General features: G+C 35.8%; 4 protein-coding genes across 7 annotated transcripts; 2 read left to right on the plus strand and 2 right to left on the minus strand.

The window, feature by feature from the left end:
* Positions 1-4,441: 4,441 nt before the first annotated feature.
* On the plus strand, positions 4,442-5,844 carry LOC107764756 (protein MIZU-KUSSEI 1-like). The gene has a single exon (XM_016583359.2). The coding sequence runs from the start codon at positions 4,785-4,787 to the stop codon at positions 5,631-5,633; it is 849 nt and encodes a 282-aa protein (XP_016438845.1). The 5' UTR covers positions 4,442-4,784; the 3' UTR covers positions 5,634-5,844.
* Positions 5,845-12,556: 6,712 nt separating this feature from the next.
* LOC107813831 (kinesin-like protein KIN-14L) lies at positions 12,557-21,612 on the plus strand. Of its 2 annotated transcripts, none has more exons than XM_016639138.2 (20): positions 12,557-12,696; positions 13,131-13,218; positions 13,804-13,961; positions 14,057-14,203; positions 14,302-14,557; positions 14,890-14,981; positions 15,065-15,136; positions 16,180-16,272; positions 16,717-16,791; positions 17,599-17,680; positions 17,766-17,861; positions 18,062-18,235; positions 18,330-18,436; positions 18,559-18,737; positions 18,832-18,996; positions 19,100-19,350; positions 19,538-19,701; positions 19,850-20,835; positions 20,985-21,160; positions 21,244-21,612. In XM_016639138.2, exons 2-20 carry the CDS (start codon positions 13,152-13,154, stop codon positions 21,309-21,311), a joined length of 3,408 nt encoding a protein of 1,135 aa, XP_016494624.2. In that variant the 5' UTR covers positions 12,557-12,696; positions 13,131-13,151; the 3' UTR covers positions 21,312-21,612. The 2 variants fall into 2 exon arrangements, with proteins under 2 accessions (XP_016494624.2, XP_075089724.1); XM_075233623.1 differs by lacking the exon at positions 12,557-12,696 and adding an exon at positions 12,746-12,838.
* An 890-nt stretch (positions 21,613-22,502) lies between these two features.
* LOC107814922 (F-box/LRR-repeat protein At5g63520) lies at positions 22,503-41,413 on the minus strand. 2 transcript variants are annotated; one of them, XM_075233624.1, is made up of 10 exons: positions 41,135-41,413; positions 40,491-40,598; positions 26,368-26,460; positions 26,146-26,274; positions 25,827-25,928; positions 25,481-25,520; positions 25,214-25,366; positions 24,415-24,596; positions 23,581-23,699; positions 22,503-23,250 (listed from the first exon to the last, which is right to left on the minus strand). In XM_075233624.1, exons 1-10 carry the CDS (start codon positions 41,345-41,347, stop codon positions 22,797-22,799), a joined length of 1,593 nt encoding a protein of 530 aa, XP_075089725.1. In that variant the 5' UTR covers positions 41,348-41,413; the 3' UTR covers positions 22,503-22,796. The 2 variants fall into 2 exon arrangements, with proteins under 2 accessions (XP_075089725.1, XP_075089726.1); XM_075233625.1 differs by lacking the exon at positions 40,491-40,598 and having other exon boundaries at positions 41,135-41,411.
* A 4,750-nt stretch (positions 41,414-46,163) lies between these two features.
* On the minus strand, positions 46,164-49,007 carry LOC107780196 (xylan glycosyltransferase MUCI21-like). 2 transcript variants are annotated; one of them, XM_016600731.2, is made up of 3 exons: positions 48,511-49,007; positions 48,358-48,429; positions 46,164-47,659 (listed from the first exon to the last, which is right to left on the minus strand). In XM_016600731.2, the coding sequence occupies exons 1-3, from the start codon at positions 48,683-48,685 to the stop codon at positions 46,362-46,364; spliced, it is 1,545 nt and encodes a 514-aa protein (XP_016456217.1). In that variant the 5' UTR covers positions 48,686-49,007; the 3' UTR covers positions 46,164-46,361. The 2 variants fall into 2 exon arrangements, with proteins under 2 accessions (XP_016456217.1, XP_075089727.1); XM_075233626.1 differs by having other exon boundaries at positions 48,358-48,805.
* Between the last annotated feature and the right edge of the window lie 23,082 nt (positions 49,008-72,089).

Here is a 72,089-nt window from a genome sequence, read left to right on the forward strand (position 1 = left end):
TTTGTATATTCTCTAAATTGCTCATGTTCTTGTGACGCCGGATTTTGGGGGATTTGTTGCGCTTGTGTATTGTTGTACTTGTAATTTCTATCACCGCAGAGTATGTACTTATTATATTGATATTTTCAAAAAGACTTGTCACAGTTGCATGAAATCTAGTTTAAAGTGTTCACTGAAAAGGAAAACTTCCGCATTAAAATTGTTAAAAGGGGGTAAATAAATTATAGTTAAACTTATGAGTTTGTCTAATAGCGGCGTTAGGTGCAGTCTCGACCTATTGCGGATTTGGGTCATGACAATTTAGTTTACATTTTTTTTAAGTTGTTTGAGTAGATATACCAAAATCTGAACAATCTTAGTAATCCTTAACTTAATTTAGAAATAATCATATTGCAATCAAGTGTAACAATTGAAGCATATAATACGATCATTATTAATAAAATGATGCAGCTAAAATATTCTAAAAGATTTTCAATTGTTTATTATTTTTAGGATTTAACTTTGATTTTTTTCTACTTTCAAGATAGTTTCCATAATATTTTTTGTTTATTAAGATTTAACTTATGTCATCGCTCCTCAACAATATAAAAAATATATTTATAGTATTAATATTATTTTTATCTATATTAACAAATTATATGCCTGACTGTTTAACCTATAATTAATTGTAATACTCTAGGAGTTGTTTGGTATAATAATGGGATAGCTAATTCTACTATTTTAATGTAAAATTTATCCAATGATTAGCTTTTTTTCTTTTTTGGTTATTCACATGGTTTCTGGTATACATTGAAGCCCGATTAAATCCATATTCACGCACAGAAAGTTCCACATTGGGGGTAAAACGCTCCCTAATAAATGCAATCTGGTTAAGAACGAAGGAGTACTAAAACCACTTCACCACAACCCTTGTTGGTCCAATGATTAGCTAATTAATACCTATAATTAAACATAAAATATATACAATCTCAAATTCTATCTTGAGATTATTATCCTCATTCCTTGTCCTAAACGACCCTTTTGGTAACTATTCTTTACACTAATATAATATAAATACCTTTTTTTGTTGATTTTTTTTGTATATATCTATATCTATCTATCTATATCTATATCTATCTATACTATTAAAAGCACGAAGGACCTTAGCGAAATATTGTTCATCTTTTTTACCCTTTTAAAATAGACTTCACACTGAACAAAACTATCATTTAAGACAGTTCCCTAATATTTAAGACTTTGAAATCAATATAAAATCCTAAAATTTAGAAAGTCAAAATCAATTAAAATTTTACCTTACATAATCACTTTCTTATTCGAATAATGTAACATAACGTTAGATTAATTTTCTTAACTTCTGCATCCAATAAAATATTATAATAAGCTAACAGACCAAAATTTAACACTATCACTTTCTTTTGCCGTTTCCAAATTGATCATTATAAAAAATTATTTTCTGAAATCCTTAAATAACGTGTTAATTGCTATGAAAAATATTTCACTTAATTCTCATTGTGCACTTCTTCTTTTTATTAATCTAATTTTAAAAAAATTGTTTATATTAAGCTAATTCTAACAAAATACAAAGAAACAAGAACATATTCTATCTCAGGATGAACAGGAAGAAGTACTTGACTAACACAAATTTATATCTATCTATCTATACTATATCAAAAGTACGAACACCTCTAGTGAAATATCTTTTATTTTTTTACTCTTTTATAATAGCTTTTACAAATTCTAATTTAAGTTACTTTCCTAATATTTAGGACTTTTAAATTTAAATCAATGAAAAATGTATCTATTAAATGTAAGAAGTCCTAATATTTAAGAATTTAAAAGTAATAAATATTTTGTCTTACATATATTGTACTATTTGAAAATAAATCCTTTGTGTAATACGTAGAATCAATATGAGAACGATGTTATACGGTGAATTCAATTGATTTCTAATTAAGAAATTGAAATATGGGTAAGTCACATATTAAATTAAAATTAAAATACATATTTAAATTAAAATTATTTCAACGTAGAACAATTGAATATGTATTTTATAATTCTTATTTTAATCATATAAAATAATTAACTCGTGTTCAATTAAGCACCCAAAATAATTATTTCATATCATATTCAATCATACTAAATCGTACAAGCCTAAATTTATATTATAAAAAGTACGAAACTTCTACACAAAAAGTTAATTGATCTTTTATTCGTTAGACAAAGTTATGTATTATATTTTTTTTGTTTTGTTTCAAGAACTTAAACTTCACTACATGGGTAATATTAAAATTGAAAGGTATTAAATTGAGAAGACATATGACTTAATTTTTTAATTTATATTATTTGACAAATTTTGAAAGAATCGTAATAAAAGTTTTAAGTCTATACCATGTTTATGTCTTCTAATGAACTTGAGAATAGTTTTTGAAAAAAAAAAGAATCAGAAAAATTCTAAATCTGTAAAGGATATATGTTTTTACCGAAACTAAAAAGAGAGCACGATAACTTGTGAAATTGAACTGATAAAATTATAAATTGGAACATAATTTAAGATGAACGTATTGAATAATGATTGGGAACTTTCATGAATAATTTTTTTTTATAGAGTAAGCTATATAAGATCAATATTCAACAATTTCAGAAGCTTACACTTTATTGTATTACTCAAACACAATTGTATAAATATGTAAGTTTCTTACGAAAAAAATATTTATTGAATTGAGAAATACGTGCACTAAGACTAGTAGATTAAAAGAAGGGAAAGGAAAATAGTGATGCAAAGGAAGATGTCACATGCTTATGGAAAAGAAAAAATATTAAAGAGTCAACGTGTCAGGATTAAAGAAGGTCAATTTAATCCTGGCCGTTTAATTAAGGTTAGGCCACCAATTATCCGATTAGCCCCAGGGACCCAAATAATAACGCTTTGTTTGGAACCGTCCAAAAGATAAATTTAATTTTTTAGTTTTATCTTAAATAATAGATCAAATTTAAATAGTTAATTAAGATATATTTTACATGAGTTCGAATTTTAAGAATGAAGAACATTTTGAAAGAGTCACTTTATCGGCTCACTAAATAAATCTTGATTTTAAATTAATTGGATTAGTATTTTTGAATATCAAACACTTAAAGGAAAAAAGTACTCGAATTTGAGTGAGTTTGGTACGAAAGAAAATATATTTTAAAAATTATTTTTTTAATTTTCTCATGTTTGATTGGCTTAAGTGTTTTGAAAAATATTTTACTCATGAACTCACGAAAATGACTTCCCTACGAAAATACGAAAAATATTTCTCAAAATTCGTTTTTAACCTTCCCCGGACTATTCCTCCCACCCCACTCCTCTAACCCCTACCCCCACCCACCCCTCCAAGCCCCTAGTGCTACCCCAGCCCAAACTCTACCCCTTACCACCGCTCCTGCCTTTGTCATCGCCATCCCGTCTCTTAGACCCTGATTTACCACGCTTCTCTGACCTTATTCATTTCGTCTGTCAAAGTATTTGCCTAAAATATATATTTAAAAAAATATTTTCTGCTTTCTAGCCACTTATTTTAGTTGGTGAAAGGGGTAGCTTTTAGCTCATGTCCGCGTTATCTCGTGGTTGCTTGCATTGGCTTTCTACATCACAAGTCTTCGTGAAATTCGGATATAGAATAATAAAAGAAAAGGGTATTATTAATTTTAGCCCGCACTAAAATTATTTATATTTAATAATCGAAAAAGTTTATAAATTTGTATAATTTTTGTGTGTATATATATATATATGGCTAGTTTTGAAAGAAGCAATACAATATTATTTTTCGTGAAAAAGCGCTTATACAACATCTAATCTTTATCAGCCAATCCAGACCGTCTATTTCATACAATTAGCCAATCTTTTTTTATCAGAATCACGCTTGATAAAAAGGAGGAAAGTTTTCAAAAAATTACCATCAAAGAACGGCTAAACGTGTAATCTTAATTTAAATAAATAAAACAAAATTTGCATATAAATATTAGAGGGCATGAATGCAAAAAAATGATCACAATCATTTCACAAACAGCACAAACCTCTATAGTTTCCCTTTATTTTTTAGCCACTTTCAAAACACTCATCATTACCTTGTCGGCCTCTTTCTCCTCTATTCTCTTTATAACATTTTTCTTCATTTTGAGCATATTACTATTAAAACAACCAAAAATCCCTATAGTTTCCACTTGCTTTTTCATATCTAAAAGGATCAATACTACTTATTATTCTTTGTATTTCTTGTGATCCAAAATTATTCAACCATTAAAATCTTATACGTGTCAGTTCAATTCTTGTTATTTTCTTTTCTGAGCAAAAATAATTCACTACTATTAGTCTACTAAAGCTTATACTTGGTGAAATTTATTTCGATTCTTACTATTTTCTCTTCTCATCTTGTTTATGTTCTTTTTGTCGTAAAAAATTAACCTAAAAAGAAAAAATCACCCCCACCAAACCTAAAAACACCTTTTTTATTTTTTTTATTTTTTTTATTTTTTTTGCTTTTTGCCCTTTTCTTGGTTTGTACTAAAACCTTGGCTTTTGATCATTAGCTAAACTACATGCCCACAAAAATCTCTTTTTTAGTAGCCAAAATACCTCAAAAAACATTTCTTGTTTTCTTGAGACTTGATATCATTTTGGAGTTGTAGTAGAAAACAAGCTTATTACTATATTCTTGGTTCTTCATTATTGCATGAAATTTCCTTTTTCAATACCTACAAATCTATAGAAAATTTCAATTTTGTCCATTTTTTTGGTTAATACAATGAGACAACAACAACAACCTTTTGGTGCTCTTTCAAGAACAAGTAGCTGCAAAAATTCCAAGAAAATAATTCCTTCCACTTATCCAAGATCAACTTCTATAAACCATGATTTAAATGAGAGTTTTTCAGATAAATCTCTTGTTCCAAAAAATGGAAGTTCCACGTCATCAACAAATATTAATCCAATAACCAAATCAAGAATTGGAGTTTCAGCTCTAATTAAGTCACTAATCAGTATTATCTCATTTCCTACTATATTTCCTGCATGCAAGTGGCTTAATCTCCCGACCCAATTTTCCATTACGCCGTCTCTTGGCCGGAAACTCACCGGAACACTATTTGGTCACCGGAGAGGACACGTCACCTTCGCCGTTCAAGACGATCCGAAATCAGAACCAGTACTTTTAATCGAGCTCGCAATTTCAACTTCGTCTTTGGTGAAGGAAATGTCATCTGGGCTCGTAAGGATAGCGTTAGAATGCGAGAAAATGGTGGCGCCTCCGCAGACGGCGGCGCGTGGGAGTGGAAACAGGCGGCGCGTGGAACTTTTTCAGGAGCCCGTGTGGACTATGTACTGTAATGGGAGGAAGTGTGGGCACGCGCTTTCACGCGCGTGTACAGATTCGGATTGGCACGTGCTTGGTACCGTGCAGAGCGTGTCCGTCGGTGCCGGAGTGATTCCGGTGGTGGACGACGGCCGGAAAATTAGTGCGACGGAAGGTGAGTTGTTATACATGAGAGCTAAATTTGAACGAGTTGTGGGGAGTCGTGACTCAGAAGCTTTTTATATGATGAATCCAGATGGTAATGGAGGTCCTGAACTCAGTATTTTTTTACTTAGAATATAAAAAAAAAAAAAAAAGAAATTAAGAGGAAAAAAAAAATATGGAAATTAAAGAACATAAAAAGGAAAAATTATAATTTGTGATGTTTTTGAGTACTTCATTTTGATTATAGTGTGTTTAATTAGGTATATGAAATGTTGTTTAGTGATTTTGTACGTTGTGTAACTTATCTTATATGTATATTGCATGGCCATATATGCATGCTTTTTATTTATTTATCCCTTTTAGTTTTTATGTATGTTGAATATAGATCTTCACTATCATAGCATCTAACTTACACACATTTTAATTAATTCATAGAATATTTACTACCTCTTTTTTAAGATATTCAATAAGTTTAACCATCAAAATTTAGGCAGATAAAAAGATCAGTTAGTAATATTTTTGTGACTTTATTGCGTAATTGCAGACTTCTATGTTTAAGAAAATGACTATTAGAATATGTTTTATACAAATTTGAAATTAAGGGTGTGTTTGGTATAACGGAAAATATTTTCCGTGAAAAATGTTTTCCAAGAAAATGTTTTCTTGAAAAACAAGTAGTAATCTTATTCAATTTTCGGTGTTTGGTATGCAAATTAAAAAAAATGACTTCTCAAAAGTATTCATAAGTAATTTAGATATAATAAATATGAAGCGATAAACTTTCAGACCAATAACCTTCCGAACCCACATTTTTCGTAAACTTTCGAACCGCTAAACTTTCGAAACTGCGGAACTTCAAACCCGTAAACTTTATAATTTCTAAACTTGTAAACTTTCAAAACATAAACCTCCGAACTTATAACTTTGGAACTTGTAAAATTTTGAACTTTTAAACCGATAAATAAAGAAACTAAAACTGAAAAATATATTAATCAAATATTTATTTTTGGGAGGGGGGTGGGGGCAGAAAAATGAAAAAACAGAAGGGTGAAATTACAAAAAAAAAAAAAAAAAGTAAATTTTTTTTTGTGCCGGGGGTGGGGGGCAATTGGGGTAGGGCAGTGAAGGTGGGTGATGTAGAAAAACGAAAAACAAAAATTTGAAATTACCAAAAAAAAATAAGGTAAAAAAATAGTCTTTTTTTGCGGGGGTGGGGTGGGTGGGGTGGGATGGGGTGGAGGGGTCGTAGGGTGGATAACAACGAAAAAACTGAAATTTGAAAAAAAAAAAAATTTTTTTGGAGAGAGGTGGTGGGGTGGAGAAGGTTGAGAAGGAGTTTTGGAAAATGTTTTCCTTTCTCTTGATAAGGAAAACATTTTCCTCCAATTGGAGGAATGAGTTCATTAGGAAAATATTTTTCAAAATATTTAAGCCAACCAAATAGGGGAAAATTGAAAAATATTCTTCGATCCTTCATACCAAACACACCCTAAGTTATATGAGGTGCATGAAGACATCTCTTCGTAGTATATATGAAACGACCATTCGTTGGGTGCAAAAGATATTTTGTGTTTACGTATGGTCGGTGGTTCAAACCGTAGAAGCTACTATTAATACTTACATTATTTATTGTCTAATTTGAGTAAATTATGTATGGCTATATATGTTTATACATTAAACCAAGAAAGGATACCAAAGAAAGTGCTAGCTTATATAGTTAGGTTCATGGTTGTGAAAAGAAATTATATATTATTATATTATTAATTATTAATTAATGGGAAAAATTTTGTGTTCAAGATCGATAGATGGTCCGTAAAGCAATTATTACATGTATCAAGTCGATATTTATACCAAACTAATTTTCTTATTGCTAATATTAAGTGCATGTAAGTGTTTATATCCAATCTTATGTTTCTTAATTCGTTTCTTTCCTAAAGTTATGTTAATTACAAAGGGATGGTATAGATGTGTAGAATAGAATTTGAATTAATCACTTAGAATGAACGGATTCTACTCAAAGTTGTGATAATTAAACAAATCTTTCTTCTCTAACCTAATGTTATAAGTGAAGAAAACGCATAAGATTTATCATTATACGTGGGGTTTATGCCTACTACAAGCCAAGAAAATGTATATACTTATGTAATGATTAATTGTGGCAACAAAAAAAAGTTACAAGTCGATTCTAATTAGCCCTTGAGCTTATGAAATATAGAGTTAGGTAATATATATGGCCAACAACATATTGACATATACATATATTACTACCTTGATCTTTGTAAATTTTAGTGGGCGAGGATACTCGATCCATGTGTTAATAGGAAATAATAATTTTACGTAGGGAAAATGACGAGGAACACACAAACTGATCGGGACATTACTATTATAAAAGAAATGATAATATACCTATATGGATTAAAATTCGACCGAGGAGATTTAGCACGAAGAAGGTAATTATCGTGAGAATTGTAACTTATCATAGGCAGTTCGGCCGAGGCCAATCGGATTTAGCACATGCTACCGAGGAGATTTAGCACGGGTTTTGTGATTTTTGTCGGATTTTGAGACTTGTGTTCGGGAGCCGGGTTTGAGCCGCAATTTCGGATTTTGGTTATAATTTGGCATTTTTCTTGTGGAATTGATTCCTTTAGCCTATATTGGTCGTATTGTATTGCTTGTGATTAGATTCGGGACGTTTGGAGGCAGATTTGAGAGGCAAAGGCATTGCGGAGTATAATTTTGTTTGGTTTGAAGTAAGTAACGCTTCCAAACTTGGTTCTGAGGCTTCAAAACCCCGAACTATGTGTTATGTGATTAGTATTGAGGTGACACACATGCCAAGTGACGGGCGTGCACCGTGAGATTTTTGACCTGGGTGATTCCATGGCACGATTTAATGACTATATCCTGTTGATATCCATGTTTTCATTATGTGATAAGGTAATTGAGCTGTAAATCATGCTAGATATGATGTTTAGGCTTTATGTCGGTACTGTTGGGGACCCTTAGTGGTCGTTTCTTGCTGTTACCTCATTATTTTTATTAATATTCTGTACTCAGTCATGTTCATGCACTTTTATATCATATCTCAGTCTCAGTTATTTATTGATTCATCATATCATTATTCCGGGTTTGTTTTCATGATATTGTAAGCATGTGGGTGAGACTGGAGAGGTTTATGACTGAGTAAGGTCGAGAGCCTGGTTATGAGTGACAGTTATGGGATCGGGCTGCACGCCGCAATAATTATATTGATGATTATGATAGCGCTTGGGCTGTAGGAGCCCCTCCAGAGTCTGTAACACACCCCGGTGAGCGCGGATGATATTATTGAGGGATGGATTTCCCTGGACATGGATTTGTCCGAAGTACTTGATACCTGGAGATGGATTTCTCCACATGGTTGGATTGCCCTTTTTCCTCGGTACTGGGTGACTTACAGTCAGTGTTGTATATGTTCCGGGATGGATTTTCCTGAGTCAGATGACCATATACAGTACCGAGTGGTTGAGCACTTGAGAGTCAGGGAACCCTGCCGAGTCCGCCACAAGGTGCTTCGTCCACACATAAAAATAGCTTTCCCAGAAGTGGCGATTAGCCTTATCTTCCATCTTCACCACCAAACCCTTGGTTCTTCGATGATGCATGTGGATCATCGTGCCCCGAAGAAATTGAGGGGCAAAAATATGAAGCATGTGCCCTAAAGTAACCCCTCAACCGGCGAGCTCTGCGTACTTGATGAACATGAGGAAGAGCTTGTATGCATATGGTGATAGCTGAGCCGGCCACACTTCGTAGAAGCGGCAGAAGTCTATCACTAGAGAGGGAAGAGGAAGCGTATATCCGTTAACGAAAGGATACGCATAAAATGCACAGTACCCTGGGCGGTGCAAATATACAATATCCGTCCCCGACGTCCGCACCATTTTGATGTGATTTGGATTTCCCCACTTAGCCTTGAGTGCCGTAATCGCCACTTCATCCATAGTGGAAGGGACGGGTTCCGGTTCATCTCCGGCAAGGTTGTTAAAGTTAGTCCATAATTTCCCCGGACGGGATAGTATCTTAGCCATTGTCGGAAATCCCTCATCTCTCGTCACCTCCACTCCCTCTCCAAGAAGAGATACGTCATTTTCCGGCATCGGAGCTTCGACAAATCTGTCAATCTAGGAAGAAGTACCAGCCGTTTGTCTAACTTGATCGAAATAAACAAGAGTGATAAAGGAAAAGAGAGGATGGTCACGTCAAATTCTGACGAAAGCAGAAGTATGAAATACTGAAGAAGGTGGAAATTTGCAAAATTCCTTAGGTAAATCGAAAAGCGTAACAATTGAATGGTGGGTTCCCCTATTTATAGGTACACAAATGGCCTGAGCGGGAAACCCGAGAGTCGTTAATCAAAAAGATGAACGGGCACAGGAAATGATACGGTACCTAGGAAACGTACGTCATAATGACACATAACGGACATTCATGGTACCCTGAATCGACGTGACGATCCATCTCCAAACTGACATAACGGTCCAGTAAAGTCCTTAAAGCGTCACGTCGCCGTCTCTCCATATGGACCCCGTCCTCGCATAATGATCAGATTTCTCCCCTTGAATCCACAGGGTTCGCCCATTGAGCTCGCCAAAAGACGAACCCAATAGGTGGAGGAACTAACTGTAAGGGTCAAAATCTAACCATAAGATGGTTGAGTAACTATAAGGGGTCGACCAAGCCGTAGTCGTGCCCACGAGGCGTGATAGCAAAGAGCACCTCGGTCATTGCCGGGGTCAAGCCGTCAGAAAACTTACATCGCAAAACAAGTGTAATGTTCGGGCAAGTAATGAAGGATACAGTCATAAGAAAGTACACTGGTCAAAGACCATTGGATAAAAGGGAAAATTATTAATATATATAGGGGATGAGCATGGATCTGGAGGGAGGGAGGATGGAGAGCCATCGTTATGGAATCAGCAAAGGGGGATTTCTTAATCGTCAACAGTTTCCTCTCCCCTCCTTATGTGCTTTTACGATTATGATGCAAATCTGTCATAGATGTAAGCTTATCATTTACATTTGATGTACGATAATCATCTTAAGAAATATTACACGTTCTTGTTCTTCTTCGATTTTTATACTCAATATGTTTGGATCTATAGTTAATTATATTTGGCTAAGATTTACTTTCTATATCTCTGATTAATTTTGTTTAACAAAAGGGTTTTAACCCTTTTGTCAAAAAGTGTTAAACCCTTTTGTTTAACTACTTATTCATAGATATAGAAGGTAAATCTTAGCCAAACATAATTAACTCTAGATCCAAACATATCGAGTATAAAAATCAAAGAAGAACAAGAACGTGTAATATTTCTTAAGATGATTATCATACATCAAATGTACATAATAAGCTTACATCTATGACAGATTTGCATCATAATCGTAAAAGCACAGAAGGAGAGGAGAGGAAACTGTTGACGATTAAGAGATCCCCCTTTGTTGATTCCATAATGATGGCTCTCCATCCTCTCTCCCTCCAGATCTGGGCTCAGCCCCTATATATATATTAACAATTTTCCCTTTTATTCACTGGTCTTTGACCGACGTACTTTCTTATGACTGTATCCTTCATTACTTGCCCGAACATTACATTTGTTCTGCGATGTAAGTTTTTTGACGGCTTGAACCCAGCAATGGCCGAGGTGCTCTTTGCTATCACACCTCATGGGCACGACTACGGCTTGGTCGACCCCTTATCGTTACTCAACCATCTTATGGTTAGATTTTGACCCATAGAGTTAGTTCCTCCACCTATTGGGTTCGTCTTTTGGCGAGCTCAATGGGTGAACCCTGTGGATTCAAGGGGAGAAATCTGATCATTATGCGAGGACGGGGTCCATATAGAGAGACGACGACGTGACGCTTTAAGGACTTTACTGGACCGTTATGTCAGTTTGGAGATGGATCGTCACGTCGATTCAGGGTACCATGAATGTCCGTTATGTGTCATTATGACGTACGTTTCCTAGGTACCGTATCATTTCCTGTGCCCGTTCATCTTTTTGATTAACGACTCTCGGGTTCATATGTCTTCTTCGAATAAAAATAATAGTGGAATTAGAACGAGATAATAAATGATACAAATATTTTGAATCAAATATATTTAGCTAAAGTAACTAATGAAAATCAATTATTATACGTCTTAATACTTCTTTTTAAATCCGTAAATTATAAAATCGATTTCATCAATATTTATCAGCCAAGTCAAAGGGATCAATTGATGTCACAATCCTCTATCTATTTAATTACCTAACAACAACAACGATCCAGTATAATTCCACAAGTGGGGTCTGGGGAGGGTAATATCTACGCAGACCTTACCCCTACCCCGAAGGATAGAGAGACTGTTTCTAGGAGACCCTTGGCTCAAAAAAGCAATAGGAGATGATATATTAGTACCATAAAAATGCGTAATAAAAATAACAACAATAACAACAACAATATATAAGAGATATGAAATATGAAATACAGGATACAAAATACGAAATAAGAAATAGATGGATATTTAATTACCTAACGTGATAGATAAAAATTAATTAGTATCCGTTGTAACACTTAGTTTTATCCAAATCCTTGATTTACTTATAATATCAATTTCGTTAATATTTTATCAACTAATTTTTGATCAGTCAAGTCAAAAAAACATTTTGTCACAAATATTTTTGGAAATAAAAAACATGTCCCAAACACAAATCTATGCTAAAAATGGAAAAAAAATTCCTTTTCACTTTTTGATTGATGGAAACTTTTGAAATCTCTATATTAACTATATATGTGAAAAAGAAGATCCCAATATCTTAAATCAAAGAAGTTAGTTTCTCAATGAACTCCAATCATCGGCTATGATTATCCCACGTAGCAATAATTAACGGTCTAGATCAAAGACCCCACCAATTTGAATTCAAATTTGGTAACGTTACATTACCGGAACCTTAGGTTCGGATCCAAACCTAAACATACGTAAATTATATTATAAATTTTTACTAACTTTAATCTTCCACATTTCTCTTAGCTCCAAAAAAAGCAATAATTCTAACTTTAATTTCCAAAAAAATTCACTCTCATTTCTACTTAAATTGTGATAATTCGTGGGGTACCTTTGTTTTTTTTACATTCAGAGAGAGAGAGAGAGAGAGAGAGAGAGATTCTTGAAAAAGTAAGTATATTATTCAGTTATAGTAGAAATGTTGTAGCTACTGTATACTCTGAATTTTTGTTTAGTAATTTTTCTTTTATAATTTTTTTGGAATTATATCCATTTGGGTCTGAAGGTTTTTAGAAGTCATACTACTCATTAGGTAAATTTTTCTTGAATTTTTGTAAAGCTCAAAAATCTGAAGGGTTCCTATATTTTAATCTTCTTTGTTATGTATAATCTTAATTTTCTTGATTTTTTATGTAATTGTTTGTAGACAGATTCTTGTGATTATGTTCATTTGGACTAAAGGGTTTTAGAATTGATATATTTTTATGGGTAAAATGATTTCCTTGAAATGTGTCAAAAAATGTTTTACATTTAAGGGGTTTGAATGATACGTTCAAAAAATGTGTTTAACCTTTTTTTTGTTTTTGGTTTTTTCTGGATGATAGAGTTAAAAGGTTAGATCTTTAATGGAGGATTCAAGAAGAGGAAGGGGACATGAATACAACTTGGCTTGGAGGAAAGCTGAAGAAGCAGGTTTCATTTATTCACTATCCATATAAAGAACTTCTACCACTTATTATTATTATTATTATTATTATTATTATTATTATTATTATTGTTATTGTTATTGTTATTATTATTATTATTATTATTATTATTATTATTATTATTATTATTATTGTTGTTGTTGTTGTTGTTATTATTTTGGAATCCTTACTTTGGAGATGAGTACCCCGGAATTGGGTGCATATAGCTAGAGGCGAAGCTACACTCTTGTAAGAGTGGTCAATTGACCACCCTTCGTCGAAAATTATACTATATATATAGGTAAATATTGATCAATCTTTTTTTTACTTCTTCTAAGTTTGAACACCCTTGGAGAAATTTCTGACTTCACCACTGCATATAGCCGACCCTGACTTGTTTGGGATAGAGGCGTAGTAGTAGTTGTTGTTGTTGTATTATATTAACTATCCATAGTGCTCATTGTTTGATTGAGGTAGTACTATGACTCAAGAAAAATGGATTATAAGTACTGTAAAGAGGTTTAATTTTGTGTATTATTTTCCCTTCTGGGGTAAATGAAGTTCATGTGGGGTTTTCGTTGTATATATGTAGCTTTGAGGCGATATCAAGCGACCCACTGGTTAGAATGTTTCGTTGGACCATTAGGTATATCAAGCCAGCCTTCTGAGAGAGAGTTTGTTTCTTGCTTGAGAAATGGTTTGGTTCTTTGCAATTTAATTAACAAAGTTCGACCAGGATCAGTTCCAAAGGTACATTACTATCTAGTATGCGAAAAAAGCAGCTCATTATGCAACATTTGTTATTCGTTCGTTGTTGTTTTTTATGCTGTGCTACTTGTTTTTAGGTTGTAGAAAACCACATGCCTTCGCATTCAATCATGTGGGATTCTCAGCCATTACCAGCTTATCAATATTTTGAGAACATTAGGAACTTTTTGGTAGCTGTGGAAGATTTAAAGCTACCAGCATTTGAGGCATCGGTATTCGAAAGGGTAAAATTATAGCTAATTTCGTCTTCTTTTTAAGCTTTATAATGAAATGGAGGCCGGAAAGAGATACCAATTTCTCAATTCATTCTGTGCATTCTTAGGATAATATAGAGGCAGGTTCATTGACAAAGGTTGTGGATTGCATTTTGGAACTTAAAGCATATCATGAGTGGAAGCAAATGACCGGAGGCGTCGGATGTTATAAACCTCTAAGGTCTCCTCTCTTGACCCCTTCGAGGGGAAGGATTCAAGCACGACAACCTATGACGATTAATTCTGATAGTTGCAGGCGATTGGAAATGTCTGCTGCCTGTCCAAAACAATCAGCAGCAGAGGATGAAATTCAGAAAATCGAAGGTCTTTAACTTCTTTGCATTCTTTTATGTCTGCATGCAAAGAAAAAAAACATTTTCATGTTAAAGAATATCACTGCATATTTAACTATTGCAACAGCGTTGCAACTTCTGTTGAGTTTCTGCCAAATTTACTATTCTTGAGAGAGGATTTTGAGTTAGAAGTGCAATTAACTTTTTGAGCTATTAGTCTTGAAATACTTTATAAGACATATTAACCACACTTTTATAAGACTGATGAACAAACTTATTTTTTATTCTTATTTTGCAGTTAGTTTCCACTTTCTTTTAACATAGAAAATTCATGTTTATTCTGGTTTATTTAACTGGTTTTAGGCATAATTGTCAAGGCTCTAGCTGAAAGAATGGTGGACATGAAGGAAAACATGGGCAATAACTTCTTTGCTTCTTTTCGCAATGGGAATGTGGTATGCGTCATCCTAACTATTTGCTGCTTTTCTTAGAGTCAATGATCACTGATATATTTGATGATTTTCTTTCTCCAAAACAGAACCAAGTTGACTTGTTCAGCAGGATCTTGTCTAGTTGCTTTGAGGAACAACCTCGAAACAAGTTGCCGAAGGTAATTGGGCTTTGCTCGACATGAGTATTTACCTTGTTTTTGTTACATCTCCTCCAAAAAAACTTTTATCCTACATCATCTCTATTTTCCACATGCAGCTAATGGGAATATGTACCTATTGGACTAGTAAGATGAAAAATGACATATTTTCGTACATAGGTTCTTTTTTTTTTTTTGAAACATATCTTGAGCTACCCTCCCCAGACCCCACGGTATGTGATAGTACTGGGTATGTTATTGTTGTTGTTGTTGTATCTTAAGCAGTGGCGAAGCCAGGAATTTATTCAAGGGTGTTCAAACTTGAAAGAAATTAAAAATATTCTCCCAGAAAGAGTGTTCAATATATGTTATATACCTCTAAAATTTAATATTTTATCTATATGCGCAGTGTAATTTTCCGACGAAGGGTGGTCAGTTGACCACCCTTTATAACATGTAGCTTCGCCTATGATCTTGAGCTAGACTTCATATTGCATAACATTTCTTCCCAGAATATGCTTGGCACTTTCACTAAGTCTATTGTTCTTTAGAGATAAAGAGAAAGAAAAAGAGGTTGTTTATTTGACTATTGCGTTCAACCATATGTTAACAACTCATGTATTAGCTTGAAACAGTTCCCTCCTATTTTCCATGAGAATCTCTCGTGCTACACAATTGGCTCGGCAGAATCTGTAACTTCATATTTTGAAAGTAAACCTTTAAGAAAAGGCTGGACTATAGTGAGCTTACCTACAAAAGATGCATGAAACATAAGTAGAATATTACTTGGAATAATTCTTAATTGTTATTGTTGCATTGCATGACCTCTCTACCTCAAGGTAGGGGTAAGGTCTGCATACACACTACCCTCTCCTGACCCCACTTGTGGGATTATACTGGATTTGTTGTTGTTGTTGTTGTTGGTGGTGTATTGTTGCACTGCTAAATTGATCAGTAAACTAATGTCAAATCTGGATATCATTTTCCTTCTGGCTTGTCATTTTTTATACACTATCTATTTAAGTGATCTTGAGATAATATAGCTTATATTCCTCCACTTGCAGTTGAAATCGGATCCTTTAAAAGAGATGAGCTGCTCAGAAGACAACTCCACATGCATACCTCTCCAAAATTTATCTAATCTTAGAAACCGCGAGGTAAGCTTAGTTCAGTTTTAAGCATTTTCCCCCATTTGTGAACCTGAAGCATTCAATTTGTCGATCTTGCAATTATCAGAGTACTTGTTAAGAATCTGAGTCTTTTATTTTTGAGTATGATGAGAAGAAATGTCAATCAAGTCATGGCCTATAGGAAAGAATTTTTGTCTACCTTGCTATTATCAAACTACATGCATGTTTAACTTTTTTACACAAGAATCAAAAAAATTTACTATTGTAGCATCTGGAAACTGTTTGAGAGAACAAAAGTCAATCTGAATTTAGTGTCAGTATCTACAGTTCCAATCTAGTTAGAATCTGTAATTTCCATTTAGTGTTAAGGTCAAATGATGAAATAAACAGGACCTTGCACATAGAATTTAAATATGTCAATGTCTATGCACATGGTTTAGATAGCGTCGTAGTTCACCTTCTGGTCTTCAGTGTTGCAGAGCTTGCATAAAGAAGGGCACTTGCAACCACTGGACTCTAGTTACAATGCAAGAAAAGGAACTTTCGGTAAGTCATTTTTGAACTAAATAAAAGTTACTGTACTAACTATTTGCTTCAGTTTAAGGCTCCTATAGTAATTTCTCCTAGTAAGAATGTTAAAAAGAATGTTTCACTTGGTTTCGTCCTTGAGTATCAATGGCCACACATGTTTCCCTCTGATCAGCATTGAAAAGAGTCGATCTCTTAAGATACTGAAGTAACATATATGATTTTACACCTCTTCCCACGAGTTTCAGAAAAATATGTCAGATATCGTGGTCCTTATGAATATCTGATTTCTAAATACATAAAATGGCTGTGGATGGTGTAAGAGACGAACAAAGTCAAGCATGAATTGTGAAGGCCTTTAGGTACTTCATGATCTCCAAAAACTAATGTCAGTCGGTAATCAATGGGACTCCCCTCATCTCCAAAATCTAACTTCAGTTGGGAAACAATGTGACTCCCCCTCAAACACTTTTTATGCTAGCATAGGTAGCTAGATGACCTAAACAGAACAATGTCTCGTGCAGTAGAGTCAAATAAATGTTGATGATGGTGAACCATAAAGTGTTTTAATCTGTCGAAGACTGTGATGTGAGAGTACTTAATAGTACCTTGGTTGTCAAAGAACTTATCCAATATTAGTGAAGTAAGTGAATTAGGTGTTCAGATATTTCATTTCTATTCTTGTTTAGCTTAAGCATGAGTGGTCTGCAAGCAAGTTAGCTGTGATGCTTTGATTTGCACAAGATTCTTTCCGGTTCAACACTTGGCTTATTTGCTAAATACCTTCTTGTTTGCTCATGAATAACTAATATTTTAAGCTGGCAGAATCTTAAGGTCCTGTTATCAAGCACGAAAAGAGAATTTGAAGATCTGCAGTCTCAGCTACAAAGTGATCTGAAGCAACTTGGTAAGGTCACATTTCACATATCTATATCAACAATTGTTCCTATAATTTTAAAGCTAAATTGAGGTTTGATTTAACATGGTTTCAGGTGATCAAGTACTCGAGATGTCTAATGCTGCTCTTGGATATCACAAGGTTCTGAAAGAAAACAGAACTTTGCATAACATGGTTCAGGACCTAAAAGGTATTTCAACAATGATATCATCGATAAATGTACTAATGGCTTAATAACTTTTTATCCCTCTTTTTATGATGGGAGAAAAGTCTGTCAAAGAATATAAAGTGAAAGTGAAAGTCTGAATTGTTATTCCTGTAAGTACCTGTTAGAGTCAAGTTTTATTATACAAAAGCTCTCTAATCTTGCTGTATTAATCTATTCTTTAGGGAATATTCGAGTTTACTGCAGAATAAGGCCTGCCTTCAGTGCAGAAGCGAAAACTGCCGTAGATTTTATTGGAGAAGATGGTTCTTTGGTTGTAATTGACCCACTAAAATCCTGGAAAGATGGGAGGAAAATTTTCCAGTTCAACCGTGTTTTCGGTCCAACTGCCACTCAGGGTAATGGATATTACTACAGTAGTACAGTTGAAGATACATCTTCCATTTTCTTTTTCTAATATTTTTTTTCATGTAACACTGCTTAATTTTACAGAGGATGTATTTCGAGACACAAAACCGCTTGTAAGATCTGTGATGGATGGTTATAATGTGTGCATATTTGCTTATGGTCAAACTGGATCAGGGAAAACATATACTATGGTGAGAGCCTTTAGATAAATAAATTCCATGTATTCCTGTGAATTGCAATGCTGTTAGCTACTTTTATCATCTCTATCGTTGAACCTGCACTAGATGCATATTTGATACTTCTCTCTTTGCAGTCTGGCCCTGGAGGTGGATCATCAAATGAATTCGGAATCAACCAATTGGCTCTGAATGATCTATTCCTACTGTCTGATGAAAGGAAGGACATCATGAATTATAAGATCCACGTTCAAATGGTCGAGATATACAATGAGCAAATTCATGATCTTCTTGCAAAGGATGCTTCACTTACCAAATATCCTTTCATTGATTATTCCCTATTTCATCAGTTAAATTTGAGATGAATCAAAGCGGGGAAGTTAAATAAATGCGTCCTTAACTGTTCATACTTTAGAGATTAGAATCTGCATGAGTGGCAATGGTTTGCCTCTGCCTGATGCTAGCATGCATCCAGTGAATTGTGCTGCAGATGTTATAAACCTGATGAAACTTGGTGACTTGAACCGTGCTGTTGGCTGTACTGCCATGAACAACCGCAGTAGCCGTTCACACAGGTGAGGCTAACTAAAGAGCATTCAAGTTATTTCTATTCCCTTGCCATTGAGACAGTCTAAAAATATGTTAAGTTTAATATATGTTCACATGAAATTCTTGCAGTGTGCTGACTGTACATGTGCATGGTGAAGATACATCTGGAAACATAATACACAGTTGCCTCCATTTGGTTGATCTTGCTGGCAGTGAACGAGTTGACAAGTCAGAAGTTACTGGAGACGGCCTCAAAGAGGCACAACATATAAATAAATCTCTCTCTTGCTTGGGTGATGTGATCACAGCATTGGCACAGAAGAATTCTCACATCCCTTATAGAAACAGCAAACTCACATTACTCTTGCAGAACTCTTTAGGTTTGTACAATAGATTATTCAATTAGCTCAAGATTTCGCGCTCCAGATATAGCAACTCACATCACTGATATAGACAAGATTTAGTCAATTATGAATTTAGGCTTTGAAACATCATGTAGGAATGTTATTGAGTTCTGCAATTACGACCATTTATAGATTTACTAATGCTTTTTATGGTGTCTTTCAGGTGGACAAGCAAAAACGTTGATGTTTGCTCATGTTAGTCCTGAAGGGGATTCCTTTGGAGAAACAGTCAGTACTCTGAAGTTTGCACAGAGGGTTTCGAGTGTAGAACTTGGTGCAGCTCGTTTAAATAAAGAGAGCACCGAAGTTTTAGAACTCAAAGCTGAGGTAAAACACGTTCATTTTCATGATATTATATGGTTATAAGCATACAGTGGCTTAAAAGATGGGTTATAAGACAAAATAAACAAAAATTTCTTGGGCTTAGAGTGTTGGATTATCATTCATTACCTGTCAACTGCTCCAATTACTGTAGATTGAGACCCTCAAAAAGGCGTTGGCTAACAAGGAAACACAAACTCCGCAAATTAACAAACCAAAGGAAGCAGCAAGAACACCTTTCCAGAAGCCTAAAGCAATAGCTGAGAGACCCACTCCACGAGCTCGAAGATTAAGCATAGAGAATTGCACCACCATGAGGGTAGAAAAGGCCAACGCTGATGATGAAACGGGATCCAAAACCCCAGCTGTGAAAACTCGTTCGAGAAGATTAAGTTTAGAAAGGCCAAGATTAGCCAGTAAGAACCTTGAACAGATCAAATCATTAGAAACCACAAGCAAGCGAGATGATAAGCCAGAAGTTGTGTGCTTACAGAAATCTAGCGAGCTTCAAGAGGGAGATAATGTCACAAAATTGCATGATCAAGTCGGTAGCATGGAGGCTCCTCACAGTCCAACTTCTGCTTTTAAACGCCAGCAGCCTCCTCGAAGCCCAACTGCTGGTTTTAAAATTCAGCAGGCTCCTCCGAGTCCAACTTCTGCCTATAAAAGACAGCAGCCTCCTCGAAGTCCAATTTCTGGTTTCAAAAGTCAGCAGGCTCCTCGGAGTCCAACTTCTGCTTTTAAAAGCCAGCAGCCTCCTCGAAGTCCAACTTCTGGTTTCAAAAGTAAGCAGGCTCCTAGAAGTCCAACTTCTGCCTATAAAATCCAGCAGCCTCCTCGGAGTCCAACTTCTGTTTTTAAGAGCTGCAATGCACCTAGGAGTCCAACAAGTGCTGCCATTAAAAACCAGGGGGTGAAAACAACAGATAACAGGACAAGGATTCCTTCTCTTCAACTACCCAAAACACCCGAGCCACTGATAACCTCTATAGATGAGATCAAGGGAGGAATTCGAAGTGAGCTTACAATTTCATCCGAATTCCAGACACCTACTTTGATTAGCAGCACTCATGGAAAGGGATCTCAAATACGAAGATCACTTCGCACTATTGGGAAACTGATAAATGGCTCCGACAGAAAGTAAGTGATCCATTCCCTGATCGCATTTTAGTTGTTTTTATGCATTTAATCAATTCGTATGAGCATAGGAAGCTGTAGCTTTCAGGAAGTTCAACAGTGTGATTTTTGTTGCCTGAGAATTGTGTTTATTGACTTGTGAAAACTTACAGGAACCAACAGAAAAGGACTGAAGCAGCACCAGTATCACCTTTCAATTGCCAAAATGAGGTGAAGTCACCAATCGCTTCTAATGCACGGACACTAAGAAGACAATCCCTAACTGGCATTCCACCACCAACCATGTCGAGGAGATCTTCACTTGGAGGAGGGACCTTGCCTGATTCTTGTAAGTAAAATGAACACTATATCTCAGTTAACAAACTATAATGACCAAATGTAGTATTTACAGAACCGTTGTTCATTTTATAGGTGCAAACGAAAGCAGAAATTCCAAGACTCCTCCATCACACGCTTCAGCCAAGTCGAGGTGGCTATAAGGAACACTAAGTAGTTAACATCAAGGAGTTAGCTGTAGGGATCAAAAAGTAGGTTTTTGGCTTTGGTACACTGAATACTGAATGCTTGACTTCGAGCTAGGACAAACATTGATGACACGGTTATGCTGCAGATACTCGCTGCAAGTTTAGATGTAGTAAGGCTGTTAACATTGACATTTCTGTACAGACTACTGAGGCAGAAATTAGGAACTGGAGGGGCCACGGCACAAAGACGCAAAATCTTCATTTTTCGAACCATGAATAACCTTATAGAAGCACATTGTTGTACACCAATCAAAAACCTAACATTTCAATGAAAGTTCTTCTCATCAATGCCTGCTTTAGATGTATACAAGTACAAAAAAATTTCCTTTACTACAAGTTTGCATGACCATCTGGTTCTGCATTGGCTTGTGATGAAAAACAACGTTTAGCAAGACATAGAAACTGCAATAGAGCATGTCTAAAAGCTCAAACTTTTTAGCAAAACCTAAATGCTAGTTAAGAATAAAGATTACCTTTAAAAAGGTATTTATTATGGTTCATTCTTTGGATTGATTAATATACAGTTATGTCTCGAAAGATCAACAATATTCTTAAATCAATGCAGACTTTAGCGAAAGATAGGACACAATGGAAGAATAAAATACATATCAACAATATTCTTAAATTAATGCAGACTTTAGCGAAAGATAGGACACAATGGAAGAATAAAATACATATAGGCAATACCAATTAGTTGGGAATTTGTTTGTCATGTTAATACGTTTACTTTAGATTCTATACTTTCTAGAAGTCTTTTAATCCTATGTTTATGCCAGTTAGAAACATAGAGAATTTCTAGTACTTAACATGGCCGTGAAAATTTCATATAGCCGATCTCAACTTGTTCGAGACTGAAACGTAGTTATTGTTGCCGTTAAATACAGATTTAGACATTATTTGGTTGCGAGACTTGTTCAAGAACAAGTGAAGGGAGGTATATGCAATGTAAATTAAAGGGGCTATTGATATAATTTTGAGGAACCAATCTTTTGAGGGAATCTTGAGCAGAATGCCAACCTTCACGCACACACACCCCAACCCTCTTTTGATGGTCGAATATTGTCAAATCCTTGAAATTAATGCTCCATAATTCCCAAGAAAAGTTTAGATTATTTAGATTTTTGTCTTTTGAAAGAATGGACACCATTTCACTTAATACCCTTGATGTTTTAGACTTGCAGAATATTCATGTCATTTACAACACAAAAATACTACTAAAAACAGCAACAAATTAGAAGCAAATATTCCATATAGCTTCCGAAATATCTACATGAGAAATTTGCCCTCTACTAAGCCACAGCATTAGCCAGATTCCACCATATTCCAAGTTTCCAACACCAAGAATTACAGACCAGTAGCCTATTCCAACCCCCAAGAATCTTCGGTCATTACCAGCAAGAGTCACCAGCACGTCAAATACAATACCAGCCATCTCTAATGCTATGGCAATGCAGGGGTATATGACATAACCAGGTAGACAGTACTAAATACATGCAAACAGCAACGTACGGAGCTGTGTTCTTGAGACCCCTGTCCATATGAGCTTAAATCTCCACGTGCAATTTCTCCGGTACAGTAAGTTCCTGAGAAGGTAACCCCAGGGAAGTTCTCCAAGAAAGGTGAGCCGTCTACATTAGGTTCACCAAAAAACAACTTGCCACGGCCACAACAAGCAAACATAATACCACCAAAAACAGACTTCTTATGCATATCTAAACCATTGCCATTAGTATGATCATCACTTTGGTAGTTAAGATCTTGCCTCAAATGTCTGAAGCTGTTTGATACATGGTTGCAAGAAACACGTGCCAAATCAGATTTTGCCTGGTAAAACTGAAAGAAGTCTCCACTTCTGATACCAACACCATGGACATATAGATACTCCTCATCACCTCTGCAAATTATTACAATTAATTATAGAAGTGAAGAGGACAAGGAAAAGCGTACAAGGCTTTCAGCATAATGATTTCAACAAGATACTAAAACGCTGTGTTAGCAGAAACAAACTTAAGTAACAGGCGGACTTCACAACTCTCTTGAGGAACTATGGAAAAATTTTGGAGAATAACCTCCACCGGCATGCTTTGCATATTCTTGACCTCAGGAAGCCAAAAAGGTTGTTTATATAGACTATAGAGAGCAGAACATGACAAAATGAGGAACATTCAGACACCATATGTGAAGACCAAAAAAGCATAATAAAGCGTGATGGTGCATTAATCACCTTAAAACCTCATGGAATTCATGCATATTTATCCAGCTTGGCTTTTCCTGCCCAATAGAGCATTTCCTTCTTTTTGTAACTCCAACATAGAGAGCTGGACAATTGATATGACCACCGAGCTGGTGAAATCAAATCGTAGAAAAGAAACATCTCAAGTCAGAGGAGTGCGAAATTTTGTTCAGCGGGTTTCAGACACACACACGCGTGATGGAAGATGTATACTTGGAGAACAAAATATTTCATCAGTTAGACAGCTTCTACGTTGTAAATAAGCATGGTTAAGTTCAAAAACATCTCAAACTCACAGGAAACCTTCACTTTCAGATTAGGCTTTATAGCAGATTACTAAACCATTAAGGAATAACACCCGATTTACAAAAACAATTTCACTACTGTTTGTTATTACATACCTTTTGTAAATTGTGCATGCGATGAAAGATATACTCACAATCATAATTCTGTAAAGTCTTTTGTAACCTTAATTTGCAATGCTCAGATTCATTGAGTTTTACCATTAGAATTTGCAAATCAGCCAGACAGCATGATATCAACTCTAATCATCCAAATATGTCCATTCTGCCATAATGCATTTTGTTAAACTCATTGCGCACTCTTCCCTGCTATAGTGAGGCAAGAGTAACAGAGTTCTGACATTTGACAAAGCCTAGCATTTCTGAACTTAAAATGCTTCACTACGGTGGAAGGAATCAAGGAAAAGAAAACAAGACGAGATACACACACCACAAAACGCGGAAGTATTTGATAATTTCCTTTATTGTGAATTACTTCCTTCGGAACTGGTTTAAATTTACTTCACAAGATGTACTACCTTACCTCATCATAAATCTGATCTAAAATAGTCTGACCATCCAGACTCTCGCGAACTGCTTCTCTTTTCGCGGTGAGCCAAGTAGAATAATCTTTAGGTCTCTCCCTAACAGAAACAGCTTTGTACGCAGGTCCAATTGGTGAAATGCCAGTGGATAGCATCACATGAAACTGAGTTTCCCCAACACCTGTTTACAGGTTCCCAGAAAATGATTGCCACAATAAACTCCCTGGAAATATAATATACTAAATTACCTAAAGATATGACAGTATAAGCAGAAGACAAGGAATCCAATACTTTTAACTAGATAAAAGTCTAATATATTTAACTATATTTACTCATATAACTGCAAAAGAAACATCAGCATAACTTTAAGAATTTATGATAATTTCAAAAATACTAAGGATATGTACTTTAACTTCATGCATAACTACAAAGTTTACAGAGAATGAAATTTCATTTCAGAAAGCACATTGGATAACATAGCACCAGGTCAGATGCACTACAGTCTACACAGTGCTCAAGCCATAAATAATCATAAAATTTCATACAAACTCAACATCTCGGGTTAGTTAAGCCTGTATATTCATCATCTGATTATTAAACAGTTATCTATTAACACAACTGAGAAACCAAATAATACACATGCCCAATCTCTCTTTCTCTTCACTCTCTATATCAGACTAGCATTGGTGGCCCGGTTCTCTCTGACCCGAATGCCTTATAAAACAGTGCTCTTGTTAATGAACAAACAGGATTATAATTTGAAACCGCAAAGTTTTCAGTTAAGATATAATTGCATACCAGGAGGCTTGCCTCTATCCGTTGAAAATAAAAGAGCAACAGCAGCTGAACTGGACGCTTTGTTATTAGAACGGTTAATTGCTGTATCACCTCGGTATAAAAACTGAGAACCTCCGTCACCCACAATGACAGTCTCAGTGGAAAAAGCATAATCTACAAACACAAAATGGCGCACTGAAAATATAACTTGTTTCTCACAGAATCAACATAAAGGTATATATGAACAAATAAAGTTTTGCATAAATGAAAATTATGAAGCTTACTCACCCAACTTTTCAAGGACAGGTTTGATGTCAGTGTCCTCGTCCTAGAACAACATTCAAATGATTCTTATTACAGTTATTGTAAAAAGAAAGAAGGTTGATCATAGATAGAAAAGCAAAAGCCCCAAGTGTCCCTCGAAGTTCGTGTTCCAGTTTTTTAATCCCACTCACTCTAAAGTCTAAATTAATTAGTCTGGTCACTCATACACAATCTGAATTACATGAGGATTAACTTTATCCCCTTCATCCACAATTTAAGGAATATTAGACATCATCACTTTGACAAGTAGAGGATATACTGCTTTGCAAGAAATAACAAAATAATAGGTTTAAACAGACTTACGACTTACAGAAAATAATAAAATCCCCATTGGTGGTGCTGATCCAGAATGAGAGGATGAGTGTTCCCTGATACTAAGCACGAGATCATCAATCATGAGTACTTGATTTCCCTGAAATTTGTTCTCCCAAAGTTAGTGTAGCCCATTTTAAATCAAGTTAGCACAAATTCTCTAGTATATATAAACTATTCACCCCCTTCAAGATTCCAAGTAGGCACTTCATATATTTGAAATGAGAATCAAACTAAAAAATGGAAGTTCACATTTCTCCCAATAAGGTAGAGATATTGTAAAAAAATGTTTGGATTGTACTGGAGTGCAGAATTACCTGAGTTTTTGATAATGGGATTAAATCAACTGTCAATCCTGGCAAGAAACCAACAGTTAGTAGAACACCCCGGTTCTCATTACCAAGATCCTCATGAGCCTCGTCATCTTCAAATGTGTCCCACTGAACCTGGGAAAACATCATTTCTCCGCTTTAATTTTTGTTAAAAAGATGTCAGAATGCAATCCCAAGCAAATTCTAGTCTATAGCTACTAGATTCACCTCTTCAAACTCATTAGTGTAAGCATCTTTTCCAAAAATTCCTTGGGATATTGAAGTAATTACTGGAATTCGGGAGCCAAATCTACAAGTAATCTGCAGAGGAAAAAACCATCATAAGCAGCACATATAGCTTATTCCAGTGTACGACAATTCATACTTTGAATGAATGGTTTCATTAAGATCACTAGTGTAACAGAGTATAACATTTCAATTAAAACAACAAAAAAAGGACGCTTTCATTCTGATTTTTCTCGTATATTCTAGTCTAAGTAGTGATTCCAAGATATCGAGTAGTTCACATAGGTCGAACCGAACCCTTGATAAAGGAAAGAGATGTTGTGTATGAATCACTCAATAACTATGCTAAGAAACTAGGAGATTTTTTTGTAGGTTATTCACTACAGATACTTTAACAAATTCTTATAACTATGTCAGTCTCTATGTAACTACTTGATAACTCCTAAAGGTCAACAAATTGAACCAACAATCCTACAACTAACTTCAACAATTACAGGACTTAACTGATGTTTTACTACACTTCATTCTCCTAATCTTTTGCACATTAGCCCATACTTAACCCATTAGGTATCTTATTTGGTTCGGATGCAACTACTATGATAAAATTTCAGGTTATTATTATACTAAACTGAAAATGGATCCAAGTTGATTTTTGAACAATTTGAATATTGTTTAGAACAAAATTGAGGTCCTAAAATGTTCTTTTATATGATAGAATAATACTCTCTCTATTGAAGGGGAGCCTTGGAGCAACGATCAAGTTGTCTCCGTGTCACCTATAGATCACGGGTTCGAGCCGTGGAATCAGCGGGATGCTTTGTACACTGGCTGCCCAATACTCTCTCTATCTCAAATTGTGACACTCTTTTTAATTTGGTACAACAACTACTACTACTATGCCCCAATCCAAGGGTCGGCTATATGAATCCCCATTCACCACGTTACTCCATTTAAAATCATATCATGCCAATATTAGTTCAACTCTAAATAATTTGGTGATGTTCCAAAATGTACGCCACCATTCTATTAACAACATAATCCTATACAACTTTCACAACTTTTATGAGTTCAAGTTTAAGATATTCAAATTTAGATTTCAATGTAATGTTTTTCCTATCAAACTAACATCTCAACTATTACTTTAATATTTTCTTGTATTACTAAAATATAATAAAAAAAGTCAAATTGATATCTTAAACTCTTGAGTAGAAAAGTATTTAGAATCAATAGAAAAGGTTTCCTTTTCGATGACTTTAGGGATGGCAATTGGGGTAGGGCAGGGTAGGGCAAGCTTTGGCCTACTAAGTTTTTAACCTGCCCCGCCCTGCCATATTTAGCATTTTTCCAGAATTTGCCCTGCCCCGCCTCACCCCGCCCTGCCCCGCCCCGTTTAAACTCTTCTTCATTTTTTTTATTTGTAATATTCTATTTAATTTTTTTAAACATATGATTTTACAGAAAATTTGGGATTATTAGAGGAAAAGGAAATCAAAAGAAGATTTTCTCATATCTTTATGATATATTTGAAATAAGGTGAGAATGGAAAAATATTTGAAATAAGGTGAGAATGGAAAAATTAAAACATTCGTGAATAAAACGATATGCACATATTGATGAAATATATATTGGAGATTACAAATCAAATTAATGAAATAATTTGTATTCAAAGACAATCAAATAATGACAAATTTCCTTTCAGTTTGGAGGACATCAACGATTTTGGCATTTCAAGAGTTCATCCTAGTCATTTTATCTGTAACAAGTTTTAATTATAAACATCAGTCATTGAACTTCTTTCGGGGAGATAATTAGAAAGGAAATATTTTTTAATGATTAGTAGAAAACAATTGGAAAGGTGAACTCTACAACACCCGAGCTTATAAATGAAACGCATTATAATGCGTATATTCACAGTAGGAATTGGGGAAAAATAACAAAAATAACCTGACCTAGTTATTAACTTGGAATTTGCCCCTGCCCTGCCCTATTAAAATTTTTTAAATATAAAATTTTCCCCTGCCTGCCCTGCCCCGCCCCATTTAGATTTTGCCCTGCCCTGCCCCATTAAGAGTTTTCCCTGCCCCGGCCCGCCCCAATTGTCATCCCTAGATGACTTATTTTGCAAACTTAAAATTAAAAAGTAAGATAGTTAATTCTATTTCAACTTGAATATTTAGCTAACATTCATTTCGATAAAGACCATTTAACAAACAGGTTCACTGATCATGCCACAATTTCTAGGTACACGTAAAAATAGAGGTGACAATGGTGCTAATAACGTGTTATGAAACTAAAAGCAATTTACTATAAACTTGAACAAGATAATAGAGATAGAAAGAAGGAAGAGAATTTATTTCTTCTTCAATTGTGTGTATTTTCCTATCTATTACAAGGTCTTTATATAGGTATGAAAAGTGAAGAAAATACGTCATTGAATATGTCATTAAGCATAGAAAATATGTCATTGAATATGTCATTACGCATTTGTAAAAATCATGGAGGAGGAGTAGACATCCACCATAAGATTTATCTTATAACACCCTCCCTTGGATGTCCATAGATAATGTGTCTCGTTAAAACCTTATTAGGAAAAAACCCTATGGGAAAAAAAAATCCTAATGAAGGAAAAAGAGTACACATGTTCAGAAATACGCTTTTTGGTTGCCTCGTTAAAAACCTTGCCAGGAAAACCCAGTGGGACAAAACCTTGTAAGGGAAAAAGAGTACAACACGTATTAACTCCCCCTGATGAGAGCATCAATTCACATCCTTGAGCCTTCGCATCCCAATCTTGTACACTAGTTTCTTGAAGATTGACGTCGGTAGAGATTTGGTGAACAAATCAGCCATATTATCACTTGAACGAATCTGTTGCACATTAATATCACCATTCTTTTGAAGATATGTGTGAAAAATAACTTTGGTGAAATGTGCTTTGTCCTATCTCCTTTTATGAATCCCCCCCCCATTCAATTGGGTTATGCATGCTGCATTGTTTTCATACAAAATTGTGGGTAATTTGTCAGAGTTCAAACCACATTTGTCCCGATAAGATGTATTATAGACCTTAACCATATACATTCTCGACTTGCAATTACTCATGAATAGCAATTATCTCAGCGTGATTAGATGAAGTAGTCACGATTGATTGCTTAGTTGATCGCCCAGATATGGCAGTGCGTCCACATGTAAACACATAGCCTGTTTGAGATCGAGCCTTGTGTGGGTCAGTATACCCAGCATTGGCATAACCAACAAGATCAGGACTGCAATCATTGCCATAAAATAATCCCATATCGTCAGTCCATTTTAGATACCGCAATATGTTTTTGAATCCATTCCAATGTCTCCTTGTAGGAGCAGAGCTATATCTTGCTAAGACATTAACTGAAAAAGTTATGTCAGACCTTGTAGAGTTAGCAAGATAAATTAGTGCACCAATTGCACTAAAATATGGTACTTCAGGACCAAGAAGCTCTTCATTCTTTTCTTGAGGTCGAAACGGGTCCTTATTTACATCAAGTGATCAAACAATCACAGGAGTACTTAATGGGTGTGCTTCATTCATGTAAAATCGTTTCAATACCTTTTCATCAAGAATATGTCTCTTCATAATCGATATCGGGCCTTTGTGAAAATCCTTTTGCAACTAGACGTGCCTTATATCTTTGTACCTTATTTTTCTAATTCCTTTTACGTACAAAGACCCATTTATATCCAACAGGCTTAACACCATTAGGTGTTTGCACTACAGGTCCAAAAACTTCACATTTCGCAAGTGAAGTTAATTCTGCCTGGATAGCATCTTTCCATTTTGGCCAATCATCTCTCTGTCTACATTTATCGACAAATTTTGGTTCAAGATCCTCGTCTTGTTGCATTATTTCAACAGTAACATTATAAGCAAAAACGTTATTAATAACAATATTATTTCGGTTCCATCTTTTCCCCGTTGAGACATAACTTATTGAGATCTCTCCATCATCATCATTTTTAGGTACCTGAACCTCCCTTGAGGTCTTATCATTTGTTATGTCTATGTGCTCTTTTTGAGCCACTACCTCTGTATTATGATCACTTTGATCATTTACTCCTTTTCTTTTCCGAGGATTTTTATCCTTAGAACCGACTGGTCTACCACGTTTCAAGCGTGGTTTAAACTCATTTGCTTTAATTGATTGTCCTCCCGGGATATCAACTCGAACTGGAGCATTAGCAGCTAGAATATATAACTTAGTCACCCTTGGTAGGTCAGTGAATGCATTTGGCAGTTGATTTGCAATATTTTGCAAATGAATTATCTTTTGAAACCTCTTGTTTACATTGATTTGTTCGAGGATCTAAATGAGATAGTGATAATACATTCCAATCTATCTCCTTTCTCAGCTGCTTATTTTCTCCCTGTAATGTTGGGTATATTGATTCATCAAAATGACAATCAGAAAATCTCGTTGTAAATAAATCTCCAGATATTTTATAATAGAAGGAGATTCATACCCAACATATATCCCCAACCTTTTTGGGGGCCCATCTTTGTGCGTTGTGGTGGAGCAATTGGAACATATACCGCACAACCAAAGATTCTAAGATGGGAAATATTTGGCTCCTGGCCAAAAGCCAATTGCAATGGGAGACTTTATGATAACTTGTAGGCCTTATCTGCACAAGTGATGCCGCATGCAAAATAGCATGACCCCATACTGAAATGGAAAGTTTTGTTCTCATAAGCATTGGTCTAGCAATTAATTGGAGACGTTTGATTAATGATTCCGCTAGACCATTTTGTGTATGAACATGAGCGACCGGATGCTCAATTGTTATCCCAGGTTATATACAATAATCATTAAATGCTTGGGATGTAAATTCACCGGTATTATCAAGACGAATTAGCTTTATTATCTTAGCTTTATTATTTGAGCCAACAATCTCGCAAATGCCATGTTGCGAGTTGATAGTAAGTACACATGTGACCATCTTATAGATGCATCTACCAAAACCATATAATATCTGAATGGTCCACATGGAGGGTGAATGGGCCCACATATATCGCCTTGTATATGTTCCAGAAATATAGGGGATTTCATCTTAACTTTAATCGTTGATGGTCTAATAATTAATTTGCCTTGAGAGAACATGCAACACAAGAGAATTCCTTAAATTGAAGAATCTTTTGGTTCTTCATTGAATGTCCACGTGAATTCTCAATTATTTTATGCATCATAGTAGAGCCAGGATGACCCAACCGGTCATGCCAAATAATAAAATTATCTTGATTAGTAAACTTCTCATTTACTATGGCATGTGTTTCAATTCTGCTAATACTTGTGTAATATAAGCTAGAGGAAAGAGCAGATAACATTTCAAGCACATATTTCTTACCCGAATTTATTGTAGTAATATAAAGATATTCAATCTTTTCATTATTTGTAGTCTCAATGTGATATCCATTTTGGCGAATATCTTTGAAGCTTAATAAGTTTCTTTGAGATTTACTACAATATAATGCTTCATCAATAGCCAAATGTATTCCTCCTGGTAGTAAATAAATTGGCTTTTTCAGAACCTTCAATTAATTTTGTACTACCGGATATTGTATTAACATTGGCTTTTTTCATTACCAAATAAGAGAAATATCTCTTAAAATAGTGTGTGTTGTAGCACTATCCAGAAGACATATATCATCTTTATTAATCTTGAGTCCAACTGAAGACTAGGAAATTTTCATATTCTTCATAAAAAAAAATCAAAAAGTACATTATAAGAAATATGAAAGACAAAAAAAAAAAGCATTAAAAATTACATACTAGCAATACATGATGCGTTAGGAAACACACTCAAGAAAAATAAACTAATTGCAAACATAAGAAAAATGACAACTTTAATTATAGCCTTCATTCCCCAGTAAGATGATTAGTTCTTCAGTCAATATCCTCAAAGAAGTCTCCAGCTTCTAAATGAGTAATATTTGTTAGGCCTCTAAAATCATCATCTTTATATGCAAGATGTACCTCAGAATCATATTTGTTTGAGGGACCTGCTTCATCATCATTATTTTGAAAGGTCAAATGTGCCTCCATATTATTTTCTTTCTTTCTAAGGGAGGCTTGATAATGTTTGACAAAATGATCTGGCGTACGACAAATGTGTGCCCAATAACCTCTCATACCACACCTGCGACAATTATTAACTCTACCTTTTATAGGATTATTTTGAGGATTCTTATTGTTTATTTCCACCATAATAACGATAATTATTTCGCCCCCTTCCATGTCCACGTCCACGACCACGATAATAATTTTGACTTCTTTCAAACTTTTGAGTGATTGTTACCATATTAACTTCAGCAAAATGGTGCAGAACCAGTAGGACGGGCTTCATGATTTTTCATTAAAAGGGTATTATGTTGCTCAGTTACCAGGAGGCATGAGATTAATTCAGAATATTTCTTTAAACCCTTTTCGCGGTTTTGTTGTTGCAATACCATATTTGATGCATGAAAAGTAGAAAGAGTCTTTTCTAGTAAATCCTCATCATTCACAATTTCCCCACATAATTTAAGTTGGGAAGTTATCCTGAATATAGCAGAATTATATTGACTTACAGTTTTAAAATCTTGTAACCGCAAGTGAATTCATTCATATCTAGCTCTTGGTAATATCGTTTCCTTAAGTTGGTCATATCCTTCCTTCAATCTGCTCCATAGTTCAAATGGATCCTTTAGGGTTAAGTATTCAGTTTTTAATCCTTCATCGAGATGATGACGAAGAAAAATCATAGCCTTTGCTTTATCCTGGCATGATGTTTCATTTCCTTGTATAATAGTATTTTCAAGAGCTTTTGCAGCAGGGTGAATTTCAGCATCAATTCAAGGACCCATGATAAGTAATTCTTTCCGGTAATGTCTAGTGCCACGAATTCAAGTGTCCTTGATGCTGGAATTCACTTTTTTGTTATATTTTGCAGCAAGATGTTTCAATTCAAGGACCCATGATAAGTAATTCTTTCCGGTAATGTCTAGTGCCACGAATTCAAGTGTCCTTGATGCTGGAATTCACCCTGCTGCAAAAGTTCTTGAAAATACTATTATACAAGGAAATGAAACATCAAGTCAGGATAAAGCAAAGGCTATGATTTTTCTTCGTCATCATCTCGATGAAGGATTAAAAACTGAATACTTAACCTAAAGGATCCATTTAAACTATGGAGTGGTTTGAAGGAACGATATGACCATCTTAAGGAAACGGTATTACCAAGAGCTAGATATGAATGGATTCACTTGCGATTACAAGATTTTAAAACTGTAAGTCAATATAATTCTGCTATATTCAGGATAACTTCTCAACTTAAATTATGTGGGGAAATTGTGAATGATGAGGATTTACTAGAAAAGACTCTTTCTACTTTTCATGCATCAAATATGGTATTGCAACAACAAAACCGCGAAAAGGGTTTAAAGAAATATTCTGAATTAATCTCATGCCTCCTGGTAACTGAGCAACATAATACCCTTTTAATGAAAAATCATGAAGCCCGTCCTACTGATTCTGCACCATTTTGCTGAAGTTAATATGGTAACAATCACTCAAAAGTTTGAAAGAAGTCAAAATTATTATCGTGGTCGTGGCCATAGTCGTGGACGTGGACATGGAAGGGGGCGAAATAATTATCGTTATTATGGTGGAAATAAACAATAAGAATCCTCAAAATAATCCTTTAAAAGGTAGAGTTAATAATTGTCGCAGGTGTGGTATGAAAGATCATTGGGCACGCATTTGTCGTACGCCAGATCATTTTGTCAAACTTTATCAAGCCTCCCTTAGAAAGAAAGAAAATAATATAGAGGCACATTTGACCTTTCAAAATAATGATGATGAAGCAAGTCCCTCAAACTATGGAGGCACATTCCGACTCGCTAAGGTGAGAGAGAGGACAACTCGGGATCTGGACCAAGTGAGGTGCATAAAAAATGATGACGGCAAAGTTTTGATGGGAGATGACCAGATTAAGAGGAGGTGGCAGACCTACTTTCATAAACTTCTAAGTGAAGAAGGGGATCAGGATATTATACTTGGGGAATTGAGGAATGCCGACAGTCCCCATGAATTAAGTAATTGTAGGGACATTGAGATCGATGAAGTCATGGAGGCAATGCGTAAGATGAGAAGGGGCAGAGCTACCGGGCCAGACGAAATTCCGGTTGAACTTTGGAGGTGTGTGGGTAGAGCAGGCTTGGAATGGTTTACTGGATTGTTTAGTGTTATATTCAAGACTAATAGGATGCCTGAAGAGTGGAGGTGGAGTACAATGGTTCCGTTGTATAAGAACAAAGGTGATGTTCAGAGCTGTAACAACTATAGGGGCATCAAATTACTAAGTCATACCATGAAAGTTTGGGAGAGAGTGGTAGAAATGAGAGTGCGAATGCGAAGGACGGTGTCTATTTCAGACAACCAGTTCGGGTTCATGCCGGGGCGATCTACCACAGAAGCTATCCACCTTATTAGGAGGATGGTGGAACAGTACAGGGATAGGAAGAAGGATCTCCACATGCTGTTTATTGATCTGGAGAAAGTGTACGATAGGGTTCCTAGGGAGGTCTTATGGAGCTGCTTAGAGGATAAAGGGGTCCCGGTTGACTATATTAGGGTGATTAAAGACATGTATGCTGGAGCTAAGACTCGGGTTAGGATAGTAGGAGGAGACTCTGAACACTTTCCAGTTGTTACGGGGTTGCACCAAGGGTCTGCGCTCAGCCCATTCCTATTTGCCCTGGTGATGGATGCACTGACTCATCATATTCAAGTGGAGGTGCCATGGTGCATGCTATTTACTGATGACATTATTCTAATTGACGAGACACGAGGCGGCGTCAACGAGAGGTTAGAGGTTTGGAGACATGCTCTTGAATCTAAAGGTTTCAAGTTGAGTAGGACGAAGACGGAATACCTCGAGTGCAAATTTGGGGTTGAGCCGACGGAAGCGGGAGTTGAAGTGAGGCTTGACTCTCAAGTCATTCCCAAGAGGGGTAGTTTCAAGTACCTTGGATCGGTTATTCAGGGGATCGGGGAGATTGACGAGGATGTCACACACCGTATAGGGGTGGGGTGGATGAAGTGGAGGTTAGCGTCGGGAGTCTTGTGTGACAAGAAAGTGCCACCGTTACTAAAAGGTAAGTTTTATAAAGCAGTGGTTAGGCCTGCCATGTTATATGGAACTGAATGTTGGCCGGTAAAGAACTCACACATCCAGAAGATGAAAGTAGCAGAGATGAGAATGTTGAGGTGGATGTGCGGGCATACAAGGATGGATAAGATTAGGAATGAAGATATTCGAGAGAAGGTGGGCGTGGTCCCCATGGAGGACAAGATGCGGGAAGTAAGACTCAGATGGTTCGGGCACATTCAGAGGAGGAGCACTGATGCACCGGTGAGGAGGTGTGAGCGACTGGCGGTAGTGGGCACGCGGAGAGGTAGAGGGCGACCTAAGAAGTATTGGGGAGAGGTGATCAGACAGGACATGGCGCGACTTAGGATTACTGAGGACATGGTCCTTGACAGGGAATTATGGAGGTCGAGCATTAAGATTGTAGATTAGGGGGAAGTTGTGAATACTTCTACCGCACAATAGAGTGAGACTAGCCAGTTAGGAGTTAGACTAAGAATGTCATTGGTCGTCTATTGATGCAGGGCTTTACGTGCTAGTTTTTACTATACCAGCCATCTATTTCGTATTTCGTATTTTGTATTTCATATCTCTTATATTGCTGTTATTTTATTATGCGTTTTTATGGTACTAATATATCGTCTCTTGTTGCTTTCTTGAGCCGAGGGTCTCCTGGAAACATCCTCTCTACCCTTCGGGGTAGGGGTAAGGTCTGCGTACATATTACCCTCCCCAGACCCCACTTGTGGGATTATACTGGGTCGTTGTTGTTGTTGTTGAAGCAAGTCCCTCAAACAAATATGATTCTAAGGCACATCTTGCATATAAAGATGATGATTTTGGAGGCCTAGCAAATATTACTCATTTAGAAGCTGGAGACTTCTTTGAGAATATTGACTGAAGAACTAATCATCTTGTTGGGGATTGAAGGCTATAATAAAAGTTGTCATTTTTTATGATTGCAACTAGTTTATTTTTCTTGAGTGTGTTTCCTAACGCATCATGTGTTGCTAGTATGTAATTTTTAATGCTTTTTTTTTTGTCTTTCATATTTCTTATAATGTACTTTTTGATTTTTTTTTTATGAAGAATATGAAAATTTCCTAGTCTTCAGTTGGACTCAAGATTAATAAAGATGATATATGTCTTCTGGATAGTGCTACAACACACACTATTTTAAGAGATATTTCTCTTATTTGGTAATGAAAGAAGCCAATGTTAATACAATATCCGGTAGTACAAAATTAATTGAAGGTTCTGAAAAAGCCAATTTATTACTACCAGGAGGAATACATTTGGCTATTGATGAAGCATTATATTGTAGTAAATCTCAAAGAAACTTATTAAGCTTCAAAGATATTCGCCAAAATGGATATCACATTGAGACTACAAATAATGAAAAGATTGAATATCTTTATATTACTACAATAAATTCGGGTAAGAAATATATGCTTGAAATGTTATCTGCTCTTTCCTCTAGCTTATATTACACAAGTATTAGCAGGATTGAAACACATGCCATAGTAAATGAGAAGTTTACTAATCAAGATAATTTTATTATTTGGCATGACCGGTTGGGTCATCCTGGCTCTACTATGATGCATAAAATAATTGAAAATTCACATGGACATTCAATGAAGAACCAAAAGATTCTTCATTTTAAGAAATTCTCTTGTGCTGCATGTTCTCAAGGCAAATTAATTATTAGACCATCAACGATTAAAGTTAAGATGGAATCCCTATATTTCTGGAATGTATACAAGGCGATATATGTGGGCCTATTCACCCTCCATGTGGACCATTCAGATATTATATGGTTTTGGTAGATGCATCTATAAGATGGTCTTACTATCAACTCGCAACATGGCATTTGCGAGATTGTTGGCTCAAATAATAAAGCTAAGAGCATAATTTCCAGATTATGCAATTAAGACAATTCGTCTTGATAATGCCGGTGAATTTACATCCCAAGCATTTAATGATTACTATATATAACCTGGGATAACAATTGAGCATCCGGTCGCTCATGTTCATACACAAAATGGTCTGGCGGAATCATTAATCAAACGTCTCCAATTAATTGCTAGACCAATGCTTATGAGAACAAAACTTCCCATTTCAGTATGGGGTCATGCTATTTTGCATGCAGCATCACTTGTGCGGATAAGGCCCACAAGTTATCATAAAGTCTCCCCATTGCAATTGGTTTTTGGCTAGGAGCCAAATATTTCCCATCTTAGAATCTTTGGTTATGCGGTATATGTTCCAATTGCTCCACCACAACGCACAAAGATGGCCCCCAAAGAAGGTTGGGGATATATGTTGGGTATGAATCTCCTTCTATCATAAAATATCTGGAGATTTATTTACAGCGAGATTTTCTGATTGTCATTTTGATGAATCAATATACCCAACATTAGGGGGAGAAAAATAAGCAGCTGAGAAAGGAGATAGATTGGAATGTATTATCACTATCTCATTTAGATCCTCGAACAAATCAATGTGAACAAGAGGTTCAAAAGATAATTCATTTGCAAAATATTACAAATCAACTGTCAGATGCGTTCACTGACCTACCAAGGGTGACTAAGTCATATATTTCAGCTGCTAATACTCCAGTTCGAGTTGATATCCCGGTAGGACAATCAATTAAAGCAAATGAGTTTAAACCACGCTTGAAACGTGGTAGACCAGTCGGTTCTAAGGATAAAAATCCTCGGAAAAGAAAAGGAGTAAATGATCAAAGTGATCATAATACGGAGGTAGTGGCTCAAGAAGAGCACATAGACATAACAAATGATAAGACCTCAAGGGAGGTTCAGGTACCTGAAAATGATGATGATGGAGAGATCTTAATAAGTTATGCCTCAACGGGGAAAAAATGGAACCGAAACAATATTGTTATTAATAACGTTTTTGCTTATAATGTTGTTGTTGAAATAATGCAACAAGACGAGGATCTTGAACCAAAATCTGTCGATGAATGTAGACAGAGAGATGATTGGTCAAAATGGAAAGACGCTATCCAGGCAGAATTAACTTCACTTGCGAAACGTGAAGTTTTTGGACCTGTAGTGCAAACACCTAATGGTGTTAAGCCTGTTGGATATAAATGGGTCTTTGTACGTAAAAGAAATGAGAAAAATGAGGTACAAAGATATAAGGCACGTCTAGTTGCTCAAGGATTTTCACAAAGGCCTGGTATCGATTATGAAGAGACATATTCTCCTGTTATGGATGCTATAACATTCCGTTATCTCATTAGTTTTGCTGTCCATGAAAAGCTTGACATGCATTTAATGGATGTGGTTCCATCCTACCTTTACGGTTCACTTGATAATGAGATATACATGAAAATTCCCGAGGGATTTAAAATGCCTGACGCACATAATTCAAAGTCTCGAGAAATGTTTTCAATTAAATTGCAAAGATCTTTGTATGGTCTAAAGCAATCAGGAAGAATGTGGTATAACCGCCTTAATGAGTATTTATTAAAGGAAGGTTATATAAATGATGTCATTTGTCCATGTGTTTTTATAAAGAAAACAACATCGGAGTTTATTGTACTTGTTGTATATGTTGATGACATAAACCTAATTGAAACTCCTACAGAACACCAAAAGGCAATTGATTATTTAAAGAATGAATTCGAGATAAAAGATCTCGAAAAGACAAAATTATGTCTTGGTTTGCAAGTTGAACATTTGGCAAATGGGACTTTTGTTCATCAATCTGCCTACAGGTATTGAAACGATTTTACATGGATGAAGCGCATCCATTAAGTACTCCGATGATTGTTCGATCACTTGATGTAAATAAGGACCCGTTCCAACCTCAAGAAAAGAATGAAGAGTTTCTTGGTCCTGAAGTACTATATCTTAGTGCAATTGGTGCACTAATGTATCTTGCTAACTCAACAAGGCCTGACATAACTTTTTCAGTTAATGTCTTAGCAAGATGTAGCTCTGCTCCTACAAGGAGACATTGGAATGAAATCAAAAACATATTGCGGTATCTAAAAAGGACTGCCGATATGGGATTATTTTATGGCAATGATTGCAGTCCTGATCTTGTTGGTTATGCCGATGTTGGGTATTTATTCTGACCCACACAAGGCTCGATCTCAAACAGGCTATGTGTTTACATGTGGAGGCACTGCCATATCTTGGCGACCAACTAAGCAATCAATCGTGGCTACTTCATCTAATCACGCTGAGATAATTGCTATTCATGAAGCAAGTCGAGAATGTATATGGTTGAGGTCTATAATACATCTTATTTGGGACAAATGTGGTTTGAACTCTGACAAATTACCCACAATTTTGTATGAAAACAATGCAACATGCATAACCCAATTGAAGGGGGGGATTTATAAAAGGAGATAGGACAAAGCACATTTCACCAAAGTTATTTTTCACACATGATCTTCAAAAGAATGGTGATATTAATGTGCAACAGATTCATTCAAGTGATAATATGGCTGATTTGTTCACCAAATCTCTACCGACATCAACCTTCAAGAAACTAGTGTACAAGATTGGGATGCGAAGGCTCAAGGATGTGAATTGATGCTCTCATCAGGGGGAGTTTTAAACGAGGCAACCAAAAAGCATATTTCTAAACATGTGTACTCTTTTTCCTTCATTAGGGTTTTTTCCTAATAAGTTTTAACGAGTCTATGGACATCCAAGGGGGAGTGTTATAAGATAAATCTTATGGTGGATGTTTAGTCCTCCTCCATGATTTTGACAAATGCTTGACATATTTTCTTCACTTTTCATGCCTATATAAAGGCCTTATAATAGATAGGAAAATACACACAATTAAAGAAGAAATAATTTCTCTTCTTTCATTCTATCTCTATTATCGTGTTCAAGTTTATAGTAAATTGCATTTAGTTTCATAACAATATATAGAGAGAGAGTGAGAGAGAGATCACACACCAGCCGGTGAGCTTCTTGCAAGTCAAAAGAAGGACCAATGGAAGCAATGACAAACTGGGGTCTAATCGTCCTCGCTAAAACCTTTTCAACAACCTCATTCACAGCACACTGCACCACAAATTCAACTTCAACCCAATACTTTCTTGTAATGAACTAAACAAAATACTCCATTTCATTCACTGAAGTCTAACAAACTGTTTATCGATTAAACTTAAGTGTATTCTTTCATCACTCCTCCTCTTGTATTTCATATAATAATATCAAAATTCAAATTTGTAAGCATAAATTACTCCTTCTGCCCTAAAAAGAAAGGCAAGGCTTGGAGTACAAGGGTCAATTCTATTGCTTTTTGTGTGTATTCAGACTCCCTTTTCTTCAATTTTTCCAAATAATCAACATATTCAAAAATTCTGTAAAAGATACTCCAAATCATACTCCCTCCATCTCAATTCATATACCACACTTTCCTTTTTAGTCAATCCTAAAAAGAACGACACCTTTCTATATATAAAACCAATTCAACTTTTAACTTCTCAATTAATTTAGACCACAAGTTTCAAAAGTGAGTCTAAGAAAGATAATTTTTTTATCACATAAATTGGAATAGAGAGACTAATTGTTGTACTAGTTAAATTTAGAGAAACCTGAAGATTAGGGTTTCGGGAAAGAGAAGAGGAGAGATTTGGAAGAGAGAGGAGGCGAGTGATGATAAGGTTCCACGAACGGCTAACACATGCTGCTGCTGCACATTCTACTGCCGGAAGCTTAGACAAAATGTTGTGTAGAAGGTCTTCTCCGATCATATCAATCGTCGCCGCCGCCATCTCCTCCTGTTTCTGCCTTGGTTTCGCCGCCATTTTTCCTGAGCTGAAATCCCCACGTATTGGTTGTGTGTGTTGTCTTCTGTCTTTCTGCAGCTTTTAGGATGCTATTTTTAAAAAATAGCCGAAATGTAGTATTTAAAACTTAGCCGCCTGTCCTCTTTGTTTTGTTTAAATGCTTAGCCGATACAGTCAAACCTTTCTATAATAGCCTTGAAATAAATAAAATTGATTATTATAGCAAAGTATTGTTATAAAGAATATATATTAACATAACATGAAAATTAATTCCAAAGTAACTTGACTTTTATAGTGAATAGTTGTTATATAGCAATGTTGTTATAGAGAGGTTTAACGATCTATACCTTTGTTGTTCTCGTAGTTCAACAGTGTTGAGCCTCCCATGCTTCCTAGATTGAAAATTTGATGGCAAATATCTAAATTGGTAGCATGACCAATCAAGCTACTACAAGCGCGTAAGGGATTTAGAGCGGGTTCTGTAAGTTCAATTAAACGCCTTGCTTTTGGCTCGAATTGTGTATATATATATCAAAAGAAGAAGAAATTAGAATGTATGCATGTAATGAGATAATGCTCATTTTGAACCCCTTCGACTACATATAATTAGACTTTTTCTCTAAAACCTTTGCTCTTATGCATATATATGTGATTCCAATTCAAATGGTACCATTTTATGGTTCGGAGTTCTTATCATTTTAAGCTATAACAACAACAATGACAACATACTCAATGTAATTTCACGTCGTGATGGACAAATTTACCTAATATTTATGTTGGCAGGAGGTAGCAGATACACGAAAAAATAGTCAAGATTAGTGGCGAAGCCAGAAATTTTTTCAAGAATATTCAAACTTGAAAAAAGTAAAAATTTTCTCGACAAAAGGTGTTCAATATATATTATACCCTGAAGACCTAATACACAAGTTATATACATTGTAATTTTTCTTCTTAGGATGGTCAATTGACCACCCTTAAGATGGTGTTGCTTCGACCCTCGTCAAGATAGGAACAAGTGACCCTAGCATCATTATTAATATTCTAAAAATATTAATAATGTTATAGCATATTATCATGTCTTATTATTCAAGTTACTAATTTGATTTATTCAGGAAGCTGAAAAAGTACGTTGATTAATTAAGATAATATATCAAGTATTGACAATTAAGTATATAGTTTAAAAAAGTAGTTATTGGTCTTTGGGTGCCAATGAGGAAACTAGATACGTACCATTTTTCTTAGAACTAGCCAAATTATTTTTTTCCTTTTTGATAATGTTGATTTTTTACCTCTTACTAGCACAAAAACTTAAGACTAGGCAGTTTTACATGGAGAACTACGACATTAATATATGAAGATTGATCAATGGAGACAGATGAATCTAGCTAGGATCTAAATGTCAATGGATTTAGAATGTATATTATTTTATGTACACATTTACAACAACAAAAAAGTGCACATGCATATATAATTCGAGTCAAAGCAATAGATTCAGTTAAACTCATAATTAAAATGTGATTTCGCATTTGATCAGAGAACATATACACTATCGTGGAGCCGAAGAAGTCCCTGTTGGAAACACAAACTTCAGGCATATGGATTTTACTTGAAAATCGAAACTATAATATAAAGTTTTCAAGATGGGTATCGCTATCGGAGCTTTTGCCATAATAGTAAGAGTGCAACACGTGATTGGTATTTAAATGAAGAGTACAACAAGATTTATCAGTATAAAAAATAGGCAAGTCCGGTGCATGAAGCATCTAGCATTCACGCAGGATCTAGGGAATGGCCGCAATATTCTGAGGGGTGTGATATAGACAACCTTATAATCCCGATGCAAGCATCAGTGGTTGATTTCACGACTTGAACTCGTAACTTATAGGTCATACGGAGACAACTCTAACATTGCTCCAAGATTTATCAGTACGTACTGAAAACATTACCATTGGGAAACACATAAAAAGTGGAACATCTCAAAAACTTGCAGCAGAATATGCAGTGTTGATCACTAGCAAAGCAATCGAAATCACATGCATTAACGGCATTTAATGACAAGGGAGCTGGATAAGTATATCACTGATTAAGATAATATATTATGTATTCAGTGTGTAGTTAAAAAAAAAGTAAGTTTAGTGGTTTTTAAGTGCCAATAAAGAAACTAGATACGTACCATTTTACTTGGAAGAAATCGTGCAGACATAGCAAGACCCTGACTCTACATGTGCATTAATGTACAACAACTTAAGTAAGACTAGCAAGTTGTACATGGAAAATTGTTAGGGTCCTCTTATTTTACAATAAAGTAACTGTAATTTTTGGATCAGCTTGCGCATACTTGGACTGTTTCATGCACATCTGGACTGTTCGACTAGATATTTATCGCCTCCTACCTGCACAGATACCGTGTACGTGAAGCGTGATAGGCCTGCGCTAGGGAGCATTATAGGGAGGAAAGGGAACTCGGATGGTGGATGATTCGGGAAGGCCATGTCATTTGACGTAAATGGAAGGTTTTTCCCTATTAGAGAAGCCCTCTGAAGTGAAGGAAAATGGATGAATTTTTGAAAAAAAGGGAAGCGTAACTCTACCCACCAAAAGCTTGAACAAATGGGAAAAAGTTGTAGCATTTTGCGTCTCTTACTAAGAATCGTCAAGCTCTTATAATGCTGCAAAAGATGGATTTTAGAGAAAAACTTTTTTCTTATAATGGTGATGCTCGAACTGGCTGGCCACACCTCAACTATTCTATTGAATACCTGTTAATTTCTACTAATATATATATCAAATAACTTTGCCTACCAAAGTTTAGGTAGATGAGAAATGATAGAATCATGGAGAAGAAGTACATGTTGGAAACACAAACTTCATAGACAAAATTAACTTTGAAATCTAATCAGAGATTGGATCCAAACTAAGTGGATTCAAAGCGAATGTAAAAAGGGCAGCTGAGTGCACTAAGCTCTCGCTATGCGCGGGACGCAGGGTCCAAGGAAGGGCCGGACCACAAGGGCCTATTGTACGCAGTCTTATCCTGCATTTTTGCAAGAGGTTGTTTTCACTGCTTTAACCTCATGATTACATGGCAATAACTTTACCAGTTATGCGAAGGCTCCCTTCAAAACGACCGTATAGTACAAAAAGATTTATTTTGTACCGGAAACATCACCATTGGGAAAGACAAATAAGGTGGAACATTTTAATAACTGCTGAAAACTAGAGTGTTGACTAGGAAAGCAATCGAAATCACATGCATCAACGGTCATAGTATTTAATAAGATTCAAGCTGAATATATCTAAGTATTATTAGTTTAAGAAAATGTATCATGTATAGACAGTATATTTAAATAAAAGTAGGTTAGTGTTCTGTGAATGCCAGCAAAGAAAATAGATGCAACTCTATGATTGCAGTAATATAAAACCTAGGACTAATATTTTGCAGAAAAAATAATTGATAAAATTTTAAAATGTTGCAGAAGAAAGGGGTTACCTTGGCGTAACTGGTAAAGTTAATGTCATGTGACCAGGAGGTCACGAGCCGTGGAAACAGTCTCTTGCAAAAATGCAGGGTAAGGCTGCGTACAATAGACCCTTGTGGTCCGATCCGTCATCGGACCCCGCGCATGCGGAAGTTTAATACACTGGGCTGTTTTTTTTATTTATTTATTAAAATGTTGTAGAAGATGATCTAATGAGAACAGAAATACAATCATGTTAGCACCAAAAGTCATGTTAGAAACAAAATTTCATAGGCATATGGAAAAGTCATTAGATGGACAGATCCAAGATATGTGGGATATGGCTGTGATTTATTAGACATACATGTGTTTTAATTTTTTCAAAAACTACTTGGTTCGAGTCAAAAGCAATATGTGCAAAGGATTCTTTGAATTTCTATCATCTTGATGGTAAGCGTCAAGAAGTGTGATCAGATGGACACGATTCCTCCACCATTAACCAGAAGTTTTAGAGTCGGACTTTACGAACGGAGAAACTCTTTGAATTTCTACCATCTAGATATTTACCATCAAGAAGTGTGATCAGATAGATATGACCCCCCACCATTAATCAGAAATTTTAGAGTCGAACCTTACGAATGGAGAAACTCTTTGAACTTCTATCATCTTGATGTTTTCTATCAAGAGGTGTGATCAGATGGATATGATTCCTCCACCGTTAACAAGAAGTTTTAGAGTCAAACATTACGAATGAAGAAACCCTTGATAGGATAACTTCCCCTTTTATTGAGCCTTATCCGCCCAGAATCTGGATTAGTTGGCCAATAAGTTTCGGATACAGGATGGTTAAACCAAAAATTGCAATGACATGTTCAAGGACATAAATGCCATTTATAATATATGTACATATAGATACATTGAGATGAGGGCCTATCCGAAACAACCTCTATCTTACCCTCCCCAGACGCCACTTGTGGGATCACATTAGGTATGTTGTTGTTGTTGTACATATAGATATATTATCTACATAGCGAAAAATTTCGGGGAATCTATTTTTTTTTAAAAACCAAAAAAAAAAAAAAAGAGTGCCCTGCCAACAAACTTGGTAAGTATACACAGTGATTTAAAAACACTATGCAAATTTTCAAAAAATAAGTAAAACATAAGGATTTAGCCTGACAATTCAGATACATTTTGCTTAGGTGAGATAAAAAACCCAATCATGAACTGTGAAAAATGGACAGCCCGATGTATAAAGTATCCCGCGTTCACACAGGGTCCGAGAAGGGCCGCCCCAAGGAGGCCTCCTTGGGGTGCGGCCCCAGGAGAAGAGGTTAATGCACTGCATGAGAACCAGAAATATAGGCAAAATCTCAGAAAGCAAAGCATTTCTTTTTCTTAGAAACCAAAGAACAACTTTACCATTTCCCTACTTGATGTACACAAAAGGCATTGCCACTAATCTAGATCTGCAGCAATGCTTATTTCTTTTATTCAGAATTATGATATACAACTCTAAGAGCTTTAACAATTGAGACTAAGTATATTTGGTAAACCACAAAAAGGTAAAAGAGTTACTGACTTTGACGACGAAGGCGCTCATTTTCATTAGCAACAGAATGATTGTAGGCGCGAAGCAATCTTTTACGAAACCTTCCAAGATTCAACCTCACATTCTGATGATCAAGGTAGATCCTTTTCGTGAATTCCCATCCTCTGTCGTTCACGCTGTTGGGGTCCATCAGGACGGGATCATTCTTATCGTACTCATCATACAAGGAGCTCTCTTTCGGAAGAATTTTGTATCCGATGTACTTGAGACCTAGTTTGACTGCTGGTTCTCCATAATAAGTGCCTGCTGCCCAATCTGTTCCGAGGGGAATGATTTGGATGAAAACAGAACCAGGCCTCATAAAGAGGAAATGAGTCATGGCAGCACCGTGAACTCCTATCATAACATCACTCGAATTAAGGACTCGATAGATCCTTGCAAGCTCTGTCGTTCGTTGTGGCCTCAAAACTTCTACACGAAACCCAATATCTTCGATCATTTTAACCAAAGAATCTTCGTTCATTATAGCTCTAGAATCATTTCTCGCTATTATGACCACTTTAGGCTTCTTCAAATCCTTCTTTTCTTCCGTCGTCACCATCTTTAACTCAGATGAGGGTGACGAAATAAGTTTTTCTTTATTCATCCGAGCTTCACGTTCCTCATCTTGGATCAAACCTCTAATTCGAGGCCAATAAGCTCGGTCCAGAAGGTCTCTGAAATCTCTAATCGTCTTATTGTTTCCCATCAATGAAGGATCAACAGTTAGCTCATCGTGGATTCTTAAACCAACTATAGCTTCAGGGAAGCAATGAGTCCTCTTATCTCCGCTAAAGTCTATAATAGGATATTCAGTGAGGTGAGGAAGAACGTTCTCGTACTTCATTATCCACCAATTATGGTACTCAAGGATTACAAACACAACCTTCTTGTTGAACTGCTGAGAAGTGATGTAAAGGGGCAAGAGTCCATCGTTGAACTCGTGGTAGAGATTTCCGGTATAACCTCCAGTAGAGAAAAACACAGCGGGCACATCATGTTCGACATCACACTTTTGGCGAACGCCATAATGCTTCCCTTTCACAACAAGGTCTAACTCATCAATGGTATCCATCACATTCTTTTCCCATTTCCGAGTATACGGCCTAATCTTTTCATGCTGAAGTACCTCGTCATTCTCATCAGTATCGCGCAACACATAATCGCTATGACCATTGTTTTTGTAAAGGGTAATTCTAGAGGAAGCAGAATCTGTCCTAACAACACCTTTCATAACACATACATCGGAGCGAATACTGCTTCTTTCACAACAAATTGTCCCTGCAGTTCAATCAAACGAACTGTCAAAAATCGCGAAGAAAAAAAGTTGTTGATATTACTCTCTTACTGTTACATTAAAACCAACAACCTTAACAAACAAAAGATTCTAACACCAAGAAGAAACTCAGTCAGCACATATAAACATATAATTTTTGCTCCCTTTGTCAACAAAAGACTATTAATTAATCAAGAAATAAACTTGAGCATTTATACCATTTTCCAACCTGATTTAAATCACTACCATAAAAGGACTACAATTAAGCAATAAAAAAGTAGCAGCTTTTTCATCCCTTTGTACACAATATTTCATTACTACCCTAAAGAACCTTCAAAAACAGGAAATTAAAATCCATATTATTTTACAAAAATCAACAAAAACTTTTCCTTTTCGGAAGCCAAAAATAGCTCTAGTTCCTTAAAAACCAAAAATAGAGCTCACTAACCCCGCTCCACCCGTGGGATTATACTGTCTATGTTGTTGTATATTAACATAGAAGGATATAGGACCATTTTTTATGAGAAAAAATAAAGCAGAGAAAAAAAGAATAACAACAACAACGACCCAGTAAAAATCCCGCTAGTTGGGCTCTGGGAGGGTAGTGTGTATGCAGAACTTATCCTGCGCTTCGACTACGGACCCTTGACTCAAGAAAAGCAGAAGAGAAAAACAGAACATAGAAAAATATTGAGAAACTAACCGTTAGAGACAGAGGAACAAGAATTTATATCTGTTTTAGGAACAAGTCCTGCTTCTTCAGAACGAAATGAATCTGCACACATGCAAAACAAAATCAGAAAAAGGAAAAAAAAAATAAAAAAAAAAAAACAGAGAAAAACAGAGAGCAACTTACACAAGAAAATAAAGCTGAAAGAGATGAAAGAAAGGAAAAGAAGGTAAAAAAGTTTTGGTTTAGCTCTTTTGCAATTATAACCAGAGTTTAGTTCTTCATCTACACAAACCACAAACACATCTTCTTTTTTATTCCAGTGCTGATATCTCTTATAATGCATCATTTTCTTGCACATATTGAACAAAAAAAAAGAGTTTTTTTTTCAGAATGAAAATATAATTGTTGAAGAAACAAAAGGGTGTTTGTAGTTTGATTAAAAGAAGGTTTTTAAGGATTTTTTTTTTTTTTTTTTTTTGCAGAATGAAGATACCAAAGAAGATAACTTTATTTGTATTTATGTATTGAAAGAATAAAAGGGTGTTTATAGTTTGCTTAAGAGAAGGTTTTTATGGGGTTGAAGAAGAAAAGGAGGAGGAGGAGAAAGATGAAAGCTTTTTTATTTTTTCAAGATTGAAGAGAGCAAAGAAAAGAAATTTTTATAAAATATGTAAATATATGTTTCAAAGAAGAGAACTTTCTGTGTAAATAGTGTTTGTAGTTTGCTTATGGGAAAGGTTTTTCTAGGGTTGAAGGCTTGAAAAAGAGATTCTCAAACAAGGATTCTCAAAATTAATTTTGGTGAGAAGAAGTTTGTGTTTGGCTAATTAGTTTGAAAATCACTTTTGGGCAGCAATTAGTGTTTGGCCAAGCTTTAAAAAATTACTTCTAAGTGTATTTTTCTCAAAAGTGCTTCTCAAAAAAGTGTTTTCGGAGAGAATCTACTGTTTTCTGCTTCTCCAAAACTGTTTCTAATTCTCCTCAAAATCGTTTTTTTTCCTTCCAGAAGTTTGGCCAAACACCTCAATTTTTAGCCAAAAGTACTTTTGGCAAAAAAAAAACACTTTTGACCAAAAATAAGTTTGGCCAAACAGGCTATAAGTGCCCGTTTGAACATAAGAATTTTTTTACTTTTTGTCAAAAAAAATTCTTTTTTTTTTTCGAAATCTAGTCAAAATTTTCAATTTCACTTGAAGATGAATTTTAGAATTTTTTTGAAAATTTAAAAAATTCCAAAAAGCTATTTTTCAAAAAATTTACTCAAATCACTTACAAAATTTTAAAAATAACCCAAAATTATATTTGTGTCCAAACATAACCATTTTTACTTAAAATTTCTTTTTACTTTTTTTTTTTTGAAAGTTTACCATTCTTATGTCCAAACGCCCACTTAGAGTGGTGGATTTTGTAAAGTTGGGGTTGTGGGTTGGGGGGTGGGGGTGTTGGGGCGGGGGGGGTGTTAAGTGAGGAATGAGGAATCACCGTTTAGAGTTGTCAATGGAAGGAAGCCAAGTCAGCTGTATTTTAGTGACCAAAGTAGGAAGTTTCAGTACATAATTAAATTCTTATCTTATTGAGATTGGCAAAGCGGACTTACAGTCGTAATTAACAATTATAAGTTGAGACTTATAAATCGCAATTTCAATAATGCAACTTATAAGTCGCAATAACACTTGTAAATCATAGTTGAATGGACGTTCAATCGATTTCGATTTATAACAGTATTTGCCAATTATGATACAAATTTAAATTAATTAGATCAGTAAATTCTGCATACTAGTGCTTGAAGGGGGAAAAAAAAATTAACATTCAATGATAGGCAATTTTTAATTCTATTTTTTAATTTCATGTGGTTCTTTTCTTTGTAATCCATTCTAAAAAAACGATATAAGTATTTTTATATTTTAAAAGACTTTAATTTTAAATTTTCATTTCACTATTAAGTCATATAACAGATTAAATCATAAATTCTAATATACTTTTGGTATGGGCTAAAAGTCATTCTCTTTTTGTTTAAATTTCATCTTCAACCAAAGATGGTGTTATACTCTTATATAATAAAATTTCGCTATGTAACAATCTCTTCTCTTGGTGTCAAGATGGACTCAGGATTTGAAGGTGTCGCAGGCATATGAGCGGACTGCTCAATTAATATCCTCATCTGACTTTTGATCTTAAGAGTTCCAATTTTTCCCTCATATTTTTAAATATATATATATATATATATATATATATATATATATATATATATATATATATATATATATATATATATATATATTGCCGAACATCAACCGTTCCGGTGACCCCTCTTCTCCAAACATAGGTCCGCCTCTGCTTGTGTCACGACCCAAGTTTGCCCTCTGTGAACTGTCGTGACGGCACCTAGTCTCTACGACTAGGTAAGCCTAACAATTTTGGAAAAGAAAACAACAAGATAAAACTAGCCAAAACTATAGAAAAATATCAAGATGAAGCGTTTAAGATGTCGCTCGGCATATACAATACAACTCTCAAACTGAAACTACATTTTCCAAAATCCGGAATCTCATGACGCCCTTCATAGGTGAAACCCGAAGCAGAACCCGCTCTCCAACCATATAGGAAACATCACGAACCTTCCGGTTCGCGTAACTCTTCTATCTGGACTGGGCTGTACGGAGTTTGTCCTGAATCACATTAACCTTCTCCAAAGCGCCTTGATCCCCTATTAACTGCATTCCCCATATTTGTTTCTGCTATTGTGAGTTACAGGGAGGATTATTTGGAGTTTCGGAGAGTTTTGGGACACTTAGTCCCTAAACGAGAGTTTAAGTTTTAGAATTTGGACCGTAATCGTAGCAATGTAAAGACGGCATCGGAATGGAATTCCGTCGGTTCCATTAGCTCTATTGGGTGATTTCGGGCTTAAGGGCATGTTCGGATTTTGTTTTAGAGGTCCGTAGCTTATTTAGGCTTGAAATGCCGAAAGTTGAATTTTTAAAGTTTCCTGTTCGATAGTGAGATTTTGATCTAAAGGTCGGAATGGAATTCTGAAAGTTGGAGTAGCTCCGTAGTGTGAAATGTGACTTGTGTGCAAAATTTCAGGTCATTCGGACGAGGTCTGGTAGACTTTTTGATCGAAAGCGTAATTTGAGAGCTTTTGGAGTTCTTAGGCTCGAATCCATGATTAATTCGATGTTTCGATGTAGTTTTAGGTGTTTTGAGAATTGATATAAGTTTGGATAGTGGTATATGACTTGTTCGTACTTTTGGTTGAGGTCCCTGGGGCCTCGGGATGATTTCGGATGGTTAACGGGAAGTTGGGAGTTCGCAACTGAAGCTGCTGAGTCTGCTGTCATAACCGCACCTGCGGCTTGGAGACCGCAGGTGAGAGCACACAAAAGCGGTTGAGGTACCGCAGATGCGGTTTGAGGCGAAATGGGATTTGACCGCAGATGCGGCCAAGGCACCGCAGAAGCGGCACCGCATCTGCGGAAAGGAAGTCGCATTTGTGGTTTAATGAAATGTCGCATATATGACTTGGTCTTCGCAGAAGCGGGACCGCATCGCAGATGCGATTTCACTAGTTTGAAAAGGGGCAGAATCGAGGGTTTAGTTTCAAAACTTTAGAAATTGATTGGGAGCTCGGGATTGGCGATTTTGAGAGAGATTTTTACCTGGGTGTTTTGGGTAAGTAATTCTTACTCGGTTTTGATTAGTTCCCACGAGTATATGCTTAAATTCATCCTTTAAATTCGAATTTGGGGTGGAAAAATTGGAGAAAAATTGAAAAGGTTCTTAGGCCTAATTTTGGGACTTTGATATGGAATTTGATGTCAGATTGGGATAATTTTGGTATAAATGAACTCGTGAGAGTGTGAGGCTTTCGAATTTATAAATTTTACTCGATTCCGAGACGTGGGCCCGAGGGGTGTTTTGGTCATTTTTCCTAATTTCGCGTATTATCTTAAATTTAATTAGTGGAATCAGTTACTTGAAGTTATATTTACATTATGTAATTGAATTGAATAGATTTGGACCATTTGGAGTCGAGTACTCGTGGCAAGAGCGTGGTTTCGGGTCGATTTTGAGCCGATTCGAGGTAAGTGGCTTGCCTAACCTTGTGGGGGGAACTCCCCTTAGGATTTGGTATTGTTGATATTGGAAATGCCTTGTACGTGAGGTGACGAGTGTGTGCTTGTGCTGATTGTTGAAAATTCTATTTTCATTAATTAATTATAATTGTGCTTCTTTCCCAATCTATACTACTTGTAATTTAAGCTTACTGTTAGCTTAGGGAAGCATGTCTAATTGACTTAATGGCTTTATTTACTCAAACTTCCATATTTGGATTCTGTGCAGCATGCTAAGTTATAAATACATGTTCTACCTTGGTACGAAATTTGAATTGAATTGAGTGTTCTTCGTGTTGTTGCTGTGTGTTTACTTTGGGACTACGGGACGGTATACCGGGAGATCCCCATGCATGTTTACTTTGGGACTACGGATTTGAATTCTGGGAGATCCCTCTATACTTTTACATTGGAACTACGGGGCTGCACCCCGGTAGATTCCCCCTAGCACTAGATATTTATATTTGGGACTACGGATCGGTATTTCGGGAGATCCCCGTGCATTTTGAGTTGGACTACGGGACGGCATCCCGAAAGATCCACTGGATATTTATATTTGGGACTACAGGACGGTATCCTGGGATGTCACGACCCAAACTGGAGGGCCATGACTTGCACCCGACCATACTTGCCGAGCACCAACGTACATTTTATCTAACCTTTTTATTATTATCTTTTAGGGTTGACGAGATCAATATAAATGGTAGACATGGATCATGGACAACCAACAATAAAATATTATGGCATGAACATACATAGCAGGGGATGACCATACAATCAAGAAACTACATATAAGGTACGAGCTACCACGCTACCATGAAAGACTATACAACAAAAACCAGCTGACAAGGCATACCAAACTATAAATGAGTCGACACTTATCTATGAGCCTCTAAATGAACATAAGTGCTGCAATATAGCCGAAACAGGGCCCCGACATACCCATAATGTCTATAACAAAAATGCATACCAAGACCACGGCAAGTCCGGAGAAGGGATCTCGCCAATCACTGCTGAACTGGACAACCTACTGTGGTGGGGGAGCTGCACCTGCCTGTCTATTAAGGCTTGCAGCATGACATGCAACATCCACAAACAAAAGGATGTCAGTACGAATAAAGTACTGAGTATGTAAGGCAGGGAACCATAAATACGAACAGTAATGCAAGCAGGGATAAAGAATATACAACCTGGAACATCTGAGTACCTCTGAAGGCTACTGATATGAAATGCATGATACATATGTATGTATACATAAACATTTAAAACATACACCTCTGTGGGTATCATCATCATCATATCGTACCCAGCCATAATATGCTCGGTAAAAACGTACCCGACCGTCATAAGGCTCGGTAGAATCATACCCGGCCACGTGGAGCTCGGTAAAATCCAACTGATCAGTAGTTGCACAATATGTGTCGTACCTGGACGACTATAGCGCAGCTCGGTAGAGTAAAATAGATACATATATATAATGCATGCTCGACTCATGGAATCACATTCTAGACCTTTCAGAGTGACGTAAGGTCGGTATCCTCTGTACACGTTATTAGGACCAACTCTTCATTACGAACCTTATAAGAATCAGGAAGTACCAACAACATTGATAACATAAGAATAAGAGAAGCAACATTAACATCAATCGTTCTATAAGAGGGAAAGCAATGTAAGTACTGCTAGCTTCTAAGAGTAGAGTATTTTTGGAAGCTCGTTCATTACATTATGTACAATCGGAGTCGTGCAAAAGAAGAAAAGGGATAGCCTCACATACCTTGTATATACTTCCCCAATCACAAGCTATGCAATTGTCACAACTCCTTAATCTACAATAAGAGAAGCGATACTATCGTTATAATTTAAGTGTCATAACTATTATGTATCGACCACAACCTATTTTACGTTGAAACGGACAGCACCTCCCCTATATATATGACTTCACACCATTCAAAACAATCACCAAACATCCCAAACAACATCAATAATAAACATATTGAGCCTCCCAAAACAGTCCACGCACAACCTAATTACACCATGCATACGACGACCACCGTAGTCGTGTCAAACGACCCGGAAATATTACGAATAACTATCAGCCCACAACCCTACATATATATGGTGTTTCTCCACACTCTTCTACCTCCAAAACTCCACAAAATAGTAGTAAAATACGCAGCCCAATAGCAACACAAAACAGTCCACAAAACAGTCCGCTACAAGTGAATAACTCGAACTCACGGCTTCCGATCACCGTCCCGTGAGTTCTTACATGTATAGAACGAATTACCATGAATTCACAGCAGAGAAAAATGTATGAAAGATGGCAGTAACTTACCTTACTTGTTGGATAACTCAGCCCTTCCCTTGGTTCTTCAAACGCTAGGTTTTACCTTCAAATAGAACTTGAAAGAGAGGGAAAATCGATTAGGGTTTGTGTGGGATTTTTGGGGAGGAGTTGCAGGGGTTAACTTTGATTTTGAGGGTCTGAAATATGGATGAAATAACTGAGTTCATAACCCCTTAAAAGTCCTCTCTTGGCCGACTTAGGTCTTTTAATTTTGTCCTATCATTTTGGCAAGTAGGTGATGCACCTACTTGTCATCTACTAATCTGTGCAGGCTTGCAAAAATATGAATATCTCTATACTCCGAGATCATATTGACAAACGGTTTAATGCGTTGGAAACTAGACTCATAGATCTTTAATTTTGTGGGTAGATCACCCCGTAATTCCTTGTAAATTAGGAGAAAAGCTTAGAAACATTTAACCTAATGTTTAAGTAAAATTATGAACCTAAGTTGCGACAATGTTTGTCGACTTTTGTTTCATAACTCGTTTGACTTCAAGACTTATGATACGGATATTATATGATTCAAATACCTTAATACATGACCTCTTGAGTGTATTAAGAACCTCTAGGTTTACATGAAAATACGAGTTACAACATCCTTGATTTGTTTAACTTCTAATACTTGTTAATCACCCTTATACACCCTTATATCACTTAAGACCAATAGGATTAACTTCTTATCATATCAAAGGTAATTCATTCTTGGATTTATGTTAACTAATATATGGCATAAAATAACGCATGTGGATATGGGTTGTAACACTCTTCCCCCCTTAGGAACATTCATCCTCGAATGTAAGGGTTCATGGGGAGTTTAAATCATCGTGGATTCTGGCCAAGTTTCTCCCATAAATAGAGGACAAACTTGCAAGCGGTTAACTCAATGTATGGCCTTACAAGAGTATGCAAAGCATTATTGACATGTACATTATCTGCATATCGCCATTTTGTATTAAGGAAGAGTATTCTCAAGTTATTGCTTACCTCATAGAGCCATTTCACCTTCCAATGTATCATGTGTTCCACCAATATCCTTGTTATCTTCATTCTGGAATAGGTATGGGTATTTAGACTTCATCTCCTCTTCTTTTTCCCATGTAATTTCTTCCATATTCTTGTTCCTCCACAATACTTTGATGGAAGCTACATCTTTTGTTCTCAGCTTGCAGACTTGTCGATCTAATATAGCCACTGGCACTTCTTCATATGATAGGTCCTCTGCAACCTGTACATCTTTGATATGGACGACTCAAGAAGGGTCTTTAATACATTTCCTCAACATAGATACATGGAATACCGAGTGGACAAATTCCAATTCGGATGGCAATTCTAACTCATAAGCAACCTGTCCAATCCGTCGAAAAATTTTATACGGCCCGATATACCTTGGACTCAGCTTACCTTTCTTCCCAAAATGCATAATACCCTTCATTGGTGAGATCCTCAGGAAAACCCAATCATCAACCTCAAACTCCAGATCACGACGTCGGACATCGGAATAAGATTTTTGCCTGCTTTGTGCCGTCCTCAATCGCTCCTGTATCACTTTCACCTTCTCAATAGCTTGGTGAATCAAATCTGGCCCATATAATTCTGTTTCACCGACTTCGAACTATCCAACTGGTGATCTACATCTTCTCCGGTATAGTGCCTCGTATGGGGTCATTTTAATACTGGAATGGTAGTTATTATTGTAGGCGAATTCTATGAGTGGAAGATGGTCATCCCAATTTCCTTTAAAATTTAGAACACATGCTCGTAGCATATCTTCCAGTGTCTGAATGGTACGTTCAGCCTGTCCGTCAATCTACGGATAAAATGCAGTGCTGAGATTCACTTGTGTGCCTAAACCCTTCTGAAAAGACCTCCAAAAGTTAGCTGTAAATTGAGCTCCTCGGTCTGATATAATAGATACCGGCACACCATGAAGCCTAACAATCTCCTTGATATACAACTTCGCATAATCTTCAGCCGTGTAAGTTGTCTTAACTGGCAAAAAATGGGCACATTTTGTAAGTCGATCAATTATCACCCAGATGGAGTCAAACTTATGATAAGAGCGAGGTAATCCAATAATGAAGTCCATATTAATCACCTCCCATTTCCAGGTCGGAATCTCAATATTCTGAAGCAATCCACCGGGTTTATGATGTTCTATCTTTACTTGTTAACAATTGGGACACTGGGCTACAAATTCTGCAATAGACTTCTTCATGTTATCCCACCAATACTGCTCCTTGACATCATGATACATCTTTGTCGAGCCGGGATGGATGGAATATCGGGATTGATGAATCTCATTCATAATCTTCTCTCGCAACCCTGCCACATTAGGCACACATAATCGGCCCTGGTATCTCAGTGCCCCATCTCTTTCGATTTCAAAAGCCATACTTTTATACTGCTGAATGCTCTCTCTTAATCGTACTAAGATAGGATCTTCATATTGCCGTGCTTTTACCTCGGCTACCAAAGATGATTCTGATGTATTCTGTACAGTAACACCTCCGTCATCAGAGTATAACAATCTGATTCTCATATTGGCTAGCTGATGAAGCTCTTTAGTCAACCCCCATCTACCTGCCTCAATATGTACTAAGCTTCCCACTGATTTACGGCTGAGAGCGTTTGCCACAACATTGGTTTTACCGAGATGATACAATATCTCAACGTCGTAGTCTTTCAGTAATTCAAGCCACCTACGCTGCCTCAAATTCAACTCTTTCTGCTTGAAGATGTATTGTAAACTCTTGTGATCTGTGTATATGTCAACATGGACGCCGTATAAGTAGTGTCGCCATATCTTCAAAGCATATATTACTGCAGCCAATTCCAAATCATGGGTTGGATAATTCTTTTCATGCTTCTTCAATTGTCTTGATGCATAAGCAATCACCTTCCCACGCTGCATCAATACGCACCCCAAACCTATACCTGAGGCATCACAATATACCACATAACCTTCTGTTCCTTCAGGAAGAGTGAGCACTGGTGCAGATGTCAATCGATTCTTCAGCTCCTGAAAACTACGTTCACAAGTGTCAGACCACTGGAACTTGGTAGCTTTCTGTGTTAACTTAGTCAATGGTGATGATATAGAGGAAAACCCTTCTACAAACCGCCTATAATATCCTGCTAGCCCTAGGAAGCTGCGAACTTCTGATGGTGTTGTAGATCTCGGCCAATTCTTTACTGCATCGATCTTCTGAGTGTCGACACTAATACCCTCGTCAGATATCACATGGCCAAGGAACACTACTGAGTTCAACCAAAATTCACATTTGGAGAGCTTAGCATATAACTTACGATCCTGAAGCGTCTGTAATACTATTCGCAAGTGGCCCGCATGTTCCGCCTCCAAACGAGAATATACTAGAATGTCATCAATGAATACAATCACGAACACATCAAGATAGGGTCTAAATATAGTATTCATAAGATCCATAAAAGCTGCTGGGGCATTTGTTATCCCGAACGACATCACCAAGAACTCAAAGTGCCTGTATCTTGTCCGGAAGGCCGTCTTTAGAATATCCTTCTCCTTAACCCTCACCTGATGATACCCTAAACGTAAATCAATCTTGGAGAAATACTTGGCACCCTGGAGTTGGTCAAACAGGTCATCAATTCTTGGAAGTAGATACTTATTCTTTATAGTAAACTTATTCAACTGTCGATAGTCGATACACATCCGTAACGACCCGTCTTTCTTCCGCACGAATAGGACTGGTGCACCCCAAGGTGAAGTGCTAGGTCTAATGAAGCCCTTATCCAGCAAGTCCTTCAACTGCACCTTCAACTCTCGCAACTCTGCCGGGGCCATTCTGTATGGAGGGATAGAGATCGGTTGAGTGTCAGGCAACACATCAATGCTAAACTCAATTTCCCTTTCAGGAGGAAGGCCTGGGAGTTCATTTGGGAAAACATCTGGGAATTCGTTGACCATGGGGATTGATTGTAAAGTAGGTGGTTTCACCTCCGCATCCCTAACGCGAACGAAATGATAAATGTAACCTTTTGAGATCATTTTCCTTGCCTTAAGATAGGAAATAAACCTACCTTTTGGTGTAGCAATATTCCCTTTCCATTCAATGATAGGTTCACAAGGAAATTGAAACCTAACCATCTTCGTACGACAGTCAACATTTGCATAGCATGAGGCCAACCAGTTCATTCCCATTATCACATCAAAATCAACCATTTCTAACTCAAATAAATTTGCCGAGGTTTGATGACTACAAATCATCACAGTGTAACCTCTATATACCCTTCTAGCAATCACAGGATCTCCTATCGGAGTAGATACCACAAGGGGTTTACTTATCAATTTAGGTTCAATGCCAAACTTATTAGCCACAAAGGGTGTAACATATGATAATGTAGATCCCGGATCAATCAGCGCATATACATCATAAGAAAACATAGACAATATACGTGTAACAACATCTGGAGATGACTCGAGATCCTGTCGACCTACTAGAGCATAGGTTCGATTTTGACCACCACTCAAACTCGGCACTGCACCTCTACCTCTACCACGACCTGTCGACTGCTGAAAACCCCGTGCTGGAGGTCGAACGGATGAGGAAGAAGCAGACACAGATCCAGTCGGCTGAGCCATACCATCACCTCCCCTGTTAGGACAATCCCGCATCATATGGCCAGGCTGTCCGCAAGAATAACATGCATCAGAACCTCGATGGCACAGTCCAAAGTGGGCCTTGCCGCACTAATGACAACTTGGTGTTGTGGGTCTCGTCTGACTAGTATCCCTGTGATGTTGTGAGCCTGATGCCTGCGAACTCTGACCTAGACCAGAATGGGTAAATCGATCATATCGAGGCTTCTGAAACTGTGGAGGAGCACTAGCTACAAGTGGCGCCAAACTCCTCGAAGACTGGGGCCTGACGCTGCCTCTGAAGTCATTAGAATACCTTGCAAATCTCGCCCTCTTATGTTGGCCCCTATCCTTCTCCCTATCTGCCCTCTGTTGGCGCTTACGATCCTCTAGGGTCTGGATATAAGCCTGAATATGGGAAATATCCATGCCCTCCACCAAGGAGGCTGTCGTGCACTCATTTATCAGATGTAGTCCCAATCTGTTCACGAACAAATGCACCATATCACTCATCTCGGCCACTATATGGGGAGAATATCTTGCTAAAGAATTGAACTGCATACTATACTCTCGCACACTCATATTACCTTGTCTAAGGTTCAAGAACTTATCAGCTCTAGCTCGTCATATCTCAACTGGCAAGTAGTGACGAAGAAAGGCCTCAGAAAATTCCTTCCACACAGTTGGAGAAGCGTTCGGACCACTGGATCTCTCCCAACTATCATACCAGAGAACCGCTAAATCACGTAGCCGATAAGAAGCCAACTCTACTGCCTCTGTATCACTAATATGCATAACCCGCAGTGTACGATGAACCTAGTCAATAAAAGTCTGCGGGTCCTCCTTGGGGTTTGATCCGGTAAACACTGGAGGGTCTAAATTAATAAAATCACGAACTCTCGTACTAACTAGTTTATCAGTAGCACATGTATTCTGCCTCTTAGCCTGAGCAGCTACCAAGCTAGTTAATAATTGCAAAGCACTACGCATATCCTGGTCTATAGTGCCAGACGGAGGAACTGGAGGTGCTAGGTGTCTCCTAATATCCTCTGGGGGAGACGGGGTAGTTGAGGTATGAGACGACATCTCACTCTGAGCCTCACATTGGCCTGCTCTAGCTTGGGGCACCTGACTGGTACCCTCTCCCGCAGCTGTATCAAGCCGTCTACTAATTGTTTGCTTCCTAGTCGAAGGCATCGCTGAAAGAAAACAAGGTGAATATTAGAGACGAACACTTACGACTCAACTCTACGCACGATCTAGATTCAGGAAGAAGGTAACAACCCTAGATGTCATGTAGCCTCCTGATTATAAATGTGGCGCGCTACACATCCATAATCAAGACTCTACTAGACACGGCTCATAGACAATCCCTAGGACAGCCTTGCTCTGATACCAAGTTTGTCACGACCCAAACTGGAGGGCCATGACTAGCACCCGACCATACTTGCCGAGCACCAGCGTACATTTTATCTAACCTTTTTTTATTATCTTTTAGGGTTGACGAGATCAATATAAATGGTAGACATGGATCATGGACAACCAACAATAAAATATGATGGCATGAACATACATAGCAGGGGATGACTAGACAATCAAAGAAACTACATATAAGGTACGAGCTACCATGCTACCATGAAAGACTATACAACAAAAACCAGCCGACAAGGCATACCAAACTATACATGAGTCGACACTTGTCTATGAGCCTCTAAATGAACATAAGTGCTGCAACATAACCGAAACAGGGCCCCGACATACCCATAATGTCTATAACAAAAATGCATACCAAGATCACGTCAAGTCTGGAGAAGAGATCTTACCAATCACTGCTGAACTGGACAACCTACTATGGTGGGGGAGCTGCACCTGCCTGTCTATTAGGTCTTGCAGCACGACATGCATCATCCACAAAAAAAAGGACGTCAGTACGAATAAAGTACTGAGTATGTAAGGTAGGGAACCATAAATATGAACAGTAATGTAAGCAGGGATAAAGAATATACAACCTGGAACATCTGAGTACCTCTGAGGGCTACTGACATGAAATGCATGATACATATGTATGTATACATAAACTTTTAAAACATACGCCTCTGTGGGTATCATCATCATCATATCATACCCATCCATAATAGGCTCGGTAAAAACATACCCGGCCGTCATATGGCTCGGTAGAATCGTACCCGGCCACGTGGAGCTCGGTAAAACCCAACTGATCAGTGGTTGCACAATATGTGTCGTACCTGGCCGACTATAGCACGGCTCGATAGTGTAAAATAGATACACATATATAATGCATGCTCGACTCATGGAATCACATTCTAAACCTTTCGGAGTGACGTAAGGTCGGTATCCTCTGTACACGTTATTAGGACCAACTCTTCATTACGAACCTTATAAGAATCAGGAAGTACCAACAACATTGATAACATAAGAATAAGAGAAGCAACATTAACATCAATCGTTCCATAAGAGGGAAAGCAATGTAAGTACTGCTAGCTTCTAAGAGTAGAGTATCTTTGGAAGCTCGTTCATTACATTATGTACAATCGGAGTCGTGCAAAAGAAGAAAAGGGATAGCCTCACATACCTTGTATATACTGCCCCAATCACAAGCTATGCAATTGTCACAACTCCTTAGTCTACAATAAGAGAAGTGATACTATCATTATCATTTAAGCGTCATAACTATTATGTATCGACCACAACCTATTTTACGTTGAAACGGACAGCACCTCCCCTATATATATGATTTCACACCATTTAAAACAATCACCAAACAGCCCAAACAACATCAATAATAAACATATTGAGCCTCCCAAAATAGTCCACGCACAACCAAATTACATCATGCATACGACGGCCACCGTAGTCGTGTCAAACGATCCGGAAATGTTACGAATAATTATCAGCCCACAACCCTACATATATATGGTGTTTCTCCACACCCTTCCACCTCCAAAACTCTACAAAATAGTAGTAAAACACGCAGCCCAATAGCAACACAAAACAATCCACAAAACAGTCCGCTACAAGTGAATAACTCGAACTCACAGCTTCCGATCACCGTCCCGTGAGTTCTTACATGTATAGAACGAATTACCATGAATTCACAACATAGAAAAATGTATGAAAGATGGCAGTAACTTAACTTACTTGTTGGATAGCCCATCCCTTCCCTTGGTTCTTCAAACGCTAGGTTTTACCTTCAAATAGAACTTGAAAGAGAGGGAAAATCGATTAGGGTTTGTGTGGGATTTTTGGGGAGGAGTTGCAGGGGTTAACTTTGGTTTTGAGGGTCTGAAATATGGATGAAATAACTGAGTTCATAACCCCTTAAAAGTCCTCTCTTGGCCGACTTAGGTCTTTTAATTTTGTCCTATCATTTTGGCAAGTAGGTGATGCACCTACTTGTCATCTACCAATCTGCGCAGGCTTGCAAAAATATGAATATCTCTATACTCCGAGATCGTATTGACAAACGATTTAATGCATTGGAAACTAGACTCGTAGATCTTTAATTTGGTGGGTAGATCACTCCGTAATTCCTTGTAAATTAGAAGAAAAGCTCAGAAACATTTAACCTAATGTTTAAGTAAAATTATGAACCTAAGTTGCGACAATGTTTGTCGACTTTTGTTTCATAACTCGTTTGACTTCAAGACTTATGATACGGATATTATATGATTTAAATACCTTAATACATGACCTCTTGAGTGTATAAAGAACCTCTAGGTTTACCTGAAAATATGAGTTACAACATCCTTGATTCGTTTAACTTCTAATACTTGTTAATCACCCTTATACACCCTTGTATCACTTAAGACCAATAGGATTAACTTCTTATCATATCAAAGGTAATTCCTTCTTGGATTTATATTAACTAATATATGGCATGAACTAACGCGTGTGGATATGGGTATCCTGGGAGATCCCTCGTTGTTATCTCTGTTGTAAGCTGTATTCCTTTCTGTGATTATTTTGTCTCTGTTGTAGTTGTTGTTGTTCCTTCTATCATGTGTTACTTCTTATTGTTGCACTTAATTATACTTGTCTTATTCCATACTGTTATACCTTGTTTTTCATTTAAACGCAGTAGGGCCCTGACCTTCCTCGTCACTACTCGACCGAGGCTAGGCTTGGCACTTACTGAGTATTGCTGTGGTATACTCATGCTCTTTCTGCGCATGTTTTTTATGTGCAGATCCAGGTACTTCGACTCAGCCCTACTACCCTTGAGGCGAGGCGATTCTCTAGAGACTTCGAGGTATATCTGCCGCATCCGCAGACCGAGGAGTCCCTTTCTACTCTCCCTTATAATATCAGCCCTTATGTATTTACCTTTGTTTAGATATTCTGGAGTTAGACACTTGTAGTTATTCAATAGCTTGTGATTTCATGAGATTCCGGGTTTTGGGAAATGTAGTTTCAGTTTGAGAGTTGTATTGTATATGCCGAGCGGTATCTTAAATGCTTCATTTTGATATTTTTCTATAGTTTTGGCTAGTTTTATCCTTTTGTTTTCTTTTCCGAAATTGTTAGGCTTACCTAGTCGTAGATACTAGGTGCCGTCACAACAGTTCACGGAGGGCGAACTTGGCTCGTGACAGCTCGACATAGAGAATGCATGATATATGCCCCTATCTTGCTATCTTCATCTATTTTCAGAAATAGGAAGAAGAAAAAGTCACGCACTCACAACACAATAAGGGCTCATTTGGTATGAAAGATACGAGATAATTAATATCGGAATTAAATTTGAGATGAAATTATCTCGCATTTGGTTGAGATAAAATCGCGGTATAACTAACTATGAAATTAGTTATCCCTATGAAAGGTTGAATAATAATTACGGAATAACTATATATTCCCCGAATAATTGATTATAAGATAACTTGGGTGATGAAATGCCTCCATGAGCAAAGCCAAACTTGAAGTTGAAATAAAGGTATTTAAAACGAGATCTTACTAATGTGAGAAAACTTATCGAAATTAAAAAATTAAACATATTTTATTTACAATAATATCGTCAGATGACGAGAATCTCGATTCTAAACATCATTAAATTAAACAAGTCTAAAAAGGGATGAATGGAGAAAAGGTGTAATGCTGTGAAAAGTAGAGCACTAATTAGTAGTCCAATGCCACCAATGATGTCTTTTACTACTTAGGGAATGGTGAAGCAACAATTTTCAGAATAAAATAGTAAATAATTACATAAAATAATTGACTTTCAATAACAAACTAGATATACATTTAGTTGAAACCTGCAAAAAATATTTTTAAAATTGTGTTAAAAAATAATTTTTGAATGTTTAAGTTGTGTTTGGGCATGCATTTTATTTAGAAGAAAAGTTGAAGTTTTGTAAGTGGAAGAAAAAATTTCACCCAAAATTACCCTAAATCAGTTTTTGGAAACTTGAAAAATAATTTAATTTTTTTAAAAAAACTGATTATATTTCATGAACAAATAATGTTATACCAAGAATGTAAATTTCATATCGACAAAACATGAACAAGATATTAAATAATATAATTTAGCTAGTTTTCGGTTCTAGTACCATGTATAAAAGTCGTACAAATTCAGATTTAAAAAGGACAATATCAGTATTAAAATTCCTCGGTGTAAATACCAAGTCTTTGAGAAACTGGTGTGGTAAATTTGAGCGAGGACGTTGAATCGCTAAGAAAAGGTATATATAATACTATAAAGACAATAAAATATTTTCAAGATGCAAAGATTTTCTTTAACACTCAATAATACATTAAAGCAATATATGCGAATAAAGTTTTTGAAAAAGTTTGTGTATATATTCAATATAATTAAAAGTAGCCTTACAAAATACTTTATGAATTTATTTAGTCAAAGTTTTTTGTATGACGAATGAAGAGTGTAGTTTGAGTAATAATAAAAATATACAAAGTTATATTTGACATTGGCAAAATTAAAAAAAGGGGATGAAATCTTTTGCTTGTTTCACCAGGAAAAAGTTGCTTATGTTTAATAATAAAGACGTATTATCACTTTTAGCCCGCGTCAGAAACTATTTATATCTGGTAGTCAAAAAGTTATAAAATTTGTTTAATTTTTTTATATAACATACAAAATGTATATATATACAAAAAAATATACAAATTTTATATATTTTTCAACTATTATTTTTACATCAGCTATACAGTGTTATTTTTTCAATAATTAGAATTCAATTTTGCTTTCATCAGAAATAAGTTTTTTTGTGTATATTAATCACATTTCAACGATTTCTGAGTTCTTACTATAAAGGACACTTTAATAATTTTTAGCTTTTCTATAAGTGTTATATTTTTTTATGGTTTCAAAAGATTTTGTTAAATATTAAAAACCTCTTATGGCATCTTACCAGTAATAAATAAATCAATGTATGTTGCATTTTTTTTTTCTGTTCCGTGTAATTCTAGTTTTCGTTTTTTTTTTCTTTTCTATATATTATATAACATCGTTCCTATTATGACCTTTCTTAAAACAGAATTCTAAAAGATGTGAATATTTTTTCTTAATTATACGTCAACGATATAATTAAGTATATGAATTACAAATAAACAACAACAACAACAACAACAACCCAGTATAATCCCACAAGTGGGGTCTGGGGAGAGTAATATGTACGCAGACCTTACCCCTACCCCGAAGGGTAGAGAGGCTGTTTCCAGGAGACCCTCAGCTCAAAAAAAGCAACAGGAGCCGATATATTAGTACCATAAAAATGTAATAAAATAACAGCAATATAAGAGATATGAAATACAAAATACGAAATACGAAATAGATGACTGATATAGTAAAACTAGCAGGTAAAGTCCTGCATCAATAGACGACCAATGACATTCTTAGTCCAACTCCTAACTAGCTAGTCTCACTCTATTGTGCTGTAGAAATATTCACAACTTTTCCTAACCTACAACCTTAATGCTCGACCTCCATAATTCCCTGTCAAGGGCCATATCCTCAGTAATCCTAAGTCGCGCCTCCTAAGTCGCGCCACATTCTGTCTGAATTACAAATAAACATGACAATGAAACCCACTAAAACATACGTTCATTATATTTTATCCTATAATAAAATTATTTCCATTAAGTAAAGTAAAAACATATGGTGGAACTAGTAAAGCTTGAAATCATGTGCTTAGAAAGAAAAGAAAGGTTCTTTTTGAATTATATTTGTAATAGTTTTTTTTAGCAATATTTTTAATAGCTCTATAGCAATAATACCGTGAAAAAGAGTGCCTTTAAATAAATAAATATATAAATATATAAATATAGTGCACTAATCAAGGCCTCGAAAAGGTATGCTTGGAGGCTTTTTGTATAAACCATTTTATACTTATTTCTTTGTTTTGTAGTAATTTTTAAGACAAGGTACATCGAACTATTCCATTTCAAAATTTCTTTTATTTGGTTGTCCTTTTCCTTCGATATAATCGCTCCGGTCCAAAATAAGATATCAATTTGCTTTAGGCATACCCATTAAGAAAATACTAAAATCTAGACAAAAATAGTTAGTGTGACCAAATTACCCTTAATTAAATGTTGCATCATAATTTAATGTGAGGAATAAAAGACTTTTCAGGGATACATTCATAAGGGTAATTTTGAAAAAATAAATTAAATTTTATCTTGATTATATAAATTGATACTTATTTTTTATCCAAATAAAAAAATAAATTGGTCACTTATTGTGGACCGGAAGGAGTATTAGTTATTGTCGAGAGTTGTGATGGAATGAATATGATTTTTCTACACTTTTTTTAAGATTCTTTGATTCGAGTCACAATTCTGAACAAAAAAAAGCGCTTCCTCTTTTAATGGCCTACGTAATGCAAATTTGAACTAGTCGATAACCTAGTGCACCAAATGTAAAATAAATAAATAAATAAATTATCAGTCATATGTATCTATCACAATAGTGTGACAATACCCGATTATAATTCATACATTGCATAATTAACGGTACATTTATACCTTTCTTTTTCAAAGGTATTTTCTTGCTTCTCAGCCAATATAAAAGAAAAGTAGGATAAAAATGTAAAGAAAAGATTTTCCTTGTATTAAGAACTTGTTTGGATGGTTGTTACACGTCGTTTCATAATGTATCGTATTGTATTGTATTGTATTATATCGTTTGATGAATACAATGTTTGGATAGATTGTATCGTTTGCCATTGTTTTATGATATCATATGCACTAGCAATATGAAGAATAAATTTGTAATATTATAAAGATAAATTATGATACGAGGTAAATTTATTATATAAAAAGGTAGGGTAAATGATAAAATAAAATAATTTAATCATAGTGAAGGGTGAGATGAGAGAAAAAGACAAGATAATGACGCAACCACACCAAATCGGTCGTTACATAAAATGACACATTTCGTCGTTACGTAACAACGGATTTAACGATACGATACAATAAAATTTAAGTAACAACCAAAACAAACATCGTATTTAAAGTAACAATACGATACGATACAATAGGTAACGACCATCCAAACAAGTTGTAAGGTGATTAAGTAGGCGTTTGGACATAAAAATTATAATTTAAAAAAAAATAGTATTTGAAATTTAAAATTATGTTAGACATGCATTTTACTTGAAAAAATATTGCAGTTTTGTGAGTGGGGGAAAAAATTTTCTGAAAATTTTGATTTTAAAAAACTCGTTTTCGAAAATTTTTCATAAACTTGTAAAAATTTTATGGACAAATATATTTTTAATTTTTTTTGAAAATAAAGAATTTTTTTAGGGACAAACGAGGCCTAATTGAAGTGATAATGGGAAGATTAGGTCAATGGAATTGAGTGAGAGTTTTCCAACTTGTTGGGCATTTCTTCAATTTAAAATACAACTATAAGAAATAAAATTAAACAAAAAAGTATAATTGGGAAAGTGATAGATCATAGTCAGCAGATTCTATAACTAGATCAAAGAATCAACTGATTTTTATTTATTTATTTAAAGGAGTTCATTTAAAGTATCTTACCACATGACAATCAGGAGCTGCTTGGCAGACTGAAACCCCACTTTAGATAATGTTTTAAAAGGGGTATACCGGTGCACTAAGCGGTAAGCTCCCGCTATGCGTAGAGTTCGGAGAAAGGTCGGATCACAAGAGTCTATCGTACGTAATTTTACCCTGCAGGGTAATGTTTTATATAAGTAAAATAATTTAACCACATCTTATCGAATCAATAAATATATTATATGTGTTTGCACTTATATTTTTCTCACTTAACTTTATTAAGACCCCGTTTGGACATTAAAAAAATTTACTTTTTTCGATTTTTTTTTACTTTTTTTGAGATCAGTATTTGGTCATAAATTTCTATTTTCATTTGAAGACGAATTTTGAAATATTTCGAAAATTTGAAAATACTTCAAAAAGATATTTTTCAAAATTTTCACTCAGATCACTCACAAAAATTCAAAAACAATCCAAAATTATATTTATGTCCAAACACAACTCTCATTTTCAAATACCATTTTCACTTTTTTTTTTTTTTAAAAAAATTACAATTCTTTTGTCCGAAAGCCCACTAAGTTGATATTGATTTAGCATAAACACTTGGACAAATAAAATTTTAAGGTTCCATATGAACAAATATTTATTTTCTTATTTTAGTATACTTCTTTTAAACCTTTACTAAATCTGCAATTTGTCTTCATATTTTCTTTATAAATGTATTTATCTTATACATAAGAATTGGATATCTTATACAATTTGTTTTTTAGTTTTTTATTCACTGTGCGGTATCTGTTTTGGTGTCCTATTAAATTCGAATTCACGTCAAAAAATTCCATATTAGGGGGTAAATCGGTTCCTAACAAAGACCACTTAATATCCAATGCTCGAACCCAAGAAGAATGGAGAAAACTCCAACTCTAATTAGCATGAAAGTTCACTGAAAATTTTGGAAGCATTTTGTAATATGATTATCCACTCTCTTTTTATTTATGAAACATCCGCCTATTTACTCGCTATAGATATTAGTAATATATGTAATATTTCATTATAAGCAAAAAAAAAAAAGTGGTTTATTTTTTTATGATATATATCAGTGCTTGAAATAAATATTAAAAATAAACTAGTACTACTAATATTTATTTTATATGTTCAAAATTATGCATTTTCTTTTTACTGACAAGGAGTCAGAAAAGCTCAATATGAACAAGTTCAGAAACTGAGCTGTTAATTTGGAATATACCAAGGACAATAATTAAATCGTTTGGTTACATTATCAATGAGATATTTTACTCACAAATTATCCATTCCCATAAAATCTAAAATTCCCAAATCCCAACCAATCAATTTCACCTATCAGTCTTTTTCTCTATTTTTTTTTTGTTTAAATAAAATTCGTTTTTTTTAGTTTTCTCTTTTGTACTTTAATCTTTGATTGAAAAAACTGATAACGCCCCACTTCTCAACTCATGGAAATATTTGCTAAAATTATTATTATTATTATTATTATTATTATTTTATGATAATAAAGTCACTTAGCTATTATATTTTGACACCAAAAATAAATAACATACATTTGATATATCCATATTAAAATCTCATTTTCTTACAATAAAATACATTTAACCCATGACCCTTATACTCGTCTAATATGTCGTACAATTTATTAAATTAAGTATACAAACATTCTTATTTTCTCTTCAAATATTTTTTTTATATCAATTATATATATATTTTTTAAATTTGAAATTATTCAAATATTTTGAACTATTCTGCTTACCTCCTCTCATTTCCCCTCTCACCGTTTCTTTATTATTTGTTTCTACAGTTCTTATACTACTAAAATTATTAATTTACTTAGTTTATAGTTCTATTCTATTCTATTATTATTGTTTGTAATGATTAGTTTATCATAACAAATATGTTAGCGCTTGTTAATCTATTTGACTTAATTAATAAATGGAGTAGTATTTTGCAATAGATTGAATTAATTTTTGTTAAGTAAAAGTTCAATTTTTTTTAACGTTTAACATATTGACAAATTTTAAAAAGTAAATAGATATGGTAACTTTTACTATTAATTTTAATTTTTTGACAGGTTGTCCTCAAAATAAAGAGGTTATGAACCAAAATAAAGAGCACAGAGAAAACTCGTTTAGTGTTGCTTTTAATGAAGAACAATATTCATAGTGTTGTGTTATTATCAAAGCCAATTCTCCATTCTTTGTCATGGACTATATAAATTAAGCTCGTGATGAAAAATAAGGATTATATAAATTCTCCATGTCCATGATTCTTTGACACCTTTATCACGTTCCAAATGAGTCATGCAAAGGCATTCATTTAAAACTCCTAAACCAACTATTATAGGATTATATAAATTCTCTTCTTAATAACAACTCCATTATTTACAACGTTATTTTTATACTCCCTTCGGTCCAAAATAAGTGATTTTTTGATTTTTTTTTTGTGGTTCAAAATAAGTGATATCTATTTAAGGTATTTTCAGAAAGCGTAGCCTCCCTAGTAGGGTGGTTAAAGAGTAGGCCGCGGATTTCTGACCTCCAAGCCAGAACTATAGGGGGGGGGGGAACCCATCCCGCACCAATGCTGCTTCTATCTTTTTTTCGCCACTTGATTCTAAGGAGAGGGGCTGTTGCTGCAGTTTCGCCGCTTGCATTGCAATTCTCACACGTTTTTAGGGCGGATAAGAGGTACTTTTCAGCATAAGAGCACGGTAGTCACGCCTCCCATCTCATTCTCTGGTCACGTATTTGTCCTATCTGTTCTAGTTCTCGCTCATGGATGCTTCTGTTCGCGCTTAGTCGATTTTCAAGGAAAGATGCAAGAAGACTCTACAGGCGCTGGAGTGAAGTGATCCCCACCCGGGAATCACGAACGGAGCTGTCCTTCTTCTCTAAAAGTAAGGGACTAGGGCTCTCAAGTCAGCCTTTCTCTAAGGCTAAATAGCTAAATATCCCTGCTCATGAAAGTGAAGATTTTGATGTCCACGTGAAGAGATAGTAAATGTTAATATGGTCAAGTTCATTGCTAATTAATGTTAAAAGGTGAATTTCTCAATTTGTATGAAAACGACTAAAAAATCACTTATTTTAGACCGGAGGGAGCAGTTTTTTTTTAATAAACTCCTAAGTTCATGAACAAAATTGCAGTAACTACGAACCTTGATAACACACAATTCTTAGGTCAAAAATAGCCTTTAGTTTGTGAACCCTGCATGGAAACAGTCTAATCATGTGAGGATCGATGAGTACGGATATTCGACGTACATTCAGTACTGTCCCAAACCCAAGAAAGGGCGACATGCATTCTAGTTTTTCTTTTTCATTTTTATCATTATTAGGTGTTCAATACTCTATTTAAGATATGATTAATTCGTATTTTTGTCGGAAAGTTTTGAGGGTAAAGTGCTCCATATCGAAAGCAACTCCGTTCATAAGGTTTGAAGCCAAAATCTCTGGTTAAGAATAAATGGATATAATTACCCTACCACAAACTTTGATGATACAATAAATAAATTCAACTACAAGGTAAAATACTTTCTTGATTGATATTATAGTGTATTAATGTTTAATAATAATATCAAAATATTTGTTGAACTAAATTACATGAACATGCGTTATAATATTAAGACGAAGTAGAAAGTTTTATCGAAGGAAAA

Source organism: Nicotiana tabacum, chromosome 16 (genome assembly GCF_000715075.1).
Source record: "Nicotiana tabacum cultivar K326 chromosome 16, ASM71507v2, whole genome shotgun sequence".
Taxonomy (NCBI): domain Eukaryota; kingdom Viridiplantae; phylum Streptophyta; class Magnoliopsida; order Solanales; family Solanaceae; genus Nicotiana; species Nicotiana tabacum.

What these genes read in the sequence shown, in the direction of transcription:
- LOC107764756 (XM_016583359.2), top strand. Translation starts at nt 4,785, where the DNA reads ATGAGACAACAACAACAACCTTTTGGTGCTCTTTCAAGAACAAGTAGC.
- LOC107813831 (XM_016639138.2), top strand. Translation starts at nt 13,152, where the DNA reads ATGGAGGATTCAAGAAGAGGAAGGGGACATGAATACAACTTGGCTTGG. An exon ending in CTCGAAACAAGTTGCCGAAG is followed by an intron (nt 15,137 to 16,179) that starts GTAATTGGGCTT and finishes CTCCACTTGCAG; the next exon opens with TTGAAATCGGATCCTTTAAA. An exon ending in CATGGTTCAGGACCTAAAAG is followed by an intron (nt 17,862 to 18,061) that starts GTATTTCAACAA and finishes TCTATTCTTTAG; the next exon opens with GGAATATTCGAGTTTACTGC.
- LOC107814922 (XM_075233624.1), bottom strand. Translation starts at nt 41,347, where the DNA reads ATGGCGGCGAAACCAAGGCAGAAACAGGAGGAGATGGCGGCGGCGACG. An exon ending in GGATAGAGGCAAGCCTCCTG is followed by an intron (nt 24,597 to 25,213) that starts GTATGCAATTAT and finishes ACCTGTAAACAG; the next exon opens with GTGTTGGGGAAACTCAGTTT. An exon ending in TAGATCAGATTTATGATGAG is followed by an intron (nt 23,700 to 24,414) that starts GTAAGGTAGTAC and finishes TGATTTCACCAG; the next exon opens with CTCGGTGGTCATATCAATTG.
- LOC107780196 (XM_075233626.1), bottom strand. Translation starts at nt 48,685, where the DNA reads ATGTGCAAGAAAATGATGCATTATAAGAGATATCAGCACTGGAATAAA. An exon ending in TTGTTCCTCTGTCTCTAACG is followed by an intron (nt 47,660 to 48,357) that starts GTTAGTTTCTCA and finishes ATTGAACTGCAG; the next exon opens with GGACAATTTGTTGTGAAAGA.